This window comes from Lutjanus erythropterus, chromosome 3 (assembly GCF_056507025.1).
Source record: "Lutjanus erythropterus isolate fLutEry1 chromosome 3, fLutEry1.hap2, whole genome shotgun sequence".
Classification (NCBI taxonomy): Eukaryota; Metazoa; Chordata; class Actinopteri; order Lutjaniformes; family Lutjanidae; genus Lutjanus; species Lutjanus erythropterus.
Window position 1 is genome coordinate 36967513 of NC_139319.1, and position 69828 is coordinate 37037340.

At 39.6% G+C, this 69828-nt stretch overlaps 7 protein-coding genes across 17 annotated transcripts in view; 3 read left to right on the plus strand and 4 right to left on the minus strand.

Moving 5' to 3' along the window:
- avpi1 (arginine vasopressin induced 1) overlaps positions 1-4002 on the plus strand; it is an 8660-nt gene extending 4658 nt beyond the window's left edge. For both annotated transcript variants that reach the window (XM_084714040.1, XM_084714051.1), the window contains exon 3: positions 3034-4002. In XM_084714040.1, coding sequence (XP_084570166.1) covers positions 3034-3238 — 205 coding nt within the window. In that variant the 3' untranslated portion in view covers positions 3239-4002. The remainder of the gene's footprint in view (positions 1-3033) is intronic.
- Positions 4003-6001: 1999 nt separating this feature from the next.
- pi4k2a (phosphatidylinositol 4-kinase type 2 alpha) lies at positions 6002-15964 on the minus strand. Of its 2 annotated transcripts, none has more exons than XM_084716022.1 (9): positions 15476-15964; positions 12113-12313; positions 11890-12021; positions 10640-10793; positions 10490-10551; positions 9183-9282; positions 8930-9063; positions 8672-8731; positions 6002-7262 (listed from the first exon to the last, which is right to left on the minus strand). In XM_084716022.1, exons 1-9 carry the CDS (start codon positions 15812-15814, stop codon positions 7101-7103), a joined length of 1344 nt encoding a protein of 447 aa, XP_084572148.1. In that variant the 5' UTR covers positions 15815-15964; the 3' UTR covers positions 6002-7100. The 2 variants fall into 2 exon arrangements, with proteins under 2 accessions (XP_084572148.1, XP_084572149.1); XM_084716023.1 differs by having other exon boundaries at positions 10490-10547; positions 10636-10793.
- A 2367-nt stretch (positions 15965-18331) lies between these two features.
- LOC146330472 (phosphoglycerate mutase 1) lies at positions 18332-23500 on the plus strand. The gene is made up of 4 exons (XM_084716024.1): positions 18332-18715; positions 20905-21179; positions 21285-21465; positions 22850-23500. The coding sequence occupies exons 1-4, from the start codon at positions 18577-18579 to the stop codon at positions 23017-23019; spliced, it is 765 nt and encodes a 254-aa protein (XP_084572150.1). The 5' UTR covers positions 18332-18576; the 3' UTR covers positions 23020-23500.
- A 1401-nt stretch (positions 23501-24901) lies between these two features.
- exosc1 (exosome component 1) lies at positions 24902-31896 on the plus strand. The gene is made up of 8 exons (XM_084716035.1): positions 24902-24972; positions 27541-27656; positions 27894-27968; positions 28080-28168; positions 29071-29104; positions 29220-29269; positions 30400-30485; positions 30650-31896. The coding sequence occupies exons 1-8, from the start codon at positions 24945-24947 to the stop codon at positions 30754-30756; spliced, it is 585 nt and encodes a 194-aa protein (XP_084572161.1). The 5' UTR covers positions 24902-24944; the 3' UTR covers positions 30757-31896.
- A 584-nt stretch (positions 31897-32480) lies between these two features.
- On the minus strand, positions 32481-38095 carry knop1 (lysine-rich nucleolar protein 1). 8 transcript variants are annotated; one of them, XM_084716028.1, is made up of 8 exons: positions 37937-38091; positions 37525-37622; positions 36630-36716; positions 35670-36527; positions 35346-35606; positions 35174-35245; positions 34252-34320; positions 32481-33254 (listed from the first exon to the last, which is right to left on the minus strand). In XM_084716028.1, exons 2-8 carry the CDS (start codon positions 37603-37605, stop codon positions 32949-32951), a joined length of 1734 nt encoding a protein of 577 aa, XP_084572154.1. In that variant the 5' UTR covers positions 37606-37622; positions 37937-38091; the 3' UTR covers positions 32481-32948. The 8 variants fall into 8 exon arrangements, with proteins under 8 accessions (XP_084572154.1, XP_084572152.1, XP_084572151.1 ...); XM_084716026.1 differs by having other exon boundaries at positions 35346-36527; positions 36648-36716; positions 37937-38095; XM_084716025.1 differs by having other exon boundaries at positions 35346-36527; positions 37937-38095.
- Positions 38096-43535: 5440 nt separating this feature from the next.
- Positions 43536-52941, minus strand: gprc5bb (G protein-coupled receptor, class C, group 5, member Bb). Its single transcript, XM_084714064.1, has 4 exons — positions 51717-52941; positions 49057-50164; positions 44576-44688; positions 43536-44464 (listed from the first exon to the last, which is right to left on the minus strand). The coding sequence occupies exons 2-4, from the start codon at positions 50162-50164 to the stop codon at positions 44420-44422; spliced, it is 1266 nt and encodes a 421-aa protein (XP_084570190.1). The 5' UTR covers positions 51717-52941; the 3' UTR covers positions 43536-44419.
- Positions 52942-56464: 3523 nt separating this feature from the next.
- On the minus strand, positions 56465-69014 carry LOC146330476 (LITAF domain-containing protein-like). 2 transcript variants are annotated; one of them, XM_084716036.1, is made up of 5 exons: positions 68863-69012; positions 62382-62555; positions 62176-62229; positions 60959-61106; positions 56465-56964 (listed from the first exon to the last, which is right to left on the minus strand). In XM_084716036.1, the coding sequence occupies exons 2-5, from the start codon at positions 62548-62550 to the stop codon at positions 56859-56861; spliced, it is 477 nt and encodes a 158-aa protein (XP_084572162.1). In that variant the 5' UTR covers positions 62551-62555; positions 68863-69012; the 3' UTR covers positions 56465-56858. The 2 variants fall into 2 exon arrangements, with proteins under 2 accessions (XP_084572162.1, XP_084572163.1); XM_084716037.1 differs by lacking the exon at positions 62176-62229 and having other exon boundaries at positions 68863-69014.
- Between the last annotated feature and the right edge of the window lie 814 nt (positions 69015-69828).

Genomic DNA, 69828 nt, shown 5'->3' on the forward strand with positions numbered 1-69828 from the left:
CTTTCACTCGTCACCCAGCTCAGCACACTCATGGTCGGCTGAGTGGGTGTGTACAGCAGGGTGAGCAGAGGCTGTCACTCTGCAGACTATTACATTAGCAAAATAAAATGATTAATATCACCCTAAAAATCGGCCAAAAAAAGCAATCAGTGAAGGATTCAGCCCATCATCGATAGACGGTATATTCGTCCAGTCGTCCAACCCTAGTGTGTGTTGTATGTTGTAATGGTGTTTACCGTTTTTGAAGGGTTTATTTCACTTGTGTATGAGAGCATGTGTTGTGTGACTTATTTGTTGTATAGTCTTCTGGCCTAGGGGAAAAATTGTTCCTCAGTCTGCGGGAGTTTGAGTCTCTCCCCTCCTCCTGTAATACACAGTGACCTCTTCGGTCTTGGAGACGTTCAGTGAGAGATGGTTGTTCAGACACCACTGTTCCACAGTGGTCACCTCCTGTGATGAGATGTAGGCCATCTCATTGCCGTGGCAAATCAACCCCACAATTTATCATCCGCGAACTTCACAACAGTGTTTGAAGCCTTTGCTGCCATGCCGTCACGGGTGTAGAGGAGGGGGCTGAGAGCAGTCCAGTGGCGCTCCCATGCTGAGGGTCAGTGATGAGGGAGTACGATTGTCCATTCTCACTGCCTGGGGGTGTTGTATTCATGTCCACGTCCTTCAATTTGCTGACAAGCCTATGGTGTTGAATACTGAGCTGTAGTCCACGAACAGCATCCTCACGTGTCCTCAAAGTGCAGGCCTTCAGGACACATCCAGGGATGCTGTCAGGGCCAACCACTTTGCATGGGTTGATACGCAGGAACGACTGACGAACATCAGCCTCAGTGATGGACGGGGAGCAGTCCTGGTCTGCACCAGTGGCAGAGGAAGGGTGAGGAAGAGGAGGACAGTCCAGGTTTTCAGTTGAGGTTGGGGAAGGGGATTGGGGATGGCAGTGCAGGGGGGCAGTGGTGTTGAGGGAGCGCTCTGGTTGTCTGCAGGGCTGGAGGTGGGGCAGGACATGACAGGGGTGTGGCAGAGGGGTTAAACCTGGCATAAAACTGATTTAGTTCATCTGGGAGGGGGAGGTTGTACTTTGTTGTCTCAATCGTTTAAAATCCATGATGGTTTAAAGTCCTTGCCAAAGTACATTTGGTAGTTGTAGGCAAGCTTGGACTCCCTCTGTTGTCTCTAGTCCCTGTTTGTGTCTTTGATAACTGATAAAGATAAAGCAACATACTTGTTAATTGATCCAGTCCAACCACTTCCTAGCTAACGTTACTAACATCATCACTGCCACACAAAACACACAGTGCTAAAGTGCTCATATCACACTTTTTGTGTTTAATGTAATCTGTAGAACATCACACAGAATATGTGTTCCAGTGGGCATTATGTCACATAATGTTACTGAGTGAACCAGGGCAAGCTAACGTGACACGTGCCCAAGAAATGCACTGATATTTTAGAATTAAACTTCACCTTACCTATCATGTACCCCTCCTCCCGCCTAATCTCAGCCTGGATAGGCTCCAAAACCACGGCGGACACATGACGTCACAAAGCCGCATGTGGTGGAATCCCCGGGTAACAGTTCAAAATGGCTGCTGTGAAGAAATTAGTGTGGCAGTGGTGGTGGCCCACATAAGACACAACTTTTAAATGGATTCACTTAACATGACCAAACTTTGTAGAAACACACACACAGAGATAGACAAACATGGACTTACACGCACAGCTGCAACTTTCTATCTTTGAGGCTGAAATGTGTGATTAATGCACACACATTGTCGCAGCTACTGTGAATTTATGCTTGTTGATAATCTGTCTGCTGTCTTTTTATGTTTGTCAGCTGAACTTGTAAAGGCTCAAGGTCCAGTCTAACTTTAATCTAGATTCCCTCTGAATGTTGAAATGCAGTGTGTAAATTGTCATGTGCCTAACAAACTCAGCATGACCTCACAAGACTATCCTCCTCTCTCTGCATACCACCACACACACACACACACACACACACACACACACACACACACACACACACACACACACACACACACACACACACACACAGTCATGCTTTGCTTTCGAAATTCCTCACAAAATTAGATTTGTTGAAGCAGTGAATGAAGTACCACATAATGGTAAAATGGTGGTGTAAGAATGTAAAAAAAAATAAAATAAATAAATTTAGCTAGGCTAGCAGCAGCATGGCTCTAAAGAATGGTAATGGCCACCTTGGTCCAGTCTGAAATATTTCAACAACTATTGGATGTTGAAGGTTGTGGGTTCAAATCCCAGTTCGGACAGGACCTTTCTGTGTGGAGTTGGCATGTTGCCCCTGTGCCCCCATGTCGGCCACAGGAAGAACAATACAGTGGTTGTTGGTTGTATGGGATCTTTCTAAGGTCAAAATTATAATTTGTACTGACAAATACATGCAAAAGTAATGACATTCCCATCTGCCTTTGTACTTTGTGTTTATGATAATTAGAAAACGTTAGCATTCTGGCACTAACATGGTAAACATGTAAATGTCAGGATCTTAGCATGTTGATGTTAGCACTTAGCTCAAAGCCTCACTGAGTCTAAGTGCAGCTACTAGCCTGGCTGTAGATGTCTTGCTGTTTAATACAATAGTTTCAAACTTAACTTCTTCAGCATAATGCTGTGAGTTACAGCTCTGTTTGAATATGTAGTAGGGTTTTGTCTTGCGTGCTAAAGTGATATTGATAGACATGTTACCCACAACATTGTTACTTTAGTTGCTGAATGGCTATTTTGCTTTTGTTTTTACCGAGAAATAGAGGACAGTTTTGACAGTGTATGTTTGCATGTTAATGTAGCATGTAGATCCTAACCAGGCAAGAGATGGTGAAGTACCTACTGCAATGCCACTGCAACTAACAGAGATTTGCCAAGTTCAGACCTTTGACCCTTTGGATAGAAAATCTCATCACCAGTAATATTCCAGATTAACAGCAGACAAGCAATCGCATGATTCCCTACAATAATAGTTAATACTTCTCTTTCTTCCAGGATTGAGGAGCCATTTACCGGCTACACTGTTGAGGATGAGGAGGCCAACATAGCGCCCAGTCTGGAAGAAGAATTTCTGCCAGAGAATGAGGAGGACACTCCAGAGAACCAAAACCCCTTCAAACCCTCCTCATGGAGGTTGGATATGGCAAGACAGGAGTGTGTCAGACACTCTGAGCGCTACCTCCACCGCATCCTTCACTGAAAACGATCTGAGACGGAGTTTGGAACAACACACAGCGGTTGAAGATGCAATGCAGCTGAAGCCATGAAATACAGGCTTGATTCTGCCTGAAAGGACATGGATGTACTGTATTACTACTGTAAGCACTTTCTGCTAACATGTACTCTACATGTTAGACTCCAGCATAAAGACACGCCAGTGAACTTTTGTCGTAAGCCTGCTTGGGATTAGTCCTACTATTACAATTATTCCAACTGTAGGAATTTTAAATGTGCATCTGCTCCAGCCCAGGGATGTTGGAGAGGCTTTTACAGGAGACAGAGAACAAAAACAGGCTATTGCATACAGCCTGAACTGAAACTTCTGCGGTACACGAGTACGATATATTTTGAAGGTGTACCCTGTAGCGGGACAGTTGATGTTCCACTCTCCAGAGAATTCATATTATTTTATATTTTCATGGTAAAAGGAGGGGCACGTATTGTAAAACTGCATTAAATGTTAATTTTTCAAGTGAGGATTTTATGATTTAAAAGTAGAATAAGTAGTATGTGTCTGTAGCTTAATGTAAATGCAAGTACAGAGCAAGAAAGTCCACATCTGAAGGAGGCAGGGTGGATATATGGCTGCAGCAAACAGAGACGTTTGCCCAGCAGACTGGAGATGGAGTTCTTTGTGAAACAGAAAATTATTTAAAGTTTTAAGTTACATTATATACATGACATTGGCCACATCACTTCCATGCCACGTGACATACATGATGTGCTTATATTAACCCCAACCATAATCTTATAATCCTAAAACTACCCAAGTAGTTTTTATGACCAAACCTAACCAAATTGTAACCATTTTACAACATGCTTAAGTTATGTGACTAACAAAACATAGTTAAGGTCTAGGAAGCCTGTCGCTGGTACTCTCCTTCGAAAATATATGTTGTTTTCAGAGTCACTGGCAATTGAACTATTTTGTCATGAGGATGTGGAGAAAGACAGTTGATTGTTGAGTCTTCCCAGGATGTCAGACGCCAACATTTTGGGTCATCCTGAGCTCAGGAAAATAAAATATACGGTACGGGTGGAGGGTGGATTCTCTGCAGAGGCGTGTGCGGGCACACAGTTCTGATGATTGAGAGGGATTTTTTTGTACAAGTCTATGATACATGTTTCATGTTTTGAGGGGAAAATTCTGTGTAGTCTTCCTTTAATACTGAATAAATGTCCAAATGAAGGTGCTGTCAATCACATTCTTTTAAAACCTGTATTAACTGAGTTTTTGGAGGGAGCACTTGGGGTTTGTGGAAACACAAAATTGACATTATGAACTTTTAAGCTTCATTTGAAGTTGTGTTTCTGGTCATCCAAGAATCCAAGTCCAATATTCACTCTCTTTTAGCTCAGTTTTTGGTCTCCTGAGCGTTGACTGCAGAATAGGTCATAAATCACACCCTCTACATTTTAGTAGATCGGACATGGATTAAACTAAAACATCAAATTACACAAGAAATTATTTTTTTCTGTCATGGTTTCTAACACATGGCTTTTAACACATTGATGCATATTCAAGTGTTAATTTTTCAGATAAGTTTGATTTTAATTAGTTATTTGATACTATAAAAAGCTGATTGACAGCTGATGTCCGCTCACGAGTCGGCCAGCTGTGCAGGCAAGAGCTCAAAAGCGTGGCTCCAGTGCTGGTCACTACTGCTCAGACTCTGGCTCCAAACATCACCAGCAGAAGATGGCAGCACTCGTATCCAGAATATTATGGCTTCATTTTTGAACAGCGGGAGGAAGAAAAGATGTGTTGTTCATGTTTATTATTATTATATTTATTTACGTAAGTGGCGCGTAGGGCTTTTTTTGCCAGCTGCGGCTGTAAACTATGCTAATGAGAGTGGTTAGAGTGAACCAGAACAATAAAGTCACACGACCATAAAGCCACAACAGTGAGCTGAAAGGCACTGAAACACTTCATAGAGCTGGGTTCATCAGTATGAGTGACTCCTTCCAATTTCAATCCATTGTTAAAGGAAAAATCTGTAATATATTTACTGTAATAAATCATAAAATGACCATGATATGTCATCAGAGATCAAGGAAACATGTTAAGTTAATAAACTTGCTTTGTGATAGTGCAACAACCGTCCTCCTTTGAAATTTCTATCCTGGCCTGAACAATCCTTCACATTAATTAGAGTTCAAATTAATGCCAAATGTTTGATGAATGAGTTGAATGAGAGAAATCATTGATAATCTTTTAGAAGTAGATGTTTGTAACGGCTAAATTGGAAAATATGTTAATGGAGTCTGGCAGGCAGTAAGACAGTCACTGAACTCCAGAGTGTGAAGTTTCGGAGGAGTGGGCTTTCATTTTTAGGTTAACAGGCTTAGCTTTACATTGACAGTTACAAACAACTGATCAGCTTACACTGTAGGACTCATCCTCACCTGATATTATCAGTTTACAATGTTGGATGTGTCCTGAGTTCCTGCAGTCAGCCCGTACTTCTGAGTTTGACCATAGATCAATTATTAAATAGGATTTCAACCATGGCTCCAATGCAGTATTTGGGCTGGTGTACTAATTTTTGCACATGCTATTGGTCCTTCAATAGAAAAATATTAATTATAGCAGCTTTAATTGACTTTCATTTTATTGTTGGACTAACCCATTTCTAAAATTACCTGCCGTTTTGATTATCCCCAGTGTACTGGCTGAATTTGTCATATTTGTGTCATGTCTGTTTGACTGAAAACTTTTCTCATTCAAAAAACACACGAGTTATCTGTATTAAGGGAATATGTTTTAATTATAATCTATCATTAAATATTACATACAAATTATACAGTGCATTGTCACAATACATTTCATGTCAGTTCAGTACAGCAGGAAGTTACTTTGATGTTTACTTGGGTCCACCCCACGAGCCAGAAAATTAACACAAATCAACATGGCTGAGACAAGCAGCAGCTTGTGGACTGGGAATCACGATCATTTCCCCTCCGGGATAATTTTATCTTCTTCCCCAGTGATTTAAGTCATCGGTGAAAGAGGAAAAATTAGGCAAACCAGCTGTAAGCTCAACAGAGAGTTTGTTTCTTTCACCAAAAGTGCCTCTGCTTTCCAACATCACGCCAGATGACTTGCAGATCCTAATCTAAACAGTTAGCAGAAGCAGGGAGTAACTGTGAAACCAGTTCCCGTGGCTCGTGTTCACTGAGTAAAGACACGCACACCGCTGAGTGCCCAGTTCCTAAATCTTCAGGACTTAACCCCAATGAGCACTGCTCTCATTTGTAAAAAAAAAAAAATGAAATGCTGATCTGGTCACTGTTGGCACCACTGCTTTTACCAGCCCGAGGCTTTTAACTGCATGGGAGGGAATATGCATGTGAATATTAAAAGGCAGAGAGGTATGAAGAGAGAGAAAAAAAAACTTGGAATGCAACACCTCCCATCCAAAAACAAAGTATGAGAGGCTTCTGACTGGCGTGCATGTGTGAGCAAACAATACGTGCAGCCAGGAGTCTTAACAAAAAGTCTGAAATCTTTCTCTCTCACAGGAAGGTACAGAATCTTCATCACTTTGACATTATTTCTTCATTGACTGATATCTGCACAAGGCACCGAGGCAGACAAGGAAGCCGTACTATGAAACTCTTCCTCTTTTGGCCTCATCTCTCCACCCACTCACTCACTCTTTGCAACCAAAATATCCTTAAAGGACAGGAGGGGAGGGTGATGGTTATTTCCGTTTCCAGGACAGACACCGGCGCTCTCAGATTCCGCCCCATCTTCCATTGCTACGTCGACACTTCCTCACTCCTATCCCCGCTCCGGCTTCCTGCTGTTCCTCCTCTTCCTCTCCGCTGAGTTGTTCCTACCACCAGGTGAAGAAGGGTCTTCTGCTCTGGAAACTCTGTGTGTAGGACTCGCTGTTGGCTCTCTGAGGTGCTCTGGCTGTTTCAACTATTACCGGGGGCATCTGGACCAACTGCAGGGGTGTTTTACCATCCTTCAGGGCTTGGCACAGGTTCAGGATCTTAAGATGATAAAAGGGGAAAGAAAAAGTATGTTGAAACAAAAACACTTGAATGTGTGCTTTAAAGGGGTAGTTTGGATTATTTGAAGTGGGGTTATTTGCAGTACTCACTGACAGTCAGTGTATTTTCCCACAGTATATGTCAGTTTGGGGAAGCAGAGAGGAGAACCAGCATGGAAGCTAAGCAATGAACTGCTGAGGACAGGATCAGTTACAGGTATTTTAGCCACTTAAAGGTCCAGGTCAGTTTAAGTGTACGCCATACTGAGAATAATTTCACCCCATTACCTTGCTGTCGCACAGCCTTTTCCGACAGGAAGCCAACATTATAAAAGCCAAATATCACGCTCTCCACACCAACCAAACTCACAGGAGAAAACAGTCATTTTACCTCGCAGAACACAGGAGTTGTTGGTTTACTGTTGCCTTGATTGGTTAGTTTGTTTGTGTTATACTATGACATTTCTCCTCTTACCTGTAGTATTATTTATCCATCTAAATAGTTTTGGGGTGAGATGCAGAATTTTGTACATATCAGCCATATAAGTGTCTGCCTTCTCGCCACTACAATGGGACTAAATGGCACTTGGCTTGAGGTGGTTAAACCATCAAGAGAATACAACCTCAGCAGCGATGTCTCTTTCAAGAAATCATCACCCAGTTTCTCAAGATAATCCACAGACCTTGTTGTGAGCAGTTTAATTTACGGCCTACTTTCTTTCTACTAGAAAGATGGTGGTTACAGTAAATTCTACTGCAGAAATAAAGTAGTTCCTATATGAAACCGCTCACAAGGCCTGTGGTTTATCTTGAGTAATCAGGTCATGATTTCTGGAAAGAGCCATTGGGGGTGTTGCTTTGAGCACCACAAGCCATGTGCTATTTAGTTCCATTCTACTGGAGAGAAGGCACACATTTCTATGGTAGACATCTCCAAAACTCTGCAAGTCTCACCAAAACTATCTAGATGGATAAATAGCAATACAGGTAAGAGTGGAAAAAAGCTTCTTCTTTTTTTTTATTTTCGGGTGAACTGTCCCTTTGAAAGATTAGTTTGGTTTCCTCACAGTCACACAATACCACAAGTTTTCTGTAAGGCAAATTTACAGATGGAGTACATTCCTTAGCTTCCATGCTGGTGCTCCTCTCTGCTCCTCCAATCTGGTGACGTGTTGATTGCCATCTACTGTTACTATTACACTGACTTTCAATAGGTACCTCATACAATCCCATTAAAGTAATCTGACCTATCCCTTTAAAGCAAAGACATCCATCAAAGGAGGATCAGTTAGTTTCAGGTCAAACTGCAGAAAAAGGAAGTGATAGAAACTGTTTCTTTCTGTGTGTCTTTGTATGTCTTTTCCAAATATAATAACAGCTTTAGATTTTGCTGTTTGGACAAAACTCACCTGCCCCCTCATTACAGCTACTTGTTTGTGAAACTGTCCTCTGTCGAAACCCGGGTCTTTCTGTGAGACAAAATCGACAGTACATGTGTCATACATATGACATTCACAGCCACAGAACTGAGTCATCCTCATCTCCATCTCACATTTTCCCTTATTTCAATTTCTGCATTCATTTCTCAGCCATATTCTTTCTTTCATAATTACCACTTCATTCTGCACAAAAATGCCTCTGAATACTTAATCAGAGTCCCTCAATACCTTGAATAATTCGTACAAGTCCTCTTCCAGGTCTTTGATGAAATTTGGGTCGGACAGTTTGGGTAGGACAAGCTCTCTGATCTCCTGGGAAAAAGGAACTTTGGCCTGGGAAAGCCACGCCCAGTAAAACGGATCTGGTGGTTGGACAATCAAACTGTGTCTCAATGACTATGCACACTTTTTGAAAAGAGCAAGAAAAGTTGAGAATACAGTGACAGTAGCTGATCAATTCAATGTCAGTGTAGGTGCTTACAGGCTCTCCAGGAGTCAGGGTGTTTGAGGGGGAAGGCGAGGCCGTTGTCTATAGCTGCCAGCTTGATGATGGGATCCTTTACCACCACCCAGTCCGTGTCCTACAGAGTTAAAGACACAGGCTTAATATAAGGACATATTAAAGTTCCCATGGAGTCAAAATCAATGTTTGAGAGTTTCCATCACATGTAGGTCAACAAAAAAGTAATTTAGTAAATCATTTCAGGTATTTTCATGGTATTTATTTTCCTGAATAACTGTCCATGACTCATCCTGTACCGATGATGCCATCGAAGCATAAAAGGAGAAAACATCAGTTCATCAGAACGGACCTGAGTGTTTCTGGAGGCGTGGCCTCACTGTACAAAAGCACAACTTTATTCTTTTGTTCATTTTCATTGACTGATTTGGGTGAAATATTCTACGGAGAAAAAATTTTGTAGTTTCTCTCTGATGTTCTCAGTTTCTTGATGGAAAGATAACTTTAGTGGAAAGTAGCTAACTGTGTCCTCTGGCCTCCCAGTGAATACAACCAGTCACCAGGACGAACACAGCCCCAGAGACCAACAGGGAATACACCACTGAGGTCATTTCCTAATGGAAAGACAGCTTTACTTGTTGCTAAAGTAACTTGGCTACTTGGCAACTGGCTACTGTAAACACCAATCATTGTCCACAAATGTAGGTCCCTCCCTCCTAACTTACATGAAACATAAGCAATTAGCACTCCGCTAGCCATTTCATGGGACTTTTAAAGGAGCAAATGAGTCCAAAAATGCAAAAAGCAAACCAAAAATGAGTACAGCAGTCCAAATAGTTCTTTCCCCTCCTCCCCAGAGCCGAGGAAGCTTAGGCAGGCTGCAGCGGCACCGCAGGAGCTCAAGACGAGTGGAACATTGTAAATTCACAATAACAGGCGACGATGAGTGCTACACTGTAAGTTGATCAGCTATTTATAACTGTCAGTTGTCTGTCAATGTAAAGCTAAGCCCTTTATCTTGAACACAAAAGCCTACTGCTCAACTGCCATGTAACAAGGGCGATAAAAGCTGTTGTTATTGTTCATAAAGCAATGTCGCTGCCTGCTGTGAATGTTATACTTCACAGCAGATGCAGATGCTGTTGTGTTACACATCACAGCAGCAGGCTATCTAAAAAACACACAGTAGAGCAGCATTTTGCTGTCATTCTTTGGTTCAGTGTATAAAAAAAAGCAAAGCTGGCATGATGAGCAGTCTTCTTTACAGCTGTATTGCAGGATCTTTATCTAAAAGGGGCTTGTGTATGTGTGTGTGTGTGTATTCTCACCCTATTCCCAACAGGGTCCATGGGACAGTCGTACTTCAGCAACCAGTTGTCATTTCCCCTGTCTACAAAAAAAAAACAACAACTCAAATTCAAAAATCTGAATCAAACCAGAGAGTTACTCAGTTTGTGCTGAATGGGGTCACCACATGCCTGTGTTCCTGATGATGTAATCAAGGACTACAAGTCGCTCAAACTGCAGCTGCAGCTGACGGTTGGTGTTTTCGGGCAAAGGCTCCGCTTCAAACCTCCGCAGCCAGAAATCTGCGTCCTTGTACCCATCAACAAAGAGCTGGAAGGAACCGACCTGGTGGAAGAGCAACAGATCATGGTCTTGAAGTTAGTCTTGATGACACTGTACATGATGTATTCTCTTTCTGTAGCAGCTAACATATCTGTGTTTCTATCCGTGTATTTTTATGTGCATTATGTGCAAACTTAATTTCGAACAAAAAAAAAAGCTTTTACACGAAACACCTTTTCTGAATAAGTTCTGCTCTGAGAGAAGAAGAAGAAGCTTGTTCCACTGTCATAAATATAGCTGACATGAAAGAATAATTACAACTCGCTCAACTGAGAAAAAAAAAGACCTCTCTCCATTTCTGTCTTGTGATGTCCACAGCGACTGGTTTTATTTAATTTTCTCTGAGGTTTATTGGCAGGTGGCAAATAACTGGTTTGGTTCCTAGTTTGTGACCTCTACTTCTTCTGCTCTGTTTATTACAGTCATGTGTAATGTAGCCGATGATGACAACAGCTCACCAGGCACATTACTCCTGTGTCATGACTTCACCCCTTCTTGGATGAAGCCAACCACTGATTTGGCTGACAGTAAATACAAATTCAGAGATCTTTGCCAGTTTAAATGCATAAACTAAGAAGACTGTTGTGCTGTTCAGCTATTTGGAACCCAAATCCTGTGGCCAGTTAGATGAACAATCATGCTAAGTCTATGCTGATCAACAACAGAGTGGTGAGAAGTGCAAAAATGGACAGTTTGAGCTCAACTTCCTAGATTACTTTATGCTCTTTACAAGGTTCATTTGTGATTAATTCATATTAAAATAGGCTTTGTGAGAGGACAGACTGTTGAACCAAACTCCATTCAAAAATGACATGTTTTATGGTAGGGTCATACATTTTAACAATAACAAACAAGAACAAAAGTGAACAAAGTGTGAACCCGTGTATGTAGGCTCATCTTATTATCTGAATAATGCATCCTTTCACTTTTTCTTTTTGGAAACATTAAAAAAAAATCACATCACAAATTGACAGTTAGATGGAAACATGTCTATAACATTTGACAGCACAGGATGAACTGGTCCTTATTTGGTTAATTTTACACAGAAATTCACCACTGAATGTAATCAGCTGTTTAATACAACAATTCATCAGATTACCTTTGGTGGCAGTCCAATCCTGTGGAAGCGCTGGCCCACTTTAGGCACCTTCTCCAGGGCTAGCCTCTTTCCTCGAGACTTCACCCTGTCTATGGCACTGTAGTTGAATGTTTCACTCGCCAGGTACACCACCTAGAGGGTGGGAGATTGTTTACGTGAAGGGATATTTGCCAGAGGGTTTACTGCTTTTGTAAAGTGGAGGCAGCAGCGTGCATGTCTGTACCTTGGTCCTGGGAACAATGTTGAGCTCCAGTTTCTGATCGACCAGGCTGGCCCCGGCCTCCGAGAGGTAACCCTGGTTCAGGACCAGACAGTCGCGGCCAAAGCAGCAGGGACAGCACAGTTTCTGGAGCCACTTGGTCCACTTGGGGTTGAGCTGGCCATAGGGCTCTTCATTCTTAGGTTTGAACACGCCAATGATTTTCTGTAGAGGGAAGCAGAGTAGGAGAAAATGAGAGGGAAAACCAGGGAAGAGAGAGAGCAGACCGAGAGACTCCAATTCAAAAAAGGAGTTAGAAAAGCAAAATTAAGAAATGGAGAAGAAAGGAAGGTTTGGTTGAGTATGAGACAGTTAAATATTTAAACCTGTGTGTAACATTTCTGCATTAAATACAACTGCATTAAACAGTTTGAGAGTTAAAACTATCCTGAGATCCTCCTGTTTTGAAGGTTGACAATGATAAAAAAAAACTTGCTATGTGTCTCTACTCACTATAAGATAGGTCATAATGGCTTGTTTACACTGCGAACCATGATGAAGGTTAGTACTGAATTCAGTCCCTGTCCCGTTATAGTTGAAATTCAATAAACTCACAGGGAGCAGTTGGATCAAAGTACATCCAACAGGAGAAGCTGCATGTTCTTTGTGTGAAATGAAGAACGTCAAACTGAGAAAATGTAAAAGAAAATCAAATTTGTTTGTAATGTTCATCTGTGTGACTGAAGACTTGTTCAGCTTATCGAACATGTTCTCTCAAGTACAACTGAATTAATACCAAGTTGGACTCAAAAGTTTGTTTGTTTTAAATTATTAAAGAATTACCTCAAGTTGTCTTTTAAAATTCAGTCAACTTTAAATTTCAAGGGAGCCTGGACACTAACTTTTTAAAGCAAAAAACAAATAGATCATTACAGTGTCCTTTGTAAACTGGAAAATATGAATGAAAAACATACAGAGGATTCAGGGGGACAGTGGAGAGGTTTATGATTTAAGGATTACACTGCAGGAATTATACTTTTTATCAGTGAAAACGGAAAAGTGAAACTATAAACTGTCTTTACAGCCTGTAAAAAAAAAAGTTGAAACAACTCAAAAGCTCAAGGCAACTTACTGTAATAGACTTTGGAGTTAAGAGTTAAGCCCAAACTCTTAAGTGCTGAAATAAACTAAAATAGGTTTTGCCAATCTATAATCTTTAGTTGAGATAATTTACTTCTCTTCCTTAGATAATTAGCATTTTAGAAACTCAAAAAACTTGTATTTCAAAAAAACCCTATTTGTCATTATTTAGGTGGCTGAAAATCAAATGTTTTAATTGAAAATACTGAAATATTAACAATTATTTGCTTTCACATCAATGAGGTTAATCAACAATTTCTGAAGTACAGCATTTTTTTTTTTTTTTTTTTAAATCAAAGTTTCAAGATTATCTAAAGAAAAAAGGTAAATTATCTCAAGGTGGTAAAACCTTTTCATGACTCAAAAGTCAAAAATCTACTGTAGTAAGATACCCTGAAAATTTTGAGGTTTTTATGTCACTTTTAAGTAGCATATAGAAAATCACATGTTGCATTACGCTAGTATGACACGCAGACGCTTACACACATACACCGATTACAACATGGAACTTGGTCATCGACAAGAATTATATCCTCACAGGGAGCTAGCACATGACTACTAAGCACATTGGTGACTAACTGAAGAAACTGCAGGAGTGGGGGAGCAATGGGAGTGGGTTACTGGATAAAAACCTCATGCACTCAGCTTAGAATACTTCTTTCTGTTTCATAAGCTTTCAGTGAGTGGAGAAAGTGGCACATAAAGGGCCTGGACTATTTTGTGTCAATCAGACTGAAAATGCAAATGAAATGTGGGAGCATCCAGCCTCAAAGACACACTTCCTTTTTTTAAAAAAATGGACTGAAGACAATATTATAGACAGGAGGTCAGTGACGTGTCTGTTGCTCAAGACTTTTACTGTTCGGCTCTGGCAGTGCTGATCAAAGTTTACTGCTAATAATTTGGCATGATTAGTGAGAGAGATGTCATTGAGGGTGATAAATGCCAAGTAATGCTCTATAACAGTTCATGTGCTGATACTCTTTGTGAAACTTTGTGTTCGATTAGATATTTTAGACTTTGTTCTTTGGTCAGACTTGCAATGGGGGGGGGGGGGGGGGGCTACCTGAAATAATGTCTGACAAGCATCTTATCTGTGACTGTATTGATGCTGATATCATTGTGACAGCTCATCAGAGACGGACATTAACTCACAGACTACCTGCCTGCACAGTCACAGACAAAAGCATTTTAGAGGGAGCTGAGCAACTGGAACAAGACTTAAAAAAAAAAAAATAAAAACAGGAATGTAAATATTGAACTTATTTTCAAGAAATATGTGCACCATATGTATCTATTTAAATGACTTGTCCATATGGTATTTCTCATTTAAAGTGCTCTGTCATACAGGGAAATAGGAAAGCCTACATTCCCTAAACTCTGGTGTGTGCTACAAGATAACTCTGGAGACAAATAATGTTAATAGGGCTGCATGATATGGTAAAAATTAATCATATTTTGACAGATATTGTGACTGTGATATGATTCCTGATTAGTGGGAATGATCATTTTCACTGGAAAAAATATCACAATCATGACGATGTGATAGTTGTTGGGGTCTGTACCAAACAAAAATGTTTTCTTACAACTGGAGAACAGGATTTGTAGGTCATGGCATCTCTGCGGCACTTCAGTACTTAATTATAATGCTGTTTTGTCACATATTTTTCCATTAAAAAAATGTAGCAATATCTGGATAGTCACTTAGTCATGCTGAAATTTCAATAATACTTAAATTAATTATGTAGCCCTAAATGTTTATAAGGCACACACCCAAACAGAAAATGTGGTTTGCTCAGTTCTTAAAATTCTAATTTAAAATGTTCTTTTCTTAATTTGTTTTTTATTTAGATTTAATTTGTTATATTTAATTACTCTGATTATTTACACTGTTTCTGTTTCTGTTTTGTGCTGAGTGAGTTTCTATGAACAACTAGATAGACCGACTACAATCTGATGGACAATAACGTTGTATTCTATTATTTTCCATTCTGTGATTTCGTTGTTTATTAGTTCAAACTAGAAAGTGTAGGATCATGTTGTGTTTACATGCCTGACAGCCTATTTGCCAAGTCATCACAGGCTAGTTAGAAGAGGCCTTTCCTAGAAGCGTCTAACCCAACATCCAAACAGTCCTGCAGTCACACACAGCACTTTACATTTCTCACATCAGTCATAAGACAGACCGTTAGCGTTGCAGCAACGGACGGTGGTCGGTAGGTCAAAGTTGGCAGCTTCTCGTCTTACCCCCTGTGAGTCTTTGACAAAATAGCTTCCACTGGATCCCTGGTAGATCCTCTCCGGGTAGATCCCCTCCTCTATGGCTCGCTCGGCCTTTCGGATGATCTCTCTGAACTCGGGATCCTCCGGGAACTCGTTCCTGTGGGGCTCCCGCGGCGAACTCCCGCGGTCCCTGTCCAGAAGCGGCTGTCTCTCCCGGCTGCGCCCCGGACTGCCGGCCGGGATGCGCACCACCGAGCCCGGTGTGCTTCCAAACGCACCTCGGGGGCTAGTGGGCTCTGTGGGACAGTAGCTGAAATCACCGGAGTCCCGGAGCGGAGAGACAAGCGGACTCGTCTCGTCCATGACTCTGGAGGTGGGCGAGGAGTTATTCTAACTCTTGGTGAAAGCGAAGAAATAGAAAAGAGGACGAAATAGAAGAGGGAAAGAAAGTGGGACGGTTGTTTTGCTGGCTAGTACTGACACTGGCTAACAAGGAAACACAGAAAAAAAGAAAAGTCAGATGACTGTCAGCTTCCGGGAAGAGGCGGGACCTGGTGAGTGTTTTGATATTTAACCAATCAGCGTTCAAATGCTCCTGTCAAGAATCTAATATGTAGTGCTGATTGGACAAAATCAATCTGTCCTCGGAAGACACGTGACACCATAGTTAACCCTATCAATTAACTCTATAAAAATGCTATTATGGGACTGGGAAATGGTTATATTTAGAAGGTAACCCTTGATTTGCGAAATTCTCGCGAGATATGTAAATAATTAATTGTCTCCATGTACAAACTAGTTATGTTTCATAGTGTGACAACACTGTTGTTAAGATTTGACTTGAGTTGGGAACAAAAACACTTGGTTATGGTTAGGGAAATATGATATTCTGGGTTTAAATTAATACTCTTGGGTTTGAATTAATACCACGAGATTTTTCGCGGGTCTGGGGTTCCCTTCTGGAGATGACCCTGAGACATAATCGTAATCTCGACAAATTGTGTTGGTCTGTTCGGACGACCTGAAAAGCCAAATCCATCTTCATTAAATCTCTCCCAAATTAATTTGACGAAATGTAGTCAATAAATGTTAAGATTAATAACAAGACTCAGCCGACCAGTATGCTGGAAATCATGAACGTGTTTCTGTTCTGTTATTATCTCTGACAGCAAACTGCGGTCAAGCCAGCCGCTCCAACATTTCAAGAGCTCCCGTCTCGCAGACTTCATGGCAAATACACGGAGGCGGTTGAGAAAGTCAGCGCTAGGATGATACAGCGTGGACCAACTTCTGCTTTTCATAAAATAAAATGTGGGTTTATACAACATAGACAAAATTCAATGTAATTTTCATTTGATCAAAATACATCATAGCAAATTAAGCCTATGATTTTGCTATGCATGCAGCCACATAACACTCAACACTTTGAGTTCCTTGTTGAGAATCATATTTGATGTATTTGTGGTGGCTTTGTAGGTGTCAACGCAACAGAAGTGTAGTGCTGAAGGGCTGAAGTGGGGGATTGTTTCTCCCTGACAATCAAAGAGGATCAGCAGCACAAAAAGGTCAAATCATGGTGGCCTGGTGGTTAAGACCATTGGTACATGTTATCTTTTTGTATATTACATAAATTTAATATGAGGTCCATAGTATTAAGTGTTTAACACTTGTTTTATTCCTAAAAATGATGAATGATGAAATTTGACTACTCCCCCCTCCTCCTCCATTGGAACGTCAAAGGTCAGGGGTAGTAATAACTGAATAATATCTTTGTCATGCTCAAACTAGCACTTCAGCAGTGCAGATTCTGGTTTGAATGAGGGACTACTAAAGGACATTCTAACCTCAACACTGACACACCCCAGGCTAACCAATGTCTTCTTTGAAAATCCAATGACTAATACAGTCAGAGCCCGTCGTGAGTGAGGAAGTCCAAGTCATGTCGCAAGTCCATGAGATCCCCATAAGTCCTCATGAGCAAACTGCAAATTTCAGGTCTCTGACTATTAATGTTAAATGACCACATTTAATTCCTTTTAAAGTTTTAATAGTGTTTTTCTATCTTTAGGCTTATCAATAAATGTAATTTTATTATTTGTTATAACAATTTATGATAATAATTTGTAATTTCCAGTCCTCATAGTAAGTCTAAAATAAGTACAGAGTTGAAGCCTATGTAAAATAAATAACCAAAAAATAAAACAAAAAAAGTTGAGAATGTTTTAACAATAAAGCAACCAATGCCAAAGCCTTTTTGAGTTCACTCAACTAATGGCTAATCTGTCAACTTAGGCTAAGAAGTTAAGAAGAAATGCTTTAAGTTTGTCAAACTTTACATTACTATTCAGATCTACTCATGTACTTAAGTTCACTCAATGTGCTATCTTAAGTTTGTCAATGTAACTCTTATTGTTGTTAATCAAATGAAATGATTCAGGATTTCTTAACATGGGTAGCTCTAAATAGTAATGTTAAATTTATTTAACTGAAAGTAGCACTTTAAGTGAACCTCTTAACCTAAGTTTACTCAGCTTTTCTTATTTATTTTTCAGTGTACGTCTTTCTTTAGGAAAAGAGGAGCACAATAAGGCAGTGGTGCAGTTTGCTGGTGCTGCAACTCAGATAATAAGCAAAAAGTAGGTGAATACAGATGTTGCTCTTGCTTGGATAGTTAATGATGTTTGTGTAATTACTATGTGGCTGTCTGGTATTTAAAGAGGTGCAGAGCAGTATTTTCTCCACTTACGTTGATTTTTCCACATGATGCTCTGCCTGCCTGCAGGACGCAGTGTTGGGCGTGTGGACGTGCCGCTGTGCGCATCCTCCTGCCTCCCTCCTCCTCCTCCGGCGCGCACATCCCGCCTTCTGATTGGTGGAAACCAGCAGGAAGCGAGCTCGGGTCGTGAGATCTGTCAAGTTCAGTCAGATCAGCCAACTCTACAAACCTCCGGCTTCCGCACGCTATCCTTCCAGACTACCCCAAAATACCGTACCCCTGTCTGCGGAGCCGTGTTTTGGGTTGCAGCGAAGTCCGGTCAAATCTGCGGTCGCTGCTGCCGCGTTTGAAGAAGAGCCACTCAGTCCAGATATTCCGGAAACACAGCGCAGAGGGCATCGGTGTGAGGATGGCTGCGCACAAGCTGGTCCTGATCCGCCATGGAGAGAGCTGCTGGAACCAGGAGAACCGTTTCTGCGGCTGGTTCGACGCGGACCTGAGTGAGACCGGGGAGCAGGAGGCCAAGAGAGGAGGACAGGCGCTGAAAGGTACGATTTAATTTCACTCAGGGCCCAGTCGGGCTTCCTCTCGGTCACTGGATTAAGCCGATGCGAGCTTATGCAACTCTGCCGGATGGGGAAACAGGTAGTCGGCCCACTGCGACATAAGACGAGCCAGAGACAGCGTGGAGTGACCGTCGTGTTTAGTAGGCCGGACGGTTCTGTTAGTCTTTCAAATAAACCGACCACGAATGTTTAAAACACTCTTTTAATTATTTAGTTACCCCTCAAAAAATAAGAGAGAGAGAAAAAACTATATCCCAGTATCCTAGCAATAATAATCATGATAATATATCATCGTCATATCTTTAGGATATACAATATATCAATATAAATCTTTTCAATAAAATATTGTACTGTAAATTTTCACTTAGTGAAGGGCTCAACAATAAGGATCTACCACTTGCATGGGGCAAGTAAAATGCCATGTTAGGCTAGTAAATTTAGCAATTAATGTACCCGACCAGCTAAATTATTTTGATAACTGATTATTGTAAACGTTTTTTTCATGCAAATATAGCTGAAAATACTGTTTTCAGCCTTTCAAGCATAGCAATTCCCTGCTTTTCTTCATTTATCACCATATAACATAGAAGAAAGAAATCACCTTGGACTTTGAGAAACTGAGATGGATATTTTTCAAAATCAGATATCACAATACTTTCGACTAAATAACTCAGTACTGATGTTGGAACAATATTGTAGGGATGCCTTTTGAGGCTTTCACAAAGTATTAACATTAGTGATAAATAATTATCAGTAATGTGGATATAGTGACTGAGTGGGTGAGGGTTGAACAGTCTGGTGAGATCAGAAAGTCATCACTTTAAGCGACTATAAGGAGTTTTTAACTGGTTATGAAACAGTCTCAAATTAATATGTATTCCTCTATATAACCTACAACAGCAAATGAGACCATTCAGGAGAAGGTTGTCTGTTTCTCGGTAGTTATTCTGAATGTCTGCCACCAGATGGCGGGTATCCATAGTTTTGCATATTTCAGACCAGTACTGGGCAGGTTAAGGATATATGTGTGGCACACATTTGATGAAGAGCAGAGATGCTGTACGTAGTTTGATCAGACATCTGTCAGTCTGGCACAGATTACAGAGTCTCTGCTGGACACGACGCCCACGATGGTCCCACACACTGAGACAGCCTGGAGGCCCTCGGGCTTACATGCTCCTTATTTTAGGTTTTCCCTACATCAGCCTTTTCCAGAAGAGAAATACAGACAATAATTCTGCTTTGTATGTTTGATAAGTGATATAATTTGTATTGTGTAGTGAATTTACCAGCAGAGATGGTGATTTTACTGGAATGTAGGAACATTTTCAGAGGTGCAGAGACGTCATTAGTTGTATCTGTATCTGTTCAACCCAAAAATGATCTGTCTCTATCTGTATTTGTTCAACCAATAAAATTATCTGTCTCTGTATTCAGAAAGAAAAACAGAAATGGGTGTGGTTTATTCATGAATCATGTTAAATTAGGCATCCTTATACTTTACTTTCATTTTTTTTTTTTTTTTAACTCTGCTAAGGTAATTGTGGAGCTGACTTTTCCCAAATAATTCTAAGCATCTTCAGATAGAAGAAATGTATGTTTCCATTGCATTATTTGTGCTTTTCCAGATAACATATTCTGATTCAGGCAAGTATCTGTGCCTACAGACTGAGCCATAACTTCAGTGTCACTAGGTCGACTTTAAATATTGTCTGACGTCAAGTCAAGTACAAAAAATTATTAAACACAAACAAATTATCTGTATTTGTATCTGTAATGTTGCTGTTCACTGTGCTGGATCTTGTGGGGGAGAGAGGGGAAAGGCCAGGGCGGTTTTACAATCTTAGACCTCCACATTATTTGATGTGTTTGTTTCTGTCAGGTACACGCTCCTGTTGGTTTAATGTGACCCAGAATCGACTGCAGGCTGACTGCCAGAGCCCCATGATGTAGCACTGCCCCTGACTAAGCAAAAACAACTGAATTAATGTCAGGAGAGGAGCAATAAACAAAGCAGATAGTCATTGAGTTGAGTGTAATGTAGTTAGAATTATAAAGTTTTCTCTCTGTAGCATGAAATTCATTTGAATTGCATGCTGCCCTGCACTTACACATTAGTGAAAGATTTGCACTGACCATCTTTGTCATGTCCTGTCTCTGCTTCACCTCAGACGCTGGGTATGAATTCGATATTTGCTATACCTCTGTCCTGAAAAGAGCCATCCGCACCCTGTGGTTTGTTCTGGACAGCATCGACCAGATGTGGCTGCCTGTTCATCGGACCTGGCGCCTCAATGAGCGCCACTATGGCGGCCTGACTGGGCTGAACAAGGCTGAAACAGCAGCCAAACACGGAGAGGCCCAGGTCAAGATCTGGAGGCGCTCCTTTGACATTCCTCCCCCACCCATGGATGAAGGGCATGACTTCTATCAGAACATTAGCAAGGTGCCGCCACAGGAGAACAGTGAAGTCTTGTGTCTTTCTCTTTTACAAATGCAGAGCTTTTTATTACATCAGTGTGAAAATATTTCCTTTCTGCTTTCGATGTAGGACCGGCGTTATGCTGACCTGACCGAGGACCAGCTTCCCAGCTGTGAGAGTCTCAAGGACACCATCGCCAGGGCACTGCCCTTCTGGGACAACGAGATTGTTCCACAGATCAAAGAGGGGAAGAGGGTGCTGATCGCTGCCCATGGCAACAGTCTCCGCGGCATCGTTAAGCACCTTGAGGGTAAGACATAGTGGAGAGGCAGCGTTTATCCCACGTTAAATTCTGAGAAGATTGCATTTATTGACAACCTTAATATTATTCAACACTGAATCAATGAGCTCCCTGTCTAAATAAAGGTCTAGTGCGTAGGATTTAGTGGCATCAAGCATTTTTCTTGGAGACTGCAAACACCTCGCTTCACCCTCCCACTTACAATGGCTGCAAAATTCACAAAAAACAGGAATGGCTCTCTCTAGAGCCAGTGTTTGGTTTTTCTTTCAAGACTACTGTAGAAACGTGGTATGACTAAGTGTGAACCAACTGTGACGTTACCAATTGGTTTGTGGGCTACCATTTTGGAGCCTCGAGTTTGGCATTATGGTGGTTGCCATCTTGGAATTTTGCAACCAGAGTATGTGCAGCAGAGAGCCGGTGGGTGATGTACTGCACCTTGGGCAATGCTTGGTTTTGGCTCATCTGTTCAGCAGGAAATAATGGTGGCCTGCCTGGTCGTGATATTTCTCATATTACAGCTAAACAACACACTAAAATATGTTTCTAAATGAGTGAGAAATAGGCAATGCAGTAACATAATCTTGACCCATATTTGATCAAGACTGCCTTGCTTGACAGTTTGATTTGAGTGTCATGAGCCCTGCATGTTGCAATGGATGACTTGAGAGTGACTTGTCAATCAGGTAGCTCTGTCCTAAAACATACTCTGCTTTATTGTCTATTTTACTTTAAATAGGACCATAAGTTACAAAATGAACACCATCCTGTATAGACAAAGATTTGAAGCTAGTGATTGAGACCATAAATTCATTGGGACACTGTTTACTGAGGTAATAAATCTTTTTGCAGCCAGTTGAGTTGCCCCCTCCTGGCCATTAGAAAGAATGCAGGTTTAAGACACTTGAAGTCTAAATTGGGGAGTAATTTTTGAAACACAAGGTCTTTGATTCCACAGCAAAATAAACTGAAGCAGGCTTCTCATTTCTAGGTGACGACCATGGATTTTGTGAACTAAAATGATGACTCCCACTAGCAGAATTCAGTGTAACTAGCTAATACTGCATAAGCTCATGCTAATGCTGTCTCCAACTGACTTTTTAATATTTCCACCAGACACATTTTAAAACAAGAACCGTGAAAAGTATATAAAGTTACTTTACAGCTGCGTACATGATTTAATGTTAATGTTAGTGGGCTGAGGCTAAAGCTACAGGGTCTACAGGGTCTTTGCTATACTAACTTAAGATTTCTAACTCAGGATGTTCTTCAATTAAGACACTTACGTAATGGCTAAATTCCTATCTACACTTTTCAGTGAGCAAGAAATCTTTGCCATCATACATTATCCATACACAAGTTAAAAGGTCTGTGTTTCTGTTATTGTTCCCAGGTATGTCAGAGGAGGCCATCATGGAGCTGAACCTGCCCACAGGCATCCCCATCGTGTACGAGCTGGACAAGAACCTGAAGCCTACAGGACCCATGCAGTTCCTGGGAGACGAGGAGACCGTCAAGAAGGCCATGGAGGCTGTTGCTGCTCAGGGCAAAGTCAAGAAATAGATTGGATGAGCTGGAGTACAGATCAACCACATGCTGTAAAATTATTGAGTTATTACAAGGTCATTTACTGTCACTGTCATCACAGACCTGCGCACACATACACACACACACCATGTGCACTTTATTTTGATAATGCGCAGCTTTCACAAATGTACAATCTAGAGTTTGATTTGATTGGTCTTTACTTTGTGACATACTGAAACATGCAGTTCACTATTAGACAATGGATGTCAGCTGTAATATGGTTTAAGCACTGACCAAAATGCAAAATTAGGGACCAGCTAATAGGAACAAACATAGACTAACCCTGCAGAGTTGTTCCAAGTATTCCTTCCTATTTATGACCCATATAGGTGAATGAACAGTATGACCTATAAAGTAACACTGGCTGTCTGTAAAACGGTGAGTTGATGTGCTCTGCACTGCTGATTTTTGTTTGCTGTGGTGTTGTGAAAAAAGGAATAAATGTTGTGAACCATTACGTGAACCAGCGTCTGTCATTTTACTTTCTTACAGTGGCAACACTAGAATAAAAAATACACAAATACATGAAGGTACCACAAGATCACTGTAATGTTGCTACTGTTTAGTAGACGTGCACTTTGAAGTCACACTACAAATACTGATTGTTTACATTATGAGACATACTCCATTCCTCTGTGTCGGGCCCGACCGACACTGGATTTTTGGGGCTGAAACGAATACTGATATTAGGGAGTAAAGACATATCAGCTAATCGGCTAGTCCTCATACAGAATACAACATACACAATCTAGAAAATATACATAAATTCACATTTTTTTGCATGGATCCCACAAAGGTGGTTGACAAAGATGTGTAACAGAGGCAAGATGTTTTACAGTTTAACAATTAACATTATTCTCCAAAATGACACCAGGACACTGAAACAGTACACTTTCACCTGTAGTTTTAATAATTATAAATAACTATAATGATATTTGTATATAAACAGAGCACATAAAAGTATTACATATACGTAAATCCTTTAGCTATCCTTTCAATGATTTATTTAAATGTATAAATGTAAAATAATTGTTTTTTTGTCAACTATTTCATTTTGACATGATAATGTTAATTAAAGATGGAAATTATTTATTTGTCATGTACTAACTAACAAGCCTCAGTTAGCATCTTTTTAATTTATTTGATCATTTTCAATAATAAGAAAATGACTGTGATAATTAATACATAATGATAATTATTATTATCACTATCATTAGAAGTTGTTGTTGATGTTGTTTTAGTAGTAGAAAACATGTGTTTGAGCTGTGCTGTTATGAAGCAGCATTTGTAATTAATTTGTACAACTTGTACATTTAAGAAACAACGCGTACAAATCTGGCAAGTTTTGTAGATTTTCTTTCCCCCTAATAAACTATATCCAAAACTAAGGCAAACACAATATATCAAAGACATTAAAAAATACAAAAACAAAATGCCCAGCGAGGAAAATACATTCATAGGTTTCATTCATAAGAGATTCGGTCTAAGATGTTCCATCATTAGTCCCGGGAGATCAAAAAAGTCACATATAGCCCGCACAGCTTTAAAGTTCTTATGTAATGTATTTACATATTCATTGTGTTCATTTCTAAAAATCAGGAAAGAATGGTTTAGAATGGTTTAGACCCATTGAATTTACATTTGTGTATGTTGTACTTAGCATGTGAAAATACAAGACTTATTGTCGAATATTTTCTCACATTAGAGAATTTTGTAGAGTTTCGCAAAGCTAGGGTTCCAATACGGCACGACCCGTAACATGTGCCTGCCAGTGCCTCAACAAACATGGCGGACCGAACTGTCTTTATTTTTACTTCCTCTCAGCGTGGGACCGGCCAATCGAAATCGACTCGGGCCTTTCGTCAGAGCCAATCAGCAAACGCTCTGCTCTTCTCGAAAACATGTCGCCCATGAAGCTGTGTGTTCCAGGTGAGTCCCGTAAATTTAAAGTTTTTAGCACCGAAGATGGTGTTGAACCAGACTTTAGACCGCCGTTTTCCTTTCGTAATTTTGCCGTTCTTTGTTGACTTCGCTGTGTCGCTACAAAACATAGTTAGAGTACAGTTTGATAGTCTAAAACCCTGTTAATTATTTCCAGCTGCCATGTGTGAGGTGGGCTTTGGGTTTCTAGCATAGTTAGCATTATATTAAGTTTCTTTTCTATGTGTGGCTACAGTTATATGAGGTGTAGGTGTGTTCAGGGGTGTTACGAGTCATCGTTTTTCGGGTAATTACCGTACTTGTGAAGGGCTGTGAGTGGGCTGTTGACTTTTACTTTTCACGGCAGGCAGGCAGGCAGGTTTCATCTGCAGCCCTGCCCATCGCCTCAGGCAGGACAGCAGCATTCCTTCTCTTACTTGTTTTGACTCACCCACCAGAAATCATCACTTTTATTATTGTGTGGGTGTCAGGAGGAAATGTCAACAAAATGTTTAACATCGAACAGCTGTGTAAGGTCTGATAGTAATCCTTTAGATGTTTTAAAATTAAATGGAAACAGACAGTAGTAACAGGGGCTGCTGTCAGTCATTTCATGTTATTGCTTAAGTTTAATGGCTCAAAAAGGCCAGATAAATGATTCTAGCTGGGCTGCACAACGATATGTAATTTAAATTGGTAGTTAGAGACACATTTTGCATTTAACACGTTTTGCCACCTGCGTTTTGAAAATTGCTATAGGCCATATTGCAGTTTTGATAAAATTGTGATTAATTGTTTAGCCCAGGCTGCAACTAACCATTACTTTCATCATCGATTAATCTGTTGATCATTTTCTTGTGTTATCAATTAGTTGTTTGGTCCAAAAAAAGGTCAGAAAATTGTGAAAAATATTAATCACTGCTTAGAAGCCTTGGATGACATCCTCAAATGTTATGTTTTGTCCACAACCAAAAGATACTAAGTTTAATTTGATAGAGGATTAAAGAAACCCCCTGGCATGGAAGCTAAAGTCAGAGAACTTTGACATTTTCTCTTAAAGAATACTCAAAATGATCAATCCATTGATAATCAAAAAAAAAAAGAGACAAAAAGAAATAAATAAATAAATAAAAGACAATTGTTAAATTAATTGAGTAATTGTTGCAGCTCTAGATTGCAGAGTAATAATTATCCTCATTAGATGAAGGACAGTTTTGTATGAGCTATATCATATCTGTGCAGACAGGGCTGTGGTTCTAGGTGAGTTTCACCTTCGTTCCTCATGGGTAATTAATCAAAATGTTATCAAAACTGCAATATGAGTTAGTGCAATATCCAAATCACAGAAGGCACATTTTTAAAGATAAAAGAAAACTGTGTGACAAAACAGCATTAGAATGAAGTGCCGTAGTGCTGCAGAGATGCCCTGGCCTACAAATCTTGTTCTCCACATATAAGAAAACATGTTTGTTTGGTACTAGGGCTGGGCAATAAGGCTTAATATCTAATATCATTGATTTTATTTTTTTTCTTCTAATTATATTGATTTTTTTCAGGGCTATTCTGTGATATATGAAATTTATCTTGATATCAACATTTTCTCTAAAATAACATACTGTTTGGTCTGTGTGTGACAAAATCAAATACCCCAGTATTTTAGACCAAATACCTACTGTGTATCTGTATGTGAGTTCAGTTAATTACTTCACTTTACTGCAGTGCAGCCTTTAAAACCAGGAAAAGACAACACAGATGCCTATATATGGAAACAATATCCAACATCTAAGATGATATCTAGTCTCGTATCATAATATTAATATAACATCAGTGCCTAGCTCTAGTTTAGACCCCTTGCCAAAATGACAGATCATTACAACCTTTTTTCAGTGAAAATTCAACTTTCCTCTTCATGCTGAAGGATGTTCTACAGAGTCTTAAAAGTCCATCTGTCCCAAATCTATTTATATTTGTTCTTGTGAAGTTGGACAAACAATGCTGCTATCTGTATTTATGTGATGTTACGTAAACAGCTGACAAGGCAAAACATTCAAAAGTATCGGCCCATTTGCTAAATATAATAAAAAAGCAGCTAAATGCAACAATCTAATTTGTTATTTCTGCTAAAAGAAAGTAGAAGGCCAATAAAATAACTGTTGAATGTTTTCTTGTCATGTCTTAATTTTTTGCACCAAATTATGGTATGAAATAAGACTATCAATAAGTATTGGTATTGAGTATCAGTATCAGTATCTTTACCAGTATCAATAAAATCCTAATACTACCTATCTGTAACCCACAGAAAATGGTTATCCGGAGGTGGTAATCCAGCCGGATCCTTGACTTAATTGGTCCTGAGAGCAGTACTGTCATCTGATGACAGAATAGAGACCACACTCATTATTAAATATATAGTATTCTGTTAATGAAAGAGTCTTGTCTTTTACTTTAAAGGTTGATGGTTTATCTCACAAAATTGTGTTATTTTGTTCAGATTTTTTGCTGACTTGGTCCACCATATAGTATGTACTACTCATCTCCAACACCACCTCTGTCTTGTGCCCTCTTGTTTGTCTCCAGGTGACAAGCTATGCAGTGTAGAAGACTGTATTCCCGGCACAGGGGTGTACCTGCGGCACGGCTACATATACTCCTCACTAGCAGGCTACGTGCTCAGGAAAAACGAGGGAGAGGAGGTGAGGGGTGTGATTAATAGGAGAGAGGTGGGGAAAGCTGCAGAGGGAGTGCCACAGTAAAGGTGTTATGCAACTTCTGTGAATGTGACTGAAGCAAAATAGGCTTGTTCAGTGTCTGTGATCATGATGTACACCATATTTTGTGTGACAGGTCTTTTCTTCAGGCTGTTTTGAACTGGAATCATACAAACTCGTTTTGTGTGAGCAATAATACACGTGATTTTTGTCTCTTTCTAGTTACCAGTGATCTCAGTTGTCAGGGAAACAGAAGCACAACTACTACCAGATGTAGGAGCAATAGTCACCTGTAAGGTATGCAACAGAATCAGATACTATTTTTCAATTATTTGAATACCCGATTAAGTGATCTTGCACAGTTTAGATTTGAGTTGTCGTAAGTCTTACTGTTATTTGCTTGGACAGGTGACCAGTATTAACCCCAGGTTCGCCAAAGTCCACATCCTTTATGTGGGCTCTACACCGCTGAAGGACCGCTTCAGAGGGACAATCAGGTAACCCCAAGCAACTGTCTTCATAGTAAAACAATAGCTGTGTTTATGTGAACAATATTTCTTCTGTGTACAACTCCAATTCCAAAATAGGTTGGATGCTATGTAAATAAAAACAGTATACAATGATTTGAAAATGCTTTTCACCTTGTATTCAATTGAATACGGTACAGAAGACAAGATATTTAATGATCAAACTGATCAGCTTTGTAAATATACACTCATTCTGAATTTGATGGCTGCAACACCTTCCAAAAAGTTGTGACACCAGCATGTTTACAAATGTGTTACATCACATTTCTTTTAACAACACTCGAACAGGTGTTTTTTGAGAAATCCACAACTTTCTCAGTCTTTCGTTGCTCCTATCAAGGCCCATTAATGCTGAATGGTACATACAGGATGTGGAGAAATATATGTTGCCATGAGTGTTGATTTCAGAGACGTCCCTGCTTATTTCAGCAAGACCAAGCCAAGACACATTCTGCATGTGTCACAACAGCGTGGCTTTGACCTGCCTGCAGTCCAGACCTGACTCCCATTGAAAATATGTGGCGCATTAGGAAACACAAAATACAACAACAGAGACCATGGGCTGTTGAGCCCCTGAAGTTGTTTATCAAGCAAGAATGAGAAAGAATTTTACTTTCAGTACTTACTTTAACAGTCGGTGTCCTTATATTCCAAACGCTTACTGAGTGTTGTTATAAGAAAAGGTCAGTCCGTCTGGATCGGGCCAGTCTCTTCTGACTGACATGTTTCCACAAGCCACTTTTGTTCTGATTGGGCTATTATTCTAATTATCTGTGGAACAGTAGAGTCCCTGTAAATGCAGCTAATGTTTTATGCCGAGTCTCTCTGTATCAAAACTCCCAAAACTGAGCCTATACCCTCTGACTCTGCAGAAAAGAAGATGTGCGTGCAACAGAGAAAGACAAGGTGTGTATGACTCCACATAATAAATCAGATCATCATCAGCCTTTTTGCAGCTCTGGTTTACGTAATAATCTAAGATGACATGCTCAGTGTAAAGGCTTTGTCACTGTTGTTACAGGTGGAGACGTACAAAAGCTTCAGACCTGGTGACATCGTCTTGGCCAAAGTGATATCCTTCACCTGCAAAGACAAATAAATACCTTTTTTCAAGAGTCAGATGAAAACAATTCATCGGCTATGCAAACTATTCAGCTCTAGCATCTGCAACCATTTAATTCACTTTCTTCAGAAATCCCTAAACTCAGAATGGCTCAGGTCCAGGAGACATCGTGTCTAAACAAGTCAGGTTGTCACAGAGTTTTTCCTGTCTACCTAACTGAAAGCCAGGCTGCCTTTGTTGAAAATACTGACAAGAACAAAGGCCTCAAGGCTTTTACAACAACTACTGTGCCTTTTATTGTAGCAACTTCTATCGACTTAAAAACTTGTTGCCAAAGTATATTTTAAAAATTGCATTAAAAAAAAATGTAAACAATTTGTACAGCAGTTCCTTCAGCACCGAGAGCTTAAACTGATTATTTTATTTGAAAAATATATCTGAGGTCAAGAGGTATCTCACTGCATCTTTCACTCATTCTTTTCCAAGAAAATTCTGTCCAAAATAAGGAATAGGTAGTTTAATGAATTTCATTAAACACCTGTTTACACCTTTTACTTTCATTCCCAACTCTTCTTCAGAAAAAAAAGGACAAACCTGTTGGATTTTAGTGATTCTTCTATTTTATATTAACATGTTTATTACCTGTTTCTGTGTAGTTGTTCTTATTGCTTGCCACCAGTGTCAGATTCTTAGTGAAATCTGATTTTTTAAAAAAGCCTGTTTACATTTTCTAACAGTGAGTTGCACGTTGGCCAGTTAAAAAGAAGCAGCAGGAGATTTTGATGAAGATAATTTTATTTTTTATGTTATAATTTATGGTTATTACAGTGGAAACATGACCACTTTTTGTCCACAGTGGCCTCCAACATCAGTCAATCAATCAATCATATGAAAGTTCCTTGTAGTAGCTCTAAGTGCAGGGCACTCTAAAGGGAAAACCCAAACTGTGAGCCTTTGTCTCAAATAAATCAAGGGAAGATGTTGACCCAGTTATCATGGTGTGAGGCTTTTGATACAAGACAGATGCACATTTTCATTAATCACATCTACATCACATGCACTGAATTTGAGAACAGTGTCAGTGGTGTGGATGTATGCTGTTTAATTGTGTGTCATTAACCCTTGACCTGTGGCGTCAGATCTCTCTCGGCGATGTGCAGTCCAACTACCTGTTGACAACAGCAGAGAATGAACTGGGTGTGGTGGTGGCACACAGTGAATCAGGTAACTCTTTGTGTTTTCTTTCCTCTTATGTCAAACGTCCAAACTCAGGAGGACTCGAGCACAACTCTACACTCAACACAAGGTGGTGCCAGAGTCACTGTCCATTTTACAAGAGAGGAGAGTCACTTTTTGTTTCTCTTGTCATGTCTTCTTTTGTCCTTCAGGTGCCCAGATGATTCCCATCAGCTGGTGTGAGATGCAGTGCCCGCAGACGCATGTCAAGGAGTTCCGCAAAGTGGCGCGAGTGCAGCCGGAGTATCTACAGGCATGAGAACGTCTCTTCTTCCACAAGGAACACACAGCTTCCCTCCCCTCCTTGTCGTCGAGCAGCCTCCCAACTCTGCTTCAGACATTCCCTGAGACTGGACGACATGCGTATTGTTGGCTACTTCTGGTTTCGTGTCTTTCCTAACGTGTTTTTTAACTAGCTTTCCCTCTGCACACTGTGTCATCCTTTGATTGTGCCGGCTTGAAAACACAGAAGCAGACCAAACTGCAAAAATGTCAGGACATATTCTAAACAACGTAGCAACTGTTGTAAAGACAAAACTGAATTTTCTGTTTGTATCAGGAACGTGGGTTCTTTAAGTTGCCTTAAAATAGACACCTGATTAGATCCGTCTGACTCAGGATGTTACACTGCAGCTGCCAAACTTTCTAAGTGACCACTATGTTGAGAAGCTAAACACATCAGAATTCTGCAACTTATTTTTCACTGATGCAGGATTCACTCAGTTTAGCCAGTAAGTGTTATGGCAGATCAACAGGTTGCACAAAGGATGAAGCAGTTGGTGGGTGTATAAATGTGAGACATGGTTAAGACAAAGCCCAGACTCCAGCTCATGCAAAGACACAAATGAACTCTGCATTTTGTAACCAGAGAGATCATTCAGAAGGCAGCGGCTGTATTTGGTCTGAAATAAGGAGGATTCGACCAAAAAGCGAGTGCTTCACTCTGAGATTTATTTTGCAGGATGTCATGTGTCAAGCTCATGTTTGTTTTATACCATCTCCATAAAGGTGACAAAAATGAATTTAGTTGAAAGATGTTTGAATTTTCTCACTGATTTTTTATGTATTTTTCCAGTTTAAAGCAAACTGGTGGACAAATGTTGTCCACAAAGCAGTTTTACAGGAAAATGAATGTGATTTAGAGCCTAACGTTCAATCAGAATTACAACACAGCTACCATGCACGGAATATTGAAGTACAACATGTGATAGTCAATATTTTCTTTTGTTTTTCCTGCACGTTATCAAAAATAAATGATTATGAGCGTACAACAAGCAAGCAGAAATGTTTCCATTGTATCTTTTGAAGTAAAGTGTACTTTGATATTCTTTATTCTTTCCTCACTTTACAGCAGGCGTCATTCATGTGCAAGATTGGAATAAAATGACTATCAAAGCCACCATTGTGACTTTCCTCTTTTTTTCCCCTGACTGCGTAGTCCTTTTAAGGGATATGCTTTTGTATTTATTAATTAAACTTTAAGTGACAGATTGTGATTTTAGCTGTCAATTCTGCTCAGTCATGTACACACAGCTGTTCATTTATACAACTGGCAGGAAAATCACCTTACGATTCAATTAAGTGACCTTGAACACAAAAACACATTTCTTCTCTCCAAAATGACTCACAATCCTCACTAGCATTCATATCACAGTGTTTTTACACCTTTTACAAGAATTTTCTAGGTGCATTTTAAAGCTTTTCCGGCACCTTGGAACTGTGGTAAAGTATATATTTTATATACTCAAAGTGATTATTTCACTTCATCACACACTTCATCAGATGTTATTGTGCTATAAACAACCAAAAATATGTTTTGCAATATGCTTCGCAGGGATGACAAATTAAAGGAAAACCCAGCAAAGTTTCATGTTTCAAAATGTGTCACCTGTCTGAAAGCAGACCTGGCATCCTATAGACCTGTCTGAGCCAACATCTGACTTACTGTATTTCTTTATCTATACAGTGAACTTTACTCAGCAATTGCAGTTTTCAAGAACTTTATCCACAATCCAAGCACTTTTCAGTCCTTTAAAAAATTAAAGTGTTTTCAAGGATTTCCAGCACCAAACCCTGATATCATGGAAAAAATACTGGACTGCTGAATGTGTAACACATACAGAAAAGCATTCAGCCTCAACATAAAGATAAAAAATTAAAAAGCTTCATTTGCACCTGCAGAACCAACTCGGTGTAAACGGTGACCTACTGAAATCACGTTTGACTGATGCTTAATTACAATCTTTACATAAAAACAGTCCAGGTCCTCAGCCATTAAAACATTTTCATACAGTTTACATTCTCTGATATTAATCTATATACAAGTCTGCTGTGAGATGTTCCAGTGAACCTGAGTGAGCAGTTCAGTAGTTAAAACCACACACACACACGCAAAAAAACCCTTACAAACATACACATCTCTTAAAGATCCCCCCTACACACACACGCCAATCAATCATCAAATCGAACTGATCGACTTGCATTAACGTCAATGAAGAACTTCTTATTGGACGGAGCAGTAAACCCAAGTCCTGTGCCCCTGTTGTTGAAGTCCATTCTGCGTGAGTGAGCACGTTCAAACTCTCCCAGAAGCCCTTGCTGCAACTGCTGCTGCGCGTCCTTCCCCAATGCCATGTTCGCTCGTCCTGGGCTCCCCGCAGCCGGCTGGAAACCCTTCTTGAAGCCACCCATCAGCCGGAGGAACTTCTGCTGCTGGTCAGAGCTGTCGAACTGGGCCGTACTCCACTGACCCAAACCCTGAGGGACAAGAGACAAATGTTAGAAACTTCGTTTAAAGGAACGTTCATTAAAGGAACTCTCCACTGATTCTACACTTAAAGCTCAGTCAGTGACAACTGTTGTATAGTGTCTTCTGTGTTTCTGGAGGCTGATGATGTCATCAGGGTTATTTTCTCAGACTTCACAAAAACTTGCTTGGGCTTATAGATTACAAATTTAGGAACAGGAAGCCGACATTACAAACCAGGGAAGAGGAGCTGAAAGACAAAGGCATTTGTCAGACCAGGTGGGGACAATGAAGATGCTGTTGAGAGTTGCATTATGGGAAATGTTGGATCTACAGTCTTTTTGTAGCTACACCCACTATAGGGACTAAATCTCCGAGACTTTGGCACAAACTCGTTACTCTGTGGCCACCAAACATTCCATATATATTACATTTTTTATTATGAGCCTTCGCCAACACGTTTCAGCTCTACAACCATCCTGATTCCTTCACGCCTTTTAGCTCAACATTCTATGAAAACAGCGAACAACACTCATCGTTAGCTAGCTACCGATACGTTGGGGTAACTGGAGGCTGGGTTTACCAAGCCTACTTAAACTGCTAACATCATCCTTAGAGAAAAACAAAACACACAAAAGGTGAACTATGAAAAAACAAAACAACAATCAAAATTTGAGTGTCTGGACTCTAAGAGCATCATGTACTGCAGTGTGTGTCCCTAGTTTCCTCACCTAGCTTGAGACCAAATCATAATTCACAGGAAAAAGTGGAAAACACGAGGGTCACATAAGGAAGTCTGTGTTAAGTTTTATTAAATTTCCTTTTCTGGATTGTTTTTACGTAACTTTACTTCTAGGCAACTAAAATTGTACTCTGGGGCCGAGTGCTAAAAATATCAGCATCTGTCTCTGCCTCTCATGAAAGTGTAATACCCAAACACTAGATTATATTTGTAAGGAAAAAAAGTCTGAGTTTTATTTGCTTAACAGAAAAGACACCAACACTGACCGTAGGTCTGGCTGGATTCTTAGGTTGAGACGCCTGGTCAATCTCCATTTGTAAAGCCTGTCTTCTTTCCTATGACAAACCAAAACACACTACATTAAGATTTTATGCATATAACAGACATGCCTGGCATTTTACTAGAGGAAAACAAGCTGTTGTCTAACAAAGACCATCAATAAAAATACAAACACTTTTATTAAACTCTTATTAAAGGAACAGTTCAACATATTGGGAAATACTTGATTTTTTTTGCAGCGTTAAATGATAATAAAAGATGGATACCACATTATGTTTGTTCATTAATTATGAAACTAAAGCCAGGAGACTTTCAGCTTAAGTTACACATTATTATTTCACCTTACATAATCTATAATATCATTTAAAGATCCAGAAAAATCTCTGCATGTAAGAGGCAAAGCTGAAAACCAATGCCTGTGACCTTTGACCCCTGAGGTCACACTGCATTAAAAACCCACATAATTGTATAACGGATACTACATGGGCTCAGGGACACTTTGGAAAATTTATGTCAGTAAACACAGTTTGTCGTTCCATGTACAAATGCAAGTTAAGGTGCAAAACGAAGGCAATGTCAACGCTGAAAGGTACCTACAGGTTTTCTATCCAGACAAGCAAGCAGCAAGACAATGCTGACAAGATATTCTGCATGTGTTGCAACAGCATGGCTTCATAGTAGAAGAGTTCAGGTACTAGACTGATCTCCCTGCAGTCCAGACCTGTCTCCTATTGAAAATGCGTGGTGCATTATGAAGCACAAAATCCAACAAGACAGACTCTGGACTGTTGAGCACCTGAAGTCGTAAACACAATTGTAGTTACATTTCCCAAAATGTCCATCTGTATTTTTGCTTTACAATAACTGTCAGCCTTAACATAGTGATGGACTCATGCGAGTCATGTTTACCTGGTTGATGGAGACCTCGTCAGTGTTTCCAGACTTTGCTGACAAAAACACCACGTCCACTTGGGGCAACTCCTGTGAGACAATGAAAAACAAGCCATATTTACTCTGAATGTATAAAATAAAAAACAACACATGAACATGGTGTCAATGACGCCTGACAATATACACTCACCTGCTCGCTTACCACCTCTTCTTTAATCTTCTTTCTCTTCTTCTTTTTTGCACTGCTTTCAAAGCTCACATCCTCCACCTCAGTCTTCATCATGCCAGAGATCTTCTTCTTATTATTATTCTTGCTTGTTGTGTCCACAGTTGCTGAGACAGGGGTCTCTCTACTCTGCTCCTCAACTCCTTCACATTTGAGGGATGCTGGTTCTTTCGCTTCTCCCTTTGAGGCTCCCTTTTTCCTCTTCTTCTTCTTCTTTAGCTCAGTCTCCTCTACCTCACTGATCTCCACAGACGCTGTTCTACCCTTTCCTTTTTTCTTTAGCTCCACCTCTTCTTCCTCTATGGTAACCGTCTCACAATCTCCATATTTTTCTTTCTCTTTCTTCTCTTTCAATCTCTTTTTCGAGCTTGTTTTAACCTCTTCAACCTCAGCCATGTCTCCCTCTGGTGTTTCTATCTTTATGATATTCTCAGCTACTTTTGATTTCTTCTTCTTTTTTGTTACATTTATTTCATCCATGGTTTCACTGGTTTCCTCATCAGTGCTTTTCTCTTTCTCCTTCTTCTTCTTCTTCTTGACTTCAACTTGCTCTTCAGCCTCTGTGCTTACAACTAATGTGTTGTTTTTTTCCTTCTTGGCTTTCTTTGGCAGTTTATCTTTTTCAGCTTGCTGTTCCTCCTCCACCCTCTCCATCTTCACATTTTCTGATTTAATTTGCACAGACTTATTTTTTACTTTCTTCTCCTTCCTCTTCTTCTTTTCCATGACTTCGTCTTTTAGTGAAATCTGGGCAGTTTCCACCTGATTCTCACCATCAGCCAGCTGCTTCTTTTTCTTCTTCTTAATAATAACTTCTTTGTCATTTTCAGTCTTGACATCAGAACCATTGGCATCATACAGAGATTCAGTGACAATTTTCCTCTTCTTCTTTTTCTTCTTCTCCTCCTTTCCACCAGACTCCTCTTCTATATCTATAACCACTGCATCGACTTTTTTAACCTTCTTCTTTTCTTTTTTCACCTCTGCTTGGCTCCCACCATCATCTACAGGACAGTTGTCGTTTTTAATTTGTCCTTTCTTCTGTTTCTTCTCCTTCTTTACAAGTTTCTCCTCACTCTTCTCTTCCTCTGTCTTCATTTTCACTCTTTCCACTGGCCTCTCCACAGCAGCAGACCTCTGGCTTGTCTGGTGAGAGAAACATAATTACATACCTGTATATACCTTATGATAATAGATGAAATAGCAAAACAAGGCTCAGAGGCATGTTTATGTGCAAGTGAGACTAACAGAGAAATAAATGTTAACCAAGGGTTTGGCTAGCTGCTGGGGCTGGGACTGCTCATCAATGTGTCTTTGCAGGGCCAGTCGCTTGGCCTACAGGGAAAAGAGGAGGATGATGTTGACATATTTATGATTAAAACTAGACCAGAAAAACTGGCTGCATTGAAAACAATTACTCTTTTATGCATCTATCAACAGTGCTGCAGGTTCTTTTTTTATTACAAGGTTTCTGTAAGATCTTAAGAAAATCATTGTCTTAATATTACATAAAAGCACTGATAGTCATCCCTACAATATTTTAACCATATTGAGGTATTTGGTCAAAAATATTGTGATTTGATTTTTTGACATCTTCCAGTCCGACTGTTGTGTAGTTTAATCTACAGCAGTGGTACCCAACCCTGGTCCTCAAGGACCCCTGTTCTGCATGTTTTAGATCAGTGTTCCCCAACCCAGGCTTCTGCAGAAGCCTGACAAAAACCTGATCATTTGAATCGGGTGTGTTGGAGCAGGGAAACATCTAAAACATGCAGGACAGGGGATCCTGAGGACCAGGGTTGGGCAACACTGATCTACAGCAATACATCATATGCTGTTGGAACATCTTATGTTCGCAGTAAGTGTATATCAAGATATCACAGGATAGCCTAAAAATCCTCATCATCAAGATATTAGTTATAAGTCATATCATCCAGCCCTGTTTATTAAAAATACCAGTTAAAGTTGATTGTTTCAGTGCCCTCATGCCATTTTGGACAAGAAAGTTCAGTTTTAAACTGCAAACTATCCTACCTACATTACATATCTTTGTCACAAATGTTTGATAACCACACTTGAGGGATCAGTGCAAAAAATGCTAATTTATTCAATATTCTGTATAAAGAATATCGGCTGTATCTACCTGGTCAAAGGCGATCTCATGGGAATTTGGCACACACTCAGAAACAAAGATCACGTCTTCATTGGAATCCGTCTGAAACATAACACGGGCACATTGTTCTGCAGGAGCACACGGACATGCTTTCAGTCACAGTGTTTCTGAGCGACCTGTTCAACTTCACTTAAATGGAGGCAGTAATTACGACAACTCAGTGAGTCACAACACTTCACAGGGGAGTGCAACACTTAGCTGGCAGACTGAGCTGACAACGCACTCTTGGTAAACTGTGCTAGCTAGCTAACAGCAGCTAACGTTAACTAGCAGTTAGAAGATTAAACCAGTGACGACACAAACTAGTCAGTCAGACATGAGACACTATTTTAACATAGTTAAACTGTCTATTATGAAACGTGAACTTGAATGGTTTACTTACTATGGAACGTTTGGTAGTTCACGTGGATACGCGGTTGTTTTCTTGACCCGGAAGTAGTTTTACCTCGTTCCTGTTGCGACGAGACAGGCGTCCGTAGCAACAAACGTGCGCGTATGAACACATCCGGCACGGCAGTGTTTCTCAACCTGGGGCTCAGGCCGGCCTGGGGACGCGTAGAGCAACAGCAGGAATGCATGGAGGACCAGGGGAGAAATACAGAGTAAAACAGAGTTAAATGAATATGATTTATGTAGGGGAAATAAAGAAATAACAATTTGTTGATGCTAATGTGCTAATGCTAATGCTTTATTTCAGTCATTGATATTAATTGTGGAGTGGGGGGTCATGAACTTTTTTTTTTCAAACATTAATAAGGGGATGTCAGGCGTTTTTTTTTTTTTAAACAATCAAACTATAAATAAAATACATTATATGCAAATGGTTAAACGTGCGCCAGCCCTGCTGCTAGGGGTCTCTGTCACGTCAACACAATAAAAAAAGACTGAATTCTTGTCTTCACTTTTGAACAAACAACATATTTGATAAATCTGGCACGAGTCACAGAGATCAAGTTCATATATATATATATATATATATATATATATATATATATATATATATATATATATATATATATGTGTGTGTATATGTATATATATATATATATATATATATATATATATATATATATATATATATATATATATACACACACACATATATATATATATATATATATATATATATATATATTTTGAAGTTTTATTCACTTACTCTTAAATCCCATTTGCTGACTTCCTACGTCACTCTGATGTAGCCAACATAACCACTGTGTTTCTACAGGTTATAGCAACAGCTACAAGGAAACCTTACAGTGCATAAATTATATATTTCCCTGCATTTGAATATTGTTGCAAACATTTGGGATGATGTAAACACACAACAAAACACAACATGCCAATACAAAACGTAACATATGTCTGTAACAAATGTCATTTAATGCAGGAGTGTTATATTATAGCTATCACTTTTGCCTGAAGCCTCAGACAGCAAGTGAGCTGCAGTGTCAAGATATCAGTATGCTTTAAACAAAAGGCTTCATATGGTCAAACAACATCTGAAACCCCTTTTACACTTTTCTGAGTCTGACAGCTTTTGTAACTGTTTGCTATCTAACAGTCACACCCAATTAACATGGTGATTCACTAGTTGTGTGGAGGTGAGAAACTAAGCAGGGTTTAAACTTCTTTCTCTTGTTTTTTTTACACACCTCAAAGAAAACCAAGCAACACCATGAATGCATATGAGAAGCAGAGGTGGGAAAGTAATTAAGTACAAATACTTTGTTACTGTACGTAAGTAGAGTTTTTAGGTATCTGTTCTTAATCTGAGTATTCTGACAACTTTTTACCTTTTCTCCCTGCATTTTAACCCTTGTTAACTTTACTCATTACTTTAATATTTATGCGTTTGAGGAGAAATATTGATTATTTTTATTTTGTACCATTTGTGCGCTGTCTTCCCAACAGTAACACTGGTTTTAAAATAGAATCTAAATAGACATAGAAGACATAGAAAAGATGATTCCTTGATATATCCATTAGTTCCTATTACTCATGACGGGTGTAACAAGACGAAACATACATAACATGATGAAAACAATGTAAAAGATGTAGACAAAAACAAAAGACATAACAAGGCAAAAATTACATAAAAGACACAACAGGACAAAAACAACATAAAAGACATAACAAAAAAAGAGACACAAGGCAATAATGACTTAAAAGATATAACAAGGGCAAAATTATGCAAAAGCTGTAGAAGATGAAGCAAACATTACAAGAATAAAATGCTCCATTATTACAACTATCACATCTTGCATACCTATATGTGATGGGAAGCCTTCTGCTGTATGTCTTCAAGTTTGAACACAAACACAAAAATGTCACAGTAGTTAATCGGATAAGACTTAGGTACAGGTGTGCCTGAATACATAGAGAATCAGTCTGAGCCCCAGCCTCCATCTTCAGCCTCAGAAATCAAAGGACCAGTACCAGAGCCATGTAGGTGGGTGGTATCCATCTTCAACCCCACCCTCTGCCTGCCACCTCTACCTTTAACACCACCCTCCACCTGACACGTTCATGCTACATTCTCATCTATTGCCTAAGTCTTCCAGGGGGCAGCTGGTGTCCCTGCTTCTACCAACCACCTCTGACAGCCATCTGCAACCCCAGCATGTGTCTTCAGCCCTGACAGCTATTTATATTAGATTTCACCTGCAGCCTCTCTGCACCCACCCTTTTTAAGAAGCCACCCACAGCCCCAGCCTCCTACTAGAGCTTCCAGGAGCCAGCTGCAGTCCCAAATTCCATCTACAGTCTCCAAAAGCCCAAGTATGACCTGAATATAACACAGGTTACTTTTAAAACACTCCCACATGCAGTGAGGGATTTCAGAACTGCTGTTTCATTGCTATTTTTGATGGATGGATATTTGAGATGAACTGGCTCACGATATAACACATCTAGTAGAGGGGAGACATCATACATGTCTTCACTTAAAGCAACCAAACTACATACATTTAATATCATACTAGATAAGCAGATATGACAAGTCTGAAACACATTTCATTATGTGTATGATAAAAGCAAGTACTCTACATAACTAATATTTTTAGTTACACTTTCTTCTAGACTGAAATACAAGCTACAGTTGAGTGCTGCAAGAACAAGCCCTAAAATCCGTAAATGAATTAGCATATTAGCACTTGCAGGCCCCTCTAAAATCTAGCCTACCATTAGCATTTTAGCTTAATGGAAGTGTTTTACTTCAGTGATTGCATTTGCACTTCAAAAATCAAAACAGTGGTGTTGGTGTATGAAGATTATCTTGCTGAACAATGTGCACTTTTCCATATGCAGTTGAAAATCCCATTGGCTTTTTGTGTAGGAACTAAAGTGATGCTAACTTCTGGGTTGGCTTACAAAAATATGCCACCCCTGCAGCACACTACAACCCTTTAACAAAAAAGGCTCTGTTTTGTTATTAGATTGTGATACAGCCTCTGAGACTGACAAAGGCTGGTTTGACTATAGGGGAACACAGTACCATTACCGAGGTGATGTACAGGACCTCGACTCCAGAGATGATGAAGACATGGCAGGTTCAAGCTGGGACAGGAGGTGTAAAGCAGTTGTAGAGCCAGCTTTTAAATTAACGAGCTAATTTGTAAGTATACATCATCCATTGTGCGAAGTCCTTGCATTTGTTTTTGTGAAGTTGGAAGTTATTTATCCTTTTTGGAATGAGGCTATACTGTGTTGAAATAAGTTCACTAAATGTTTGCTCTCCTTGCTGGTTCACATTCGCAGTTATTGGTGCAGTAACCGTTACAACAACAACCGTTAACAGGCAGCTAATTTGGGCCCCAGAAATCTATATTTAAATCATAAATGTGCAACTACTAGTCAGAGAGGAAAATCTTTAGTCAGGGGCACTGTAGAAGAAAGATCAGTTCAATGAACAGACAACAATTAACAGAAAATGTGCACTGATGTATTAGCCACTTTGTGCAAATCACGTTACAGACATTCATGTTACGCTGCCATAAAACAGTGACAGTGCTATCATCATAAGAACATTTTAAAAGGAAAACGCCATTGGTTTTTCACATTTGGATAGTTTACATAATTAAAACTCAGTTATATAGGCTTAATACATTAAAAACCCTGTGATAATATTTCCATTGTACAATATCAGAGCACACACCCTTACACAAAAGCAAAGTTGTTGACAACTTATTTAGTTTAGTCTTATAGTAAGAATACATGGTCACAAGATGAACATGGTGAGTGCTCTTTGAATTGTATTTGAACTGAATAAACTGTCCGGCAAGTGTTGCTCAGGCGATGGAAACTGAAACCCTTCAGTCAAATATGAAGAGACTTTTATTTGTCAATTGCCTGCGCATTTGAACAGCAGCTGCCAACTAAAAATCTGTCTGGACTTGGAGCCAAACTGTGCAGTGTCACTAACTGTTTGAATCTGTTCCAGTTGTATTCACAGTGATGGATGACTGGATGCTTTCTCTATATTCAGTGGGATATGAAATGTAAAGGGATCCTGAATGGCAGAATACAACGAGATGTCGCCATAAATCTCAAGCAAAATTTATATAATGATCAATAGCCTTGTTGAATCCAAAGAAAACTTGGGAAAACAAGAGTGAAAACACGCTGAAACTGGTTTACAAAACAGTCCAATGTCAAGGTCCTTTTAGTAGCCGTTCCAGGGCTTTCAATCTTACCACATGGTCCTCCCTTGTAGAGAGGGTTTGCCCAGCTGTCACAGAATTGCAGATGTTTTAAATTTCCATTTTCTGAGCACTTGAGATTGTTTTGTCAACTTCCGTTTCCAATGTCAAGAATTAACCTTGAACCTCAACAATAAAAGTGGTGGTTCTCCTCAATACTTATATCAAAAATCTAGAAAACACTCAAAATACATTAATTTTGACAAAATACATTACCTTTAAACTGTGCTTTTACATGCATCTCAAATGATCGTAAATCTCAAATATCACAATGCCCAGACATGATCAGCGCCGATAAAGTGCAAAATTACAACCTCCAACAGTAAACCCTATAGTATATATACTGCAGCATAGGTACTGCAGTATTAAATGGCTTTTTATGATATGCTTATTAAAAAAATACACCATCCATGAGTGGTAGACTCATCAATATCCTTTTAAATCATCATAAGATCCTCCGGATGCCTGCACAAACTCTGTTAAATGCATGATGTTTGAAGTGTCCAGCAGCACTGATGATGGACTGTAAATATGGAGAGAAAAACACTACAAGTCCCTTGAGTCCTTCCAGCATGTAACACAGAGGCCAAGCAAGCTTTGTGGGCGTATGCAGGTAATTTACATAAACATCCTAGAGGTTGTTTTGTATCTGAGTTGTAGCTTGATGCCGAATATAAAGAGAAGGAAAGTGTAGTTTTTTTATGAAGCAAACATCAGTGAGTAACTAACACTCTTGAGTGAGCTGCTCAAGCAAAATGTTTACTTCACTACATTCAGATCATCCGTAAATCTTTACTTTCTTGCGGTCTAACAGCAGCTCCTGCAGTTACTCCCCTTCAATACCACACCGAACACTAGCCTTCCATATTCACCTTAAATACTGTAATAACTCGTTATACACTTGTCGTCAGTGTTTTTACATATGACACTGAAGACTATATGTGCCGAACTGTGCTGATCAATACAATGCACCGTACTGTACATGCTGTTGTGTCTTGCAGAAGCTGTGTCACTTTGTCTTCCCTCTTTTGTGATTTCATGTCCAGAGTGCCGATGAATAGGCAACCCAGAAAACCTCAGCAAAAACACCATGAGGGTCGGCCCTTAAAGGGATCAGTAAAATTATTTGAAGTGGAGTTGTATGACTATTGATAGTCAATGTATTACCCACAGTGGATGGAGATCAACGCTGTCAGTTTGGAGAAGCAGAGCGGCACACAAGCGCAGAAGCTAAGCAATGAAGTGCTGTGGACAGGGTCGGCAACAAAAGGTATAAACCTAAACAGTCAATATCACTTCAGGTGACGCTATGTTTAGAATATTTTTGTTGCTTTACTTTGCCGTTTTTCTGATTTTTCTGACATGAAGCCACAGTTATAAAAACCAAATATTGCTCTTTCTGAACCAACCACACTCCTTAGACAAAGTTAGTAATTTTACCTCGCAGAACATGAGAGTTGCTGGTCAACCTCTGCTTCAATCTGTTATTTTGTTTAAGTTATTGTCTGACACTGATGAAAATGAACCATCCCTTTAGAACAACAAAGTCACACAGTAACAGATAGAGTCAGCTGGAGACTGGTAACTCCTGTGTTCTGTGAAGTAAAATTACTGATTTTGCTTATGGAGTTTAGTTGATTTGTAGAAAATGAAGTTTTACTTATATATTTGTGGTTTCCTGTTGAAAAAAGCTGTCTGATGACAATGTAAAGCAGTGGAAATATAGTGGAAATACAGTAGAATTTACATTTAAACTGATAGGGATTTTTTTTAGGTTTAAGGAGCGAAAATATCTTTTTTTTTTTTGCTGGCTATATCCACAGCAGTTCATTGCTTAGCTTCCGTAATGGCACTCCTTTCTGTTTCTCCTAACTGGAGGCATGTAGGTAATACGCTGACTATCTGCAAGTACCTCATAAAACCCTGCATCAAATAATAGAAACTATTCATTAAAATGTAAAATTCATACATATTTGCAGAAACACAAATACATTAAAAATATTTAGCTTCCATCAAATCTAAACTGTGTGATATGTGTCATCTGTAATATTTCCTCCTTCTTCTTCTTTTTCTCTTTCTTCTTCTTCTTCTTCTTCTTAGGCGACAGAAAATTCCACTATCACACACCAGTGTTACACCAGTGTATCCTCTTCAAGTCTTGTCCCATATCACCATAACCGTCTTCCAGTGTAGTTAATTGGGGCTGTGGGCATCTCCAAGAGAAAGACAAACAAGTATTTAACATTAACAATGCTCATGTTGCTGGTAGTTAAGTAAATGAGACAGAGTGAGATTCACAGAGCGTGTGCTGCTTAAATACTTACTGTTCCACCGTTCATGACCAGAGCCATCTCAGTGGGCTGGTAGACGTGACCTCTGAAGGCGATGCCAGGACGCACACTCCCATGGCTGCTGTGGTACGTTCCAGTTCGAAGAGCTGACAGACCAAACAAGGTAAAGCACACACACACACACACACACACACACACACACACACACACACACACACACACACACACACATACACACACACACAAGTTAAAGGTGCAACACAAGAGTGCCCACTATAATAAATGACTGCTACTGACTGTATCAAGCTTGAGGTTTAAGTATAATTTTCCCACTAGTTGGGTAACACGGAGACCCTTCACACCCATTATAAACCCACACAGGTCATTTTAATTACAATGGTTGATTACAACTCTTTTCAGGACTGTGTGGGCAGCTACAGATGTGCTTGGTTGACATCTCCGAGACTCATCTTTTAGCTCTGTTGGGCTGGATTTATTACAGCTTTTTCATGCTTATTACCTCTGTTTTCAGTGCTGTTTGTTTGCCTGTTTGTCAGCAGGATTGTGGAAAAACTACTTGCATATGGGCCAAGGAAGACCCCAGTAAATTTTGGAGCAGACTTGAATCACGGGGCAGATATACAAAGTATTTGTGACTTTCGTTACCATTTGAGGAGTGCCTTACTAGTTAGTACATGGAGTCTGATAACATCAAATAATAGAGCTGCAAAATATTTCCTGCTATTTCAGGGACCCCTGATTCTGGAAGTAAAATTCTAATTTTTCCCCCTAGACAGAATTACGTGAATACAGCATGGATTAGTTAAAATGTTCGGTACAAGAGATGACTACTGCATCAAAAAATATCTGGTCGTTGAAGTTAAAGGTACTGCACAAGCCTGTGGACAAAAAAAAAAAAAAAAGAAAAAAGAAAAAAAAGAAAATCATTCTGCAAATTAACTATAAATCCCAAGGTGCATTTTGGCTAAACACATCCAATTACCTGTCTTAAAATTCTGTGCAGTGCTCACTCCCATGGTTGAGAAAACTAAAAACTCAATTTACATCTTTCCATCAGTTTATCAATTAACTTTTAAAGCAACTTCAAGGAGTTTTTGCCTGGTTATGAAACCATCTCAGTTTGATACTGATGTGTTAATATGATCTAGTTAAGCAAACAATCACCTGAGAGAAGACTGACTGTTTCTACAGAGTTATTCTTAATGGCTGCCACCAGGTCAGACTGTCCTTGAAATCAGATGAAACAAGCCTGTGTTTTAAATTTCCCCTGACAACGTTAGTAGTATGTTAACCAGTCGGTGGAAACACTATCGCTTTTGTCCACAGGGGCCTCCAAAATCAACAAAATATGAAAGTTCCTTGTAGTAGCTTTAATCTCTGTGTTCATTTTGGATGAATTCAGCAACTTTGGCATTAAGTTTTGTTCTTGAATTTGATACCATTCTGATTCGGATTTCACTATCTTTTTTCCATGGCAACCAAGGCTGATTTTTTTTTTTTTTATAAAATAAAATTATAAAACAACCTCATTAATTTGACAGCGCATGTGCAGTATTTGGAAATAGGCACCAAATACAGAAACTACACACAACAAAGCCAAACAAACACGCTGGAAATACAACAGAGCCAAGTAAACAAACGGAGCACAAATACACAACACAACCAAGTACAGAAACACTAGTACACAAAAAGACAGAAGCGTTTTCAGAGGACACTAAAAAGTGCTGACCACAGTTTAGAAAGGCTTGTTGTTACTGCAGTTTGTGACTCATTAAGTTAAGTTGGGTCTGTGTATCGTCTATTTATGTTGTGCGCTTCTGACTTCTGCTGATATTCTAGTCTGTGCATATGCTGAAAGTTAACACTGCTTGCACTGCAATTTTAATGTTTTGTGAGGAGAACCATAATAATCGTACTGCTAGGGATAAACTGGTAAGCAGTTTAATGATTAATTGCAATACAATTCCTGACAATTAGTATTATCATTTCAAATTTTAGTTATAGTAATAACCTTGCTTCATCACCTCTAAAATAAGTAAATACTGTCCACCAATGTTAGCAACAGTGTCTCAGATGCATCATGGGTTTGTTTCATTGATTGACATCAGAAAGAACATGATGCCATTTCAAGTCGAGAGCTTCTGTTGCAGCTCAAGCATCTCTCAACTTGTTATGCTGTGTCTATAGTTGTCCTTGTTTTTTGACTAGCTGTGGCAAATGATATGCAATGAAACTGAGCCATAACTACTTCGATTCTGGCACCCAACAACACAACCAGATGACATTTTTGGTTGGTTATGTAACCTGCTACTCTGACATGATTTGTCAAACAATGACATGGACCCATGCTGCCCGCAAATGTCGGTTCCAAAGGAAACAGGCGGCGTTGAGAGAAGCCTTTGCTGCTGCTTTTGCTGACTGTAACTCATATTTGTCCATAAAGTGAGAAACAGACCAGTTGTTGATCAGAATATTCTCTTAGATTCCCACAGTGCTCTTGAAAATGTGTGGACTAGCTACCTAGCCACTGATAGATGTTATTTTTATTGACATTGCATATGGCAGTCCACTTCCCTGTTTTGGACCAGTTGCTTTCAGCAGATTGTGCTTGAGCGCACATGAATCGTGCTCCAGACCACCTTTTCAAATGGACTCGGGCGCCTAATGGTGATGAGTTGCAGTGTGTTTGATTGTTCCTTTTCTTTTATGGTAAAACTGCAAAATATTTGAACTGACAATCTATCTAATGTTTTATGTTTTATGACATGTATAAGAGGAAGATTGCTTTATTTCTTCCTTCAAATATCTGGTTTATAAAGAAAATTACAGTATTTGACAATCGGGGTCTTTCTTTCAAAGTTATGGTCATTATTCCTTCCATTAAGGGTGTTGGGATTCTCCAAATCCATGATTCAATTTGACTTTAAACGTTACGATCCCTATTCGTTTTGATACTTCAATATAAAAGCATTTTTTTTTTAGTACTGGCTTGATTTGTGAAGATCACCAGATCATTTGTTTTATGCCCTGACAACTGTCATTTACATTTTCAAATTCTTCTCTACATGCCTGATTAGGATTAGGATACATGCCTGCCTTTAATTTCGATCAATTTTAGGTTTAATATTACAAATCTGACACCTGAGCTATCCATTATATTAACACATAGCTGATAGGTTCTGCTGCAGAGATTACAGAGGGAGGGAGTTCACTGTCCATTAGGGCAAGTAACAGAAGCCTTGACCCCAACCTTTCAACCACAAAGTAAATCCTCTGGTGACCTTCTTACACCATGCTACATGACTTTCCTCCCTGTATGACAAGCTGGACTGCCGTCTCACTGTTTGCAGCACAGGTTTTTCTCCTTAGCCATAAATTGGCCAAACAATATCACGACTCTCCTGAAGTCTGCTGTCTTGCATTGCCGTCTTTTTATGACTGTGTTCTGCCACTGCCTCAGCTCTTTGTTTATCCTGGTTCATCGTGGTTTAGCTCTTCATCTGTGCATCTGGCTTCCGATAAATATGGAGAGCAATCAAAGTGAAATGACTCATACATTTCCCTGTAAGCCTGCTGGATAATCATGCGGTTCATAAGGTTTAATTGGATTTTGGATTGTGTACAGTAGCTAAAAGTGAGACACACTCCTCTGTAAATAAACATACAAAGTTTTTAATTTAGAAATTAATTAAATTAATTTCAATGTCAAACAAGACAAATATTAAAACCAGTCTATCTATCTATCTATCTATCTATCTATCTATCTATCTATCTATCTATCTATCTATCTATCTATCTATCTATCTATCTATACATTTTTATTTTTTAATCTAATCTTGTTCCTCTTCATGTTCCTGTATCGACTGTACTGTATTACACTGATATTGTCAGAATCACAGTCTGTGAATCTCAGTGAAAGTTTCTCTCTGCAGGATTGTGAAAAGCTCTTAAGAGGAAACTCTCTGAACTTAAGTGACATTTTGGGGGATGACAATGGTGAGATAGGATACTTCTGAATACGTCTTCTGGTCAATATTGAAAACCACTCAGCTGACCACAGCCAAACTTATAATAACCACCTTTGGGATTTGAAAAATAGCTTTGATTGCAGGATTGACTTAAAAATGCCATGGAAGTTCAGTTACTTATTGTCACCTTTTTCATTCATCACCATGACACTGAATGCAGAAAACCCAGTTACTCACCATTTTTGGAGAAAAATCAGTGCAACAGGAATTTTTGTTGTCAGTTGCTAGGCAACAGTGTTCTCAAGACTTATCGCAAAACACTTAAATGCAAAACATATTCTGTGCTAAACCTAACATGCTAAAATATGACCTAATGAGTTTCATTTGAAGGCAGAAAAAGAGACGTTTCCTTTGAGACAGATTCTCTGTCACACAAACATGCACAGTGACACACACACACACACACACACACACACACACACACACACACACACACACACACACACAGACATTACATAAGCGTACTTGCTCCGTGTTCCTCCACAGAGAAGGCCTGGTTTTCTGGGAAGGGTCGGTGTGAGTGTGCAGGCAGCTCATCTCCAAAAGGTGGAGGAGGGGACGTGTGACTGGTGTCGAAGAAGTCTTGCGTGTTGGATTGCGGAGGTTTCCGGAGACACAGGTGCGCCTCAGGAATGGCATGGAAGAGTAGCAGGATCCAGCCCTGAATGACCAGGGCCACTGCTAGTGCGGGCTCATCCAATACTTTTACATCCTTCTTTCCGCCTCCTAATCTCTCCCCTCTGCCCCTTCCCCTCAGCGTCTGACTGCCATAGAGATAAAAGCCCAGCCAGGCCACCCAGAGCAACGCCGAGGCCAGACTGGACAGGAAGAGCCACACGGCATTACACTTCCATCTCCGCTTTTCACTCTCTCCTTCTCTATCTTCTTCGCTCCCACCTGTTGCTTCGGCCCCCATCTCTCCTCCACACAGCACCACCCCCAGAGAAAGCCCCATGGCTATGAGGAGCAGGCCCAGGGTGTAGCTGCATGTCAGAGCAAAGTCTAAAGGTGGATATTCGCAGGCTGGGTGACCCTCCCTGACTACAGTCAGCAACACCCATTCAGCAGAGATGATCCCCTGAACCAACGCCAAGGCCAGGCCGAGGGCAGCCAGGGTGCTGCCCGATGGGCTCGTCTTGCCGGCCACCAGCCTCCGGAGCCTCACCCCCTGCACTAGCAAGCTGGAGAAGCAGAGGGCGAAAAGGGGCCCCCAGAAGGCCCTGCGGACCACACACAGCGCCTGGTTCTTCCCTACCAGGAAGGCCAGAGAGATGGAGAAGAGCCCTAGGAGTGTGCCCAGGAGCAGGAGGAGAGGCCCCATGCCAGAGCGCCTGGCTGGGTCACCAATGTTGCGCAGCTTGACTAGCAGGAGCACGGCGAGGACCAGGGAGCTGAGGCCGCCGCTGCAGGCCACGGCCTCCAGGACCACACCCCAGACAGACTCCAGGTCGCACAGCACTCTGTACGAAGGGTCCACATCCACGCTGCATCCCCGAGGAGGAGGAGGAGACGGGTGGGATGAGCCATAGCCAATCAGTGACAGCAGGCAGATGATGATAGGGCTGACAGCCATCTTAGAAACACAAAGACAGAAAATATGTAGTGATGAGGAGAGCAATGGTGAAAGGAGAAAAAAAGATACAGAGATAAACAAGAGGAAGAGAAAGATCCAGAGAGGAGGGAGGCAGAAAGGTGAATGTGATAAACTGTTGGATATCAGGCCACACATCACCTCCATGACTCACTACATACAGTACAAAACAACAGTCAGTATATATGAAGACCCAGTATGCTGTTATGTATCAGAGATTAATATGTTTCTCTCTCTTTCAGACACACACAAACATGTACTCACTGCACAGAATAGGACTGCTTTTAGCACTGGGCAATGGTTGCCATGGGAACGGGAAACAGCGTGGGCTGACTACATTGCATACTGGGCTTTTGAGAAGTCGAGCTTCAGTACCCAAAAGCACAGAGAATGCAGGAGTATGTGCACACGCACACACACACAAACACAATATGTGTGCTTGCACTCTTAGAAATAATGGTTCCACAAAAGTGTTCTTTCTGAAGAACCCTTCTTTGTAAAGGTAAGCATATCATTAAGAATCTTTTTGGAATTCTTTCATCAAGGGTGTTTGTGTATCATAATATGAAAGGGTTCTTGGTAGATTCCCCCTCAGTGTGTTCCAGATCAAACCCTAGGGATGTAAAAAGGTCCTTAGTAGAAACCCATTGGTGGCTTCTAGATAAAGTCCTTGAATATGCAAAGGTTCTCTACAGAACCCCCTTGGTGCGTTCTTGATTAAACCCACGGAATATAAAAAGGTTCTCTGGAAACCCCCCTTGGTGTGTTCTAGATTAAACCAAATGAATATAAAAAGGTTCTTGGTGGAAGCAGCTCATTGGGGTATAGATTAAACCCTTGAAATATAAAAAGGTTCTCTGTAGAACCCCCTGGATGGGTTCTAGATTAAATCACTGGAATATAAAAAGGTTCTTGGAAGAATTAGCTGTGTGGGTTCTTGCTGGCAACCTTAGAAGATGGAAAGGTTCTGGAGAGAAACTCCAGATAAGGTTCTGGGTGGATCCATTACACCATAGAAGGGTTCTCTGTAGAATCTCTCATTGGAGGTTCTGGGTGGAACCTTTCACAGAATGCTGTTGGTATAACCCTTCATGTTTGGTTCTAGGTAGAACTCTCTGGAAGGGATCCAAGTGGAACCTTTATAAAAGGTTCTAACAGGAGCCAAAAAGGCTTCTCCTGTGACGACAAACCGAAGAACCCCTTATGGTTCTAGGTAGCACCTTGGTTTCTGAGAGTGCACTTGCGAGGACCCTCACTGACATAATGCATTCTGTGGCCTTGCCCCAGCTCTAATGTGAGCCTAATTTCAATCTTCACCCTTGAACAATGAAAACACGAGGTCAGAATGTTCTCACTGTCCAGATCAGAAACTTAAAATTGGTTTTAAAAAGGAGAGAAGTATTAGATCACACACACACACACACACACACACACACACACACACACACACACACAAACACACACACACACACACACACACACACACACACACACACACACAGAATAGCACAACATTAAAATGATCGTCACTCACCTCAGATAAATTCTTGACTTGAAATGTTGATTATTGACCGTGAAGAGACGTCATCATTTCCCAGTTTGCGTCCCTTTTTGACCAGTTCGAGTAGTATTTCTTTTAAATAATCCCAGTTAATGAAGTCCTTGAGGCAGCAGAAACAAAACAGTTTCCATTTTGTCTTTGAAAACGCCTCTTGTGTCGCTCTCTGCGCTCAGAGCTCCTGCTGTTGCTTTAAAGTGCAAAACAACAGACTTTGTGAGAGCAACAATGTCCTGCTGCTGCAGTGATCCGTCCGGCTGCTCCAAGAAGAATCCACAATTATGATGCATGCCTTGATACTTCACACACCCACATGGTCAAATATATCTTCTGTCTCTCTTTCACTCTTCTCTCTGCCTCTCCCTCGCTCCCCTCTCTACTCAGTCTCTATTCATTCTGTCTGCGTGTCTGTGTTTCTCTCTCCCTGCTTCACGCTCAGTCTGCGGAGGTGTCAACACAGAAGCAGTCCCAGCTTTACTTCTCCTCACCCACACACGGGGAGTATGATTCGCTGATGCACCTGTCTAACCGGGAAGAAAATAGGAAGTAAATACAGTATATGAGCATGGTAATTTGCAGCCGGTCCAGTATTAGTCACTCGTTTGCACATCTCCGTGTTATTTCCTGCCTTCAGGCTCCCACGTCTTCCTCACTCTATTATACAATTCTTCCTAACGCCCAGAGCTAGATTCATCCCTGATCACCAAAACAAGTGGAGGTATCTTCAGTGTGTCCGTGTGCTGCAGAGTGAAGATGGGCTTTGGGCGAGGAGGGGCAGATGGTCAGTCTAAACACAGGTGAGCCCTGTGGCCACGTGGCTGTTCTAGTAGAGAGCGTTACATAATACCCATGAAGACATGATTCAGCCAAGTCTCCCTTTAGAGTGGAGTAATCTCCTCCACTGGAGATGGCTTCACGCAGGGCTGGAGAGCGACACGACATGAGGACATCCAGGAGCGACCATTGTGCTGGCTAATCGAGTCAGTTCAGATCAGAGTGAGGGAGATTGCTGCTGACAGACGCTGGTGAGCTCAGTCACAGAAAGAGGCAAAGCACGGAAGGAGCCAAAGCTGGTTTGTGGTACGCAAATAAACTCACAGACAAACAGATGTAGGAAAAAGAGTGCACACCTGCACCCTGCTGCGTCAGCCAAGACAGTCTAATCCAAAAAGTGAGTCCTCCCTAACATGTAAGCAGCAGGAGTGACAGCTTTGGTTGGAGAAGGCAGGGAAAGGTACATCTCCCAAACTGTTCCACCAAAATCCAGATAGGTTCAGGGTTTGTACAAGGTCTTCAAAGTTTTTTAACTGTCATGGTTTCAAGGTTAGGAATAAGCTTAATTTTGATTATACTCCAAAACTGCTTATTTTCAACAAATCTGGGGTTTCACCGACATGATCAATGAATGTTAGAAATGAAACTGTCCCATATTTGTCATTCATAGTTAGACAAGCATTAAATAATCATAATCCAAACATACAATCAAAGTTACAGGAACAATATGTAGCAACTGTGCAAAAATGAGGATTGCAGTCTAAATAGTGAGTCAACTGTGTATTGAAGGGGCTGAACCCCTGTTTCATATACAACCTATGGTTGAAGAGAGTTGTTTCCCCCAGCCGGTTCCCCAGACTTGAGTGAACTCAGGGTGGTGGCAGGAACACTGCAGAGTGCAGGACACGCTGATCAGTGTCCGTCAATGTAAAGTTAAGCCTGTTATCCTGAAAACAAAAGCACACTGCTCTGAAAAGACACACTCTAGAGTTTGAGATCAGTGACTGCCTGCCTTACTGCCTGCAGACTACATTAACATAATGCTGCATTTAACTGTTATAAACATCTTGTACTTATAGAAAACTATTAATATTTTCTTATGACCTATAAACAGACACTTACTCATTTGGCAAACATTTTGCATTAATTTGAAGTCTAATTAACATGAAACAAGCACACAAAAAGTTATTCCAGCATGGACTAGAAATTTCCTAAGGGTACACTGTGACTGAAGTGTGGGTGTCAGAGAAGTGAGTATTTCAACTAAACATAGTCTTTTTTTGTTTATTTTTTGCTTTGGGGACAAGAAATCTGAAATTGCATTTATAGTAACAATTTAGTTGTGATCATATAAGCTCTGAGAGTCTGGAAATGTTTAGTTGGCTCAAAAAAATACTTTAATTTTGCTCTTACAAAACTCTAAGAACTATGGTGCTGCTGAATCAAGTCCATTGTCATTGTTTTATGCACTAACATTTAGGGAAATGCAAGAATGCAGAAGAAGACAAAGGGCCTTTTGCACTGGAGACATTTTGACTGGTCATAGTTGTAAAAGCACAGGTGTTGCAAATAACATTATTGAAGATTCTCCTGCTACAATGACAGTTGAGAAAGCTTGGGACCTCGGTCAACTTTCTCTTCTTCTGTTTCTTGTACTGAAACATCCTATGTGCTAGGCTTGTCTGTGTTGAAAAGAAAACCAAATTCTGAAGAGAGTTAAAATATGTTGCTGAGGGACCTGTCATAATGTTCAGATCCCAAGTTAGCTAATGTTAGCCAAATGCTGGCTAACTAGCTAGTTAATTAGCTTTTTGCTAACATTAGCTAATCTAAGATTAAGAAAAGAAGAAAGTTGACAGAGGCACCACGCTTTCCCAAGTGTTACTGGAGCATACAGCAAAAAGTAGTGGGACTTTGGAAAGATCAATTCAGCCATCAGTGTCGAATGGAAAAAAAAAATCTACCTACCAACACATTAAGAGCTAACTAATTTACACAGATCATGCTAAATCCTTACAAAAGTTAGCTAGCCTAACTGAGGGGTTGTGGACCTCCTGTTGAAGACCACTGATTTACACCATTATCCATCACAGACAACCCAATAACTCAGATGGGGTCACAGGATCCAGGGTTTTTTAATAAAGCTGGATGTGAGCCCCTGTGAATCACCTGTGTCTGCCAGTCTCTTACAGACATTTCTCTCTGATGGACAACTCTCAGATTCAACTGGAGTTTGATGTGTCGTGTTTGTTTGTATCCTCTCACAGAGACAAAAGAAGGCAGAGGTGGGAGACAACAGGGCAGACGAGTGCTGACTAACCTAGGACATGAGTTCTAATCAGTGTAATCCAGTGGTTACTATGGTCACAGTCTAATAGGACCTTGTTAAGTATGGCCCATCCCATAATCCCATCTTTATCCCACCTCAGGTCTCTCCTCACCACACAGCCACATACAGATCACATAGAGGGCACAGGGGAAGTTCACAAGGGAGGCTTATTGGGCTGGGTTGACATGTTATAACTCTGTGTAGTTTCCTCCTGTCGGCCATGACGCAGCACAGCACTTTAAGGATAGAGAGCCTTAGTGTGTTTGATCTATGCAGTTACTTTAAGTCCTTTCAGAACGGGTCTTTTTAAAAGCTCATTTTCACTGCCAGTGGAGAGCTAAAACTGCACTTCATGACAAACAGGAAGTAGCAAGTGGAAGCGGTGATGTGTGAGCAGTCTGTGAGCTCCACCTGCTGTCGACATGGAGAACTACAGCGAACTACAGTCTGAGATCAAGTAAAATGGGACATCAGTCAGTGTTGTCTTGAGCCAAGTAGACCAGTGGTTCTCAACCTGAGGGTCTGGACTCCAAAGGGGTCAAAAGACCCCAGACAGTTGTGGAGACTAAAATATAATACAGTATTGTGACAAACAGGATAGATTAAGAGGCAGGAAGCAGCTGTCAGCGATGTCAGCCCCTTAAAAACACCAGGAACAGGCACTCAAAAATGTGCCAAATACAGCAAGGGATCTTCCAGCCACATCAGTAATTGTTCTAAATACCACATAAACCAGCACAAAATAGCAATTACTGATATAAACCACCATGTTGTGAACAAACAAAAATACTAACTAAAAGTCATCTGCATTTTGTGACATAAAATAGCAAACTTAACTACTCAGTCTGGCAAGCATGATGGGAAATGAGGGTTGTAACTTAGACCAGTGAATGTTTTTTACATTACATTACCTGTACCAATGATCAGAGTTGGGAGGGTTACTGTAAAAATGTATTCCGAAACTAATTACCTGTTAAAAATGTAATCCCAGTATTACAATCTTAAAGCAATGTAACTCGATTACTTTCTGGTACTTTTGATTTACCTCAGTACCAGGTTTATGTTCATTGTTAGGTTTATTGTTTGTCCAGCTGTTCATTCATTTATTATGTGTGAATGCATGATTAGACTAATAATGGTAATTATGCACATTTAATGTACTTACACACTCAAGTGCTGTAATTTGTGACTAATAACTGGAAATCATTCAGTCACGTCAGTAGAAGTCCTATTTAATGAAAACTAGTGGATTTTAAGTTTTTGCCACTTCCTGTTGTGTCACAATATAAGATTTCTGATTGTTTAGGTGTTGCATGAAAACATTTTTGGCAGATTTTATGGTCCAATTTCTATGTTTGTTGCATGTTAAAAAAAAAAAAAAAAGAGTTAAGTTTCAGTGGTGTTTAAATGGTGATTTATTCTTTTGGGTCAGTTCATGGTACAAGCAGTGAGTTGGTCATTTCCATCCAACATTTTTGCTTAAATGTAACAATGAGGTATATTATATCCACACATCACCCAGGTTAAAGCTCCTACAAGAAACTTTCATATTTTGTTTTTTTGGCGGCCACAATGGACAAAAGTGGTAGTGTAGTAAAATGTTATAAATGAAACTCTCTGGTCAGATAGAGGCACCAGTATATAATTGAGACAGTTTCATAATATGTTTTTTTTTTTAAACTCCTTGTAGTAGCTTTAAGTTAAGAAAAAATATGATCTGATAAGTCTATTTTTCACATTTGCACGTCACATTTACAGCATGATAACACATGTTAAATCAACAGGTAAGAGAAAAAAAAGAAACCACAGCTATTATGTAATCTTCCATTTACACATACTATATGTACAGTACTCAATAATGAAGGTGCTGCATGTGTTTTACATAAGGGAGCACAGGGTTCATGGTGACATGAGACTTGTTTGCATGGAGAGGTTTGGCCCCTTTACTTATGTTTATTTAGTCACGGCTGACGTCTACCTTTTGTTGTTAATTCAGGAGCAGAGTTTACACTCATTCACCTGCGCTTATGGATATGGAGGACGTTGTTACAGGAGGGGCAGGAATGCTCCACATCCTTGCAAGAATCCACACAGAACGGGATTAAACAGCAAGGCCAGCACCTGGTGTAGAGTATCAGAAAAAAAAAAGTCAAATGTTTTTTTCATTGTAAGCACTGTAGATCATTTTAGCTGGTCCAACTTATTTCCCCTGCTGCCTTCAAATGAGAAAAGTAAAACCAGCTGAGTTAAGTTTTTCTGAACTTGAGAAAACAAGTTCAGCGACGTTAAGATATCAAGTTGAATCAGCTGACAAAACAGACAGATTTCTTGTCTATTTACATTTCCTTAGTTTGAAAAGTCAGTGCTTCATATGTCATGAAAATGGCTGCTTCCTGTACACTGTTTTTATTGACAGAGTAGTGGGGTGGGGACAGAAGTCCATACTAACCTTCATCGTGGTTCATCATATTGTTCATCATTAAACACAAGAAATATAACAATGACATATCTTAACATGTATTTACAGAGTTGAGGGTAGCGTGTTAGAGTACTCAGATTACCTTTTTGTTGCATTAGCTTTGCAGTTCAAGCACTTAGTCATTCAGCTACATTTTTAAATAAGCAATCTGGTGATCCAAAAATCCTCCAAGACACTCTCGTTTAAAACTACTGAAATGCCTTAGTGGTCACAGGATGGCCATGTTGGACCGTAAAACAAAACAAGACAAAACAAAAAGACGTTTTGCCGTCAAGCCTTCGTCAGGGAGTCAAAACGTTACAGTTACAATTTTATCACTTTTCAAGCACTGCAAGATTTTTTTTGCATTTGAGACAGAGGACAGACAGCCTACTTAATTTGTGGAGTTTCAGAAGTCGGATCCTGAGATAGATGCATTGATCAAAACTTCTTTGAGTCAATACTCCAACAACTCCATCCAGTGCACCTGTGGAGAGGCTTTTTAGAAGTCTCGTCAGATGAACCAGCTATCTGTCACGCATTTTGAAAAACACTGAAAGTGGTTCATTAGTTGTGTGTTGAATCATGGTGTACTGGAGGCTAAACAAGTTCACGTTTTATAGTTTTCATTGAAGCAGCTGTGTAACATGCCTCTGCCCAGTTCACTGTCAAAGGCTGAGGACAATATAAGCAACATGCGCAAGGAACTGCAAAGGCATTTTCATTTTTTGTTAACATGAAAGTACCTTTAACAAGTCAGTTTTCTCAGTGGGTAATTCTGCAACATAAGTTACTTTTTAATGGTAATAATCTTGTAATGAGACAATATAAGCAACATGCGCAAGGAACTGCAAAGGCATTTTCATTTTTTGTTAACATGAAAGTACCTTTAACAAGTCAGTTTTCTCAGTGGGTAATTCTGCAACATAAGTTACTTTTTAATGGTAATAATCTTGTAATGAGTACACTGTAAAAAAAAAACAAAAAATTGCAAAAATGCAAAATTTAAAGGAAACGTCAACAGATTTTTGAGTTTTGAGAGCAAGGTTTGAAAAGGTTTTAACAACCAATAATGTTTTGTTGGGATAATTTATTTATTTGTTTTAGAAACCAGACAAAAAATTGTATTTCAAAAATTGCAACCATTTAATTTTCAAGCACCCAAAAAAAAAAAAAATAAAATAAGGTTGACAGCTCAGTGTAAACAATTTTTGAAATACAAATTCTTCGGGGGGTATAGATTCAGCTACATATAAAAAGCTATAAATAAATAATAAAAATCAATCTAATGATGACAGTTCCTTTGAAATTATGAGTTTTCTCAACTTTTTTTTTTTTTTTTTTTTTTTTTTTTTTACAGAGAAACACTCCCCAACACTGTTCACGATGCACAGGGTAAGTTTCCATCATGTATGTTTCCTGCAGACTACAAAAAAGAAGGCTCTCTGAAGGTTTCAAGTCTCAAACCACCCATGTTGGGATGTCTGTTAATTTTTTAATTTTTATTTTTTTTTACAAACGAGTTTATTTATTTAAAGTTTATTTGTAAAGGGACAAGAATGTAGCATAAATCAATGCCACACACCATAGCATTTATAGCCTAAGCTAATTTGCAATGTCTGTCCCTCGCTGGGCCTTTAAGATACAAAAGACTCAGCAACAAAACACAAGTAACAGTGCAGAGTACAAACAATGAGAAATACAGGACACTACAAGATACAAATTACAAAACATAATTAGCACCATAGAGTAAAAAAAAGACCAAATTATTCATGACTACATGACTGATTCCTCTTCAAAAACTGTTTCAATTTTAATTTAAAGTGATCTAAATCAGGATTCAGTTTGAGTTCTACAGGTAAAGAATTCCACATGTTAATTCCACAGACAGAAAAAGCTGTTTGTCCAAATGAGGATTTACACACGGGAACCTTACAATTCCCATTGGATGCTCCACGTGTTACTGAGCCTGAAGCTCTAAGTGGAACCACAAGGTCACTGAGCACCTGAGGAGCCTGATTATGTAGGCATTTATGGATGAGTTTGAGATTGGCAAGATTAATGAAATTATCAAAACTTAACATATTTAGTTTCTGAAGAACATGGCAATGTTGTGATCTTACTGGTTTCCTGTCTAAAATTTTAATTGCTCGATTGTGTATCATCATGAGAGGTTTGGTTATTGTAGATGCTGCTTGTGACCAAGAGGTTACACAGTAACTCAAATGTGAAAAAACCATAGTATGAATGAAACTGTTTGCAGCATGAAATGGGAGACAATCTCTGATAAGTCTAAACGTATGTAAGTTTGCTCTTGCAACCCTGCTCACCATCTTAACATGCTTGTCAAATTTTAGGTGGGAATATAATATGAGGCCAAGGTATTTTACCTCTGAGACGTGTTCAATATGTTGTCCATTAATATTCAGATTTAACACATTAGCTTCTGCTGATGACCGAGCCCTAGAGGAACAGCAAACTGACACCGTTTTCTTAACATTAAGTGTAAGATGTGATTTTTCAAACCATGCTGCGATGGACTGCAAGTGGGATGACAACTGTATGGAAGCTGCCAGAGCAGTTTTACCAGACACATGTATTATTGTATCATCCACATACATCTGAAAACCTGCTCCAGCATGTGATTGTGGTAAATCATTTATGTATAAGCTAAAAAGAAGTGAACCAAGAATAGAACCCTGAGGTACTCCTGTTTTAGTCTTTAAAAAAGAAGACTTCTCATTATTAACAGTAACACACTGCTGTCAGTCAAACAGATAAGATTTAAACCAATGTAATGTTTTATTAACAAAATTAAATTTGGAGAGTTTATGAATGGGGATATCATGATTTAAAGTATCAAAAGCTTTTTTTTAGGTCCAGAATTACTGGCCCAACTACCTCACCTTTATCAAATGATAATTTGAGCTGTTCTATAAGAAAGCAGTTAGCAGTCTCTGTAGAATAATTCGGACGGGAGCCAAACTGTAGGGGATGTAGATAATTATCTGATTCTACATAACTGAGCAACTGATGAGCAATGACTTTTTCCAGGACCTTTGAAAACATGGGTAATAAACTAATGGGCCTATAGTTACATGACTGATCAACTGTTCCTGATTTAAAAATGGGTACGACTCTGGCTAGTTTTCCATTTACTGGTAAAAATCCCACAAGTAAAGGAAAGGTTAATTAGATAAGTGAGAGGTGTTACCAAAGTGTTCTTGTGTTTTTTAGAAAGGCAGTATCCAGGTGAAAGAGATCTTTTGAGGGACTATTAGCGAGTTTATCTATTATTGCTAGGACTGCAGTCTGATTTATTTGTTGTAATGTAAAGATGTTGGCAGATACATTTTTTTTGGGACAGATAGCTCCACACTGGGTTCAATGAACTTACAGCAAGTGAACAAAAAAAAAAAATCAAGTCAAGTCCTTTGCTTTTAATTTCTAAAGTGGTCTGAAAATAAAAGGAAAAAACTCGAACTTATGTTATGTTGTCATTAAAGATAAGTTGATTCCATTACATTCCAGTGTGATGTTTTACATTGTATTTGAGGTTGTGTGTGTGCGTGCGTGCGTGCGTGTGTGTGTGTGTGTGTGTGTGTGTGTGTGTGTGTGTGTGTGTGTGTGTGTGTGTGTGTTGGCCCTTGTACTCACAGGAAGACTCCCAGTATGCCACAGATGAGCCAGGTGAGCATACCATTTTTATACGAGATTTTAGTCACAACAGTGTTTTGGCAGTGAGGACACATCATCTGTCCCGGAACGTCACTCGGCAGCTGCTGCACCACCACCACCTGGTTCACTGGTTGAGGAGGACACACAACACCGTGTAACACACAATGACAGCCACAATCCACACCTCTATGGGGTGCCAAATGTAAAAACTTGATTACAGTTTTCAAACTGATATATTTTCAATATTTAGTTCATTTTCTTCATATTTAGCTCACTTTACACACATTTGAGACATAAATTATTTAAAAATTTGGATATATGTAAACCAAAATGAAATATTAAATCTAAATGGTAAATCTATATCTAAATGGTAAATCTATATCTAAATGTTAAATGTTAAATCTAAATCTAAATGGGTCGCCGAGTGTAAAGCTAAATATTTAGAAAATATACCACGCCCCTTCTCAACCACGCCCTCAGGCTTGCAGCCAAATCCAGTACAATGGCAGTGAATGGAAATCAAATGTAAATGTAAAAAAAGAACACAAAACAAACACAAAATATCTACATCCTGCTCGTGTGGTGTAATCCAAGTGTCCGCGAGTCACGACATTAAAATTTAACCACAAAATTCGCCATTTACACCATGTTTTTCTCGCGAGACTTCGTATATACCTTAATGGATGTGCGTTTGAAAATATCGCGAGATCATTAGCTGCAACCGTTTACTGCTGAAACTCCACTGATCCCTGATCAGTGGTGTGGGCGTGGTTGAGAAGGGGCGTGGGATATTTTCTAAATATTTAGCTTTACACTCGGTGACCCATTTAACATTTAGATTTAACATTTAACATTTAGATTTAGATTTAGCATTTAGATTTAGATTTAGCATTTAGATATAGATTTAACATTTAGATTTAGATTTAGCATTTAGATTTAGATTTAACATTTAGATATAGATTTAACATTAGATTTAATATTTCATTTTTGTTCACATATATCCAAATTTTTAAATAATTTATGTCTCAAATGTGTGTAAAGTGAGCTAAATGTGAAGAAAATGAACTAAATATTGAAAATATATCAGTTTGAAAACTGTAATCAAGTTTTTACATTTGGCACCCCATACACCTCCTCAACACCTATATTTGACTATTTGAAGTTATTACAGTGTGAAAAATAAGAGAAACACACACCAGGCTGAACGACCTGAGGCTGTTGTGGGGAGTAGTGGTAAACAGGCTGCTGAGCTGGAAATGAGAAGGACACATTTAAAAAAAAGTTCAGAAAATTTACAAAAGAACAGAGCTGCCATAAGGTTGGTTGACATGAATAATAAATTAAAGAGCAACATGTCAGTAAAAGAGAAAACATAGCCAGCAAAAAGCCCCTCATGTCTTACCAGATTGGACGCCAGGTTGGACACCGGGTTGGACGCCAGGATGGACACCGGGTTGGACGCCAGGGTGGACACCGGGTTGGAAGTCAGGCTGAGCGTGGTACGCTCCCATCGGGGGACCAGGATACGGTGGTGCCGGCATTCCTGGATGAGCTCCCACACCCTTCTCCATGATGTCTGCGTACACAGCAGAAAAAAAAAACAGTAAGAAAAGGGACTGGACTGAGACTTTAATCCAAAAATCAGTTCCTCTGATCGCTCTGAATGAAGATGGTGTTGCCCAGAACAGAGTGGAAAAACAAAGTGGAGACCGAAACCTGGAATCTCCACGATCTATTGTAACACTATCCTCTCTTCTCCGAAGTGTGAAAACTCGCTCATCAGGTTGTAGAGCATTTTAAAACAATGAGTGGTAACATTTTCTACCTGACGTGTGTATGTCAGCAGGCTGGTTTGGTGACATTGTGTCTTTGTTGACTGGAAAGGTTGCCTGGAGTGAAACCAGAAACGCCAGTTAATGTAAGAGGTTCTTCCCTCATATGTCCCATCGATGATCAACATTATATAAATTAGACTTTCATGTCACTGGTATACTCAGTGGTGTTGTGTGCGCCACGCTGACAGATGCGCTGTCCGTGGTTCTGACACGCAGCGGTGCTGATCGATGGACAGACAACATGTTACTTGCGTCCTGTTTGCTTTTCGTTGTTGCAAATTGAACTTTAGGCCCTAATTCCACTTTCTCCCGGTTGTAAGAATCCACACACAGAAGTGAAAGGACAGTCAGCCTTCTCTGCCTCAGTCTGTCCTTTATTTTTTGTTTAGTCATTATATAGATTAACCTGAAAACAGGTGTCCTCAGTCCAATGTTTTATTAAAGAAATAACTATTATTAACAATATTAATACGAAAGAAAAATATACAGAGATGTAAATAGCCGCCTTTCCCCAAAATACTGCTGGTTCTGTGGTGTCACAGAAGCTTCAGGTGACTTGGTCTTTAGTCATGAAGGTGTGTGTGTGTGAAGAAAAACTGTGCTTATGTCACCTGTTGACTTCGTGATTTAGTTTCTTGTTTGCTTTGATTAATAAATGCATTCTTTGATTTTGAAACAGTAGCTTTGTATTCTCGTCATTTAGGCTCTATGCTATTGACAGTATTAATAGTAACAGTAACAGGATTTTCTGAGTCATCCTTCACTTGGCCGCGCTGACTCACACTTTCATGTGTGGTACGATTTAGAAGCTGTGCGCACCGGAAAATAGGGCTGTGGTGACATTTGCAAAGATCTAAACACAATTAGCACGTCTGTCCTTTCTGGACAGTACGATTAATTAACATGTTTATAAAATGCTTACATTTTCTTTACATAAGGTTGCCCATTACAAAAAATATGGACTTTTATTTCCTTATCTAAAGTGTGTTTTTTTTTTTTGTTTTGATGCCTTCGTTAAAACTGAAGTTACTCTGTCAAAACTCCTCAGGAAACAGAAATCTGTGTGGACCAAACTCTAAATCATTTTTCATTTCTTTACACAAAATGCATAAACGACCGCATTTTCCAAAATCCACGGACTCTTTATCATTCAGTCTCCACCACCTGCAAAACATTATATATTTGCAGTACAAAAGTGTAAAAAGTTCATGTTGTTGTGCAGAAATGATATGATATTTGCAGGATTTTTACCATAAATTAAGTAATAATAATTTCAAACAGAGCTGATTTCAGCTGAAAGCCTATTCCTATTCCTGCTCTCATTTTGCTCATTGCTTCCTGAGTGAGAATTGTCACTATTTTTCTTTTTCTTTTTTCTTTTCTTTTCTTTTTTTCTCTTTTTTTTTGGTCAAACAAGCTTATTTTGAGACGTGTAAAGTGTTTTGGTGTGAGTTTTGGGGTTTTGATTAACTGTTTGGCCAAGATGCCTGTTGATAATGCTGACTGCCTAAGGGGTTTTGAAAAAGTGTCAGATGTTTGTTAGCAATTAAAAACTGTAATCAGCAGTTTATTTGTTTGAAACTTCTCCAATACACCTATCAACACGTAAGTCACTCAAGCCCCTGTGGTGCTGTGGTGAAATCCTATTGAAATTGCCGTTAAAAGGCTTATCATCCTGCAGAGGAGTGCTAGCTGATAGAATTCAGGGAGGTGTTTATCAAACTTGACTGTAATGACTGTGCTGTGTGTGAAATGTGTGAGAAAAATGTGTCTCCTGTGTACTCATGATAAATCTGCTTACACACTCACATTGTGGGGACTTGCCTGACTTATCGGGACAAACAGAAGTCCCTATGATGTAAATCAATAAATTTTAGAGTGAAGACTTGGGTTAGGGTTAGCATTAGCTGGGCTAAATCTTTAGGAAATAAATGTAAGTCAGTGTAATGTCCTGTGAAGTGATAGAAACACAACTGTGTGTGTTTGATAAGGTGCAAGCAAAGTTAGAGTCACACAGACTTTCTCCACAGCAGCCATATATGAAACAGTTCTGTAAAACCAGGTGTTACCAATGACACTTTAATTCATATCATTGGTAACACCTGTGTGAGTGACATCACTCACTGGTTTGTGGTCTGCTCTTGTGTCACTACAGGTTGCCCATTCGCAGTATTGACAGGAGCGTGGAACTTGTGGGTGACGATCTGCAACCTGGGCTTTACTTGGTTTTGGCCCGTCCATTCAGCAGAAAATAATGATGGTTTGCCTTTACACAAAGTTTCTCGTATCACAGCTGGACAGTAAACATTATAAAATAAAATATTAGAATTTTGATCTATATTTGATCAACATTGCCTAGTGTGACACTTTGATCTGAGTTTTAAGAGGTTTTGTTGGAAACCAGACACACAATGTCGGCCACCTGGTTGTGATCTGTCTCATATTACAGCTAAACAGCGCACCAAAACGTGGTTCTGAAAACAGTTTAGAGAATCTGGATCTATATTTGATCAGCACTATTTCATCTGACAGTTTGTTTTGTGAGCCCTGTGTCTTATGCAGGGTGAACTGACTTGTCAATCACAAGGTAGTTCCACCCTAAAGCATTCCCTACTTTATGGTCTATTTTACTCTAAATTGGACCATAATTAACAAAATGAACATCATGCTGTATAGAGGAAGACTTGAAACTAGTGGTTGAGACCATAACCTCATTAGGAAACAGTTTTCTGAGGTACGAAATTAAATGAAAAGTAAGCTCATTTTGCCATATAAGGATACATACAATTGGATGTCTTATTGCATCCATTGGAGTCGCCCCTGCTGGCCATTAGAAAGAATGCAGGTTTAAGGCATTTTCACTTTGGCTTCACTTTTCAGATCTGGAGGCTTCTTCCACTATTTAATGTGCAGTCTATGGTTTACCCTATTTCATGAACATGGCTCCCATTAAAAAGGTCAATGCAAGTGCTGAGGAAGATCAGTACCCACATCTAAAAAACACAAGCAAATACACAAATCACATGCAAATGAAGAAAATGACGTACTGTACACGGCATAAGGAAATACATTCAAAACAATTTTCTAATAATATTTCCTAAAGGAAGCATATGTAGGGTGATACATAATTACTACATAGTTTTCAGTCATTTTACATGTTTTCAACAATTGCTTTCTAACATGTATTATGTGTAACAAACTCTGTGGGGACATTGCCATCTTTCAGAGGCTGTAAAGGGCTAAAGCATCCATTGGTACTAACCAAGGGTTTCACAGTGATGCAGTGGTTAGCGTTGCTGATGGGGTGCTGGGGAGTTTGTGGCTGGGGCAGGACCTTTCTGTGTGGAGTTTGCATGTTCTCTTTGTGTCCACGTGGGTTCTCTTTGGGTACTTTGGCTTCCTCCCACAGCCCAAAGACATGCAGCATAATTGTTTAATTGGTGAATCTAAATTGTCTATAGGTGTGAATGTGAGTGAGTGTTTGTTTGTCTCTATGTGTCAGCCCTGCGATGAACTGGCGACTTGTCCAGGGTGAACCCCGCCTCTTGCCCAATGTCAACTGGGATAGGCTCCAGCTATTGCTAGCTGCTTGAACAACCAATAGCAAACCTTGCTCCTTACATTTTTTTAAGGGCACATCTTATCAAAAACAGCGGTTTTCTTCAGTTGAAAGCATGCAACTTTGCCATGTCAACACCCCAATATGAGTAAGGCAACTGTTTGTGCTTGTGTGCCTCAACCAACACCGGGAAGACGCCCGCTAAAGGAGGACGCCATGTTCGGGAAGCACAGGAGTGGATGACAACGTGGCTGACTGACAAGGACTGCTTCATGTTTCTGGAGGACTGCGCCTGGACTCCTGATTTCTTCACTGTTACTGCCTGTTTTCCATCTTACTGAATTTGAACGTTCTCCACCGGACCTGAACGCCAAACTGTGGGTGAGGTTTCCTATTACTTTTCCTTCCATGAATAAAGATTAAACCGGCCGCACCGTGCAAGGACGACACACAGGCCTGCAGCTTTTTTTTATTTTGTGCGTGTGTGTGTGGGCCCACATTTGTTAACAAGGGTGAATGTCTGCACGTGATTGGAAGCTAACTGTTCTAGTGAATAGCAGTAAATAGTAGTAACAAGTGAGCCTGAGTCTGGCCTAATGCTGCAGTTTTGTAGTATTGAGTAATTTTCAGTAATTGAAGGGTTGCTTTAATTTTGGTCAAGGTAATTTGGTTTTTGTTTTTTTAAGGGATACATTTGAATTTTTCTAAGGTTTAATTTGTTTTTTTGTTTGTTTGTTTTATTTAAATTAAAGGGCAATTTTGTAATTTCTTATGAAACTAAACTTCAAGATATCCTTTTTTCAAAAAAAGTTGTCTGGGTCCAGACATTTAAGTATAAAGGTGAATAGTGATAAGTGTAGCAGTTTTGCTCATAATCAGGGAAATTTGAGTTTCACCCAATATAGGTAAATCTTTGTGGTAGCTACCTGAATCTAATGAACCCAAACACCCCATCATTCCAGTCTGAGGTCCCTTAAATCACCTAGGTCTAAAATACAGTGGAGTGCTGGGGTACATAATCACAAGATAGCACTACAAAAACTGTCCCAGTAAATTTGAATTCACTCCATGTTGTTTGTTTAGCTGCTGTGCGTAGAGATGTTTTCTTTACTTGCATGTGTTTTCTTAAGCTGCATGCGTCAGTCACTGTACAAACCAGGGAATGCAGGCTGATACTGGTGGCTTACTGAGAATAAAAAGAAATGGAAATAAAAGTGAAAAAGGGTGGGTGTGAGTGAGCTGGGAAATCCTGTCCAACCTGTTCTATGAATGACAAGCTATTTTCTGATGGGCACCATTGCAATCAGAATTATTTGCTCAGAAGAATGATGAAGATTAAACTCATAATCAAATAAAAGTTGGTCACATTTGACACTCACTTAATATCTCTTTCATATGTGATGACTCTTTGTAGAAGAAGCATTAACAGTAGGCTACTGTAAGATTTAACAGCACAATGCAGAAATTTCTCATCCCATCCCATCCTGGTGGAAAGTTCAACACTTTGCAGAGAGGGGAAGGTTAACAAGAGCAGACTGGAAGTGGAAGAACTTAGAAATATTTAAAGTTGACGTATTTGTACCTAAAACCAAGAAGGGCAACAGACAAGAACAGTGACGGAGGTGATCCAAGGACCTGTGTGCTGTGATTGTTTTTGCGACTTCTTGGTTAGTAAATTTTTAGCTAAGTCAGGCTAACGTAAAGTTAACCATACTCCACAGGTGAGAGCTGATTTGCAGTACTGCAGGAAGAGTAAGTGTACGTTTTCAGGCTGAAATATGTGCTATGCTGTTAAATTTCTCTGCTGTGAGATATTAAAGAGTGTGACAGCTAAACTTAAGATAAATTCTGTATTGATAAATACAAAATTAAATTATGTCTGTAATATTTAATATGAGGAAAAATGTATTTTATTATAATACAGTTAGAAACTGTTGATTACAACAGCAAAATAGTTTAAATACAATATATTACTTAGATGATCGCTACAGTATTAGACTGTAAACCTCACAATATACAGTACAATACTGTAGAATGTGAGCAATAAACTGTGAAGGTAAATTACAGTAGTGAAACTGTAGAAATAATACTGTATAATAATGGCATCCCTTGTTCCAGCTGTTTACGGTGGGAAAAATTGTTAGTGTAACACAACACAAATAGCTGTGAGTTTATAGAGCAAAGGATTACCTGTTGATCAGTGTGAGTGCATTGTTATACAACAGTTTCTGGATGTAAAGAACAGACTGACCCAGAATATTCCTTCTTAAAACCTCAGCAGCACCTCAGACTCCTGCTCAATCTCCAGAAGATTTTTGGTCAAGTTGCTGTTCTTTGATTTTGAAGTTTAGAATCATACAGGTCAACAAATCCACACAAACAAGAAACTTTCAGCTTCCCCTGGCATGTAATATTTATTCCTACTCTGAGTCTGTGTATGTATGTTTCATGTTCATCCAGTTGACGAGAGGAGTAATGCTGCTGCTTACCTTGAGTGTAAGTGAGAGCCTGGCACTGCTTCTTCTTCTTCTTCTGATGTCTGAGAGCAAGTAAAAACAAAAAGGCAAATGTTCATATAATGTGCCTGAAAGAAGGTGGAGCAACATTGTGAAATAGGAGCTGTCCTCATAGGTGTGGATCACAGTGGACAGAATTTTGAAAACTTTATTCTTTTACTTCATGTCAGCTACAGACACAGTATTAAATTGCCTTGTTTCTTCACTGTAGAGTGCACTACATGATTTAGATTATTGATTGGTGGGTTGAACTCTATCTATACAGTAGAAACTCTGTGGCTAACTGTTGCAAGAGTGCCCTGATTACAGGGATATACAAATAAATGTGACAGATAGTTACATAATAAAATACATTTTACACCAAGAGGAGAAAAAGAACAAGGGTAGAAACATTTCATCTTCAACTGAGACAAACTGTGAGAAAGCTTTTCCAGAGTCATGTCCAAGGCTGTATTGAAAGGTTTTCTATTTGTAAGGTACAAAGCAAGTAAGAGCTGTTTTCTCACTGTAATCCTTAGGATTTACTGAATGGAGTTTATGCAAACAGAGGTATTTATACATGTGTTGGTTTGCAGGTGAGCAATGACAGTGTAACATACACAGTAAATGTCACAGGACCAGCTTTTGCTTGGATATTCAATGTAATTGGCAAAACCTTTTGGATTTAAAAAAAAAAATCACTTTGTAAAACTGACATGAAAACACACCACCTAATCATCTATGACCTACCCACACTATGTGCACATGCAGCAGGCTGATGTTGAAACAAAAATATTAGAGACAAATCTTATTTTGATTTATTTCCGCCCCATGTACTGAGGCTGTTAGTCCTCTGCAGTGGCCGCTGGTTCGACTCCCGATTGCGGCCCTTTGCTGCATGTCATCCCCCCTTTCTTCACCCTGTTTCCTGTCTGCTCTTCAGCTGTCCTATCCAGTAAA

What these genes read in the sequence shown, in the direction of transcription:
- exosc1 (XM_084716035.1), top strand. Translation starts at nt 24,945, where the DNA reads ATGTCGCCCATGAAGCTGTGTGTTCCAG. An exon ending in CATGAAGCTGTGTGTTCCAG is followed by an intron (nt 24,973 to 27,540) that starts GTGAGTCCCGTA and finishes GTTTGTCTCCAG; the next exon opens with GTGACAAGCTATGCAGTGTA. An exon ending in GACATCGTCTTGGCCAAAGT is followed by an intron (nt 29,270 to 30,399) that starts GATATCCTTCAC and finishes CCTGTGGCGTCA; the next exon opens with GATCTCTCTCGGCGATGTGC.
- LOC146330472 (XM_084716024.1), top strand. Translation starts at nt 18,577, where the DNA reads ATGGCTGCGCACAAGCTGGTCCTGATCCGCCATGGAGAGAGCTGCTGG. An exon ending in AGGAGGACAGGCGCTGAAAG is followed by an intron (nt 18,716 to 20,904) that starts GTACGATTTAAT and finishes GCTTCACCTCAG; the next exon opens with ACGCTGGGTATGAATTCGAT. An exon ending in TCTATCAGAACATTAGCAAG is followed by an intron (nt 21,180 to 21,284) that starts GTGCCGCCACAG and finishes CTTTCGATGTAG; the next exon opens with GACCGGCGTTATGCTGACCT.
- gprc5bb (XM_084714064.1), bottom strand. Translation starts at nt 50,164, where the DNA reads ATGGCTGTCAGCCCTATCATCATCTGCCTGCTGTCACTGATTGGCTAT. An exon ending in TGTGGAGGAACACGGAGCAA is followed by an intron (nt 44,689 to 49,056) that starts GTACGCTTATGT and finishes TTGGTCTGTCAG; the next exon opens with CTCTTCGAACTGGAACGTAC. An exon ending in TGGTCATGAACGGTGGAACA is followed by an intron (nt 44,465 to 44,575) that starts GTAAGTATTTAA and finishes TTTCTCTTGGAG; the next exon opens with ATGCCCACAGCCCCAATTAA.
- pi4k2a (XM_084716022.1), bottom strand. Translation starts at nt 15,814, where the DNA reads ATGGACGAGACGAGTCCGCTTGTCTCTCCGCTCCGGGACTCCGGTGAT. An exon ending in GGATTGGACTGCCACCAAAG is followed by an intron (nt 10,794 to 11,889) that starts GTAATCTGATGA and finishes CTCTTCCACCAG; the next exon opens with GTCGGTTCCTTCCAGCTCTT. An exon ending in CCCTGACTCCTGGAGAGCCT is followed by an intron (nt 9,064 to 9,182) that starts GTAAGCACCTAC and finishes TCCAACCACCAG; the next exon opens with ATCCGTTTTACTGGGCGTGG.
- knop1 (XM_084716025.1), bottom strand. Translation starts at nt 37,605, where the DNA reads ATGTTTCAGACGGATTCCAATGAAGACGTGATCTTTGTTTCTGAGTGT. An exon ending in TGGTTAACATTTATTTCTCT is followed by an intron (nt 36,528 to 36,629) that starts GTTAGTCTCACT and finishes TTCTCTCACCAG; the next exon opens with ACAAGCCAGAGGTCTGCTGC. An exon ending in ACGAGGTCTCCATCAACCAG is followed by an intron (nt 34,321 to 35,173) that starts GTAAACATGACT and finishes GGTTTGTCATAG; the next exon opens with GAAAGAAGACAGGCTTTACA.
- LOC146330476 (XM_084716036.1), bottom strand. Translation starts at nt 62,550, where the DNA reads ATGGAGAAGGGTGTGGGAGCTCATCCAGGAATGCCGGCACCACCGTAT. An exon ending in GCCTCAGGTCGTTCAGCCTG is followed by an intron (nt 61,107 to 62,175) that starts GTGTGTGTTTCT and finishes CTCCTCAACCAG; the next exon opens with TGAACCAGGTGGTGGTGGTG. An exon ending in GGCATACTGGGAGTCTTCCT is followed by an intron (nt 56,965 to 60,958) that starts GTGAGTACAAGG and finishes ACTCTACACCAG; the next exon opens with GTGCTGGCCTTGCTGTTTAA.